Raw genomic sequence first — 69,204 nt, forward strand, 5'->3', positions numbered from 1 at the left:
GGCTCCAAGTTTACAACTTTTGTGACATGGTGAGTTCTCATGGTGCAGCTGTCTTTTGAGTCATTTCTGATGCTGTGGTAATCCCTCACCCATACTTCTGTATGTAACCCTAATAAAACTCATCACTTGGTTGGTGTCCTTATATCCGTCTGTCATTGGTTCCTGATTGGAGGGAGCAAATGTTTGTCTCCATCTTCCCAACGTTAGTGTCACATGGCAGTGTGATATTAAGAGTCTCTGAGCACAAAACTGGAACATTTCTTCCTTTGGGTCTTCCTGTGTCCCAAAGCAAGTGGTTCAGTGACCAAGTCTGTTAAGACACTAGCCATATTTAAAGACTATGAATCCCTAGGGCCTACTCTTGAGAATTGCCAGCCCCACCAAGTGGACTGAGAAGGCAGGTTTAAAAAAACAAAAACAAAAAAACCAAATGACCCCCTTTCCTGCTAACTCACACTGCAGTAAGCAAGGACAGGGAAGCAATTCTTTAATGCCACCCGAGGATTAGTGTAGGGTTACAGTGAGGGTGACAGTTAGTGAAGTTAAGCTAAGAAAGAAGGTGTGGGGAATGCTGGGGACAAACCTGAGCAGAGAGGAGTGGAGACACAAGGGCAGTCATTGTCACCCGTGTAAATGCAGAAGGAACTGTCATCTACAGCCTGTAGGGATTTAATCTTCTTGAGAACCCACACCAGGCCAGTTGTGGTGACAATGCCTTTGATCTCTGGTCTACAGAGCCAGTTGTGGGGCAGGGGAGCTACATTGTGAACCCTGGAGAGTAGATGGGGGTTGGGAGGGGTGGGCAGGGTAGAGGGACAGGGGAGGGGAAAGAAAAAGAGAAAGTGGGGGTGGGGAGGATATTGATTTTGCCAATGTGTCCTGTGCAGTCATGGGAGGGCAGGGGCAGGTCTATGTAGCCCTAGTTATCCTGGAGCTCACAGAGATGAGCCTGCCTGTGCCCACAGAGTGCTGGAATTAAGGGCATGTGCCACCATGCCCAGTTCACAGGGCCTTTGTAAGAATGAAGTAAGCAGGAAAAATGAGGTCTACTAATGCCTACTGTTCAGGCTCCTTGAGGGACAACGCCTAATAGAAGTATTGGGATTCAGGCCCAGGGCAAGAGGTTGAGGTTCCTATTTAACAAACCAAGCAGATCTAGCCTCCAGGTTCTCCCAGCATCTCAGTCCCTACCTGACTCTCCAGCAGAGAGGCTGGACTTCTCTGGGGCTCTTCACTATATAATCCAGACATTTGTCTGGGCATCCTGCCCCCCCAAGTCCCCTCTGTATTTCTCTTCCCCATCTCCTTGTCTGCATGGTGATTTCCCTGGTCTCATTTCTTGGGACTGATGAACCAGTCCAGGAGCTGCCCCCAATAAACCTGCCTTTATACTTTAACTTGGAAGCTCAATGTCATATGGGTTTATTTCTCAAAACGGAAAATCTTTATAGTGTTTCTTCTGATAGTATGCAAGAGTTACAAACTATTTTTCTTTTCTTATTTATTTATATTTTTTTGGAGACAGGGTTTCCCTGTGTAGCCCAGTCCTGGCTGACCTGAAACTTACTCTGTAGACCAGGCTGTACTCAAACTCACCTGCTTCTCTGCCTCCCAAGTGCTGGGATTAAAAGTGTGCACCCTCCCCCTCCCCCCACTAAACAAATTTTTATATATTGACAAACTGTCAGACTCTCACCAACTGCTTTTGGACTTGGACTAACCATGTTTTGACTGCATGCACAGAAAGGAATGTATCAGAATAGCGGATAGCTCTTAACACTAGAAGGGGATGGACAAAGCAAGCTCAGGAAAGTGGCCGAGAATCCAGGGACTGAGGCAGCCCAAAGTGGGGAGGCCAGTGTGCTCAGCAAGTCACCTGAGAAGCCAGTAGGTGTGGCATGGCTGCCTTACTGAAGTCCGGGGTCAGAGACACCACCAGAACTGGATCCAGTTCTAAAATCTCTGGCTTCTGGGTGTCAGTCTCTGGACTAAGTCCAACTGGACAAGCTAAAGCGCGCGCGCGTGTGCGCGTGTGTGCGTGCGTGTATGTATGTATGTATGTATGTATGTATGTATGTATGTGTGTGTGTGTGTGTCTGCGCACGTACACACACTGAGCCTGGAAAATACGTGTATCTACCTTGGACAGTCTAGAGTCCCCCAGACTTACAAAAACATTGGATTTCTCCAGAAAGTGAGACATGCTAATTTTGGATATCAACTTGACCACATCTGAGATGAACTTAAGTCTAAAAATGGAGGGCACACCTGTGTGAGACTTTTGCACAATTTGAAGTAGGAAGATCCACTTCAAATCTAGACCTTGAGGTGGGAAATCACACCTTTAATATATACTCTATATTAATATATATTTATAATATACAATTACTTTATTTAGAAATGTTTTATATGTAAGTCTATTAATATTATATAAGTTCATCCTATAAGTTGCTCCCCTATAGAACCCTAATACGATGTCATACAGCAAATAGATTGCAGAGTGCATAGCTCTTTTGTTTGCTTGTGAACGGCATCTTATGCATAAGAAGTGAAAAGCGGAGTTGTTTGGTTTGGTCTTTTGTCTTAATACAAGTTTGGGGGTGGGGGAGTGTCTCTGTGGTCACTAAGGTCAGCAGAGTGATGATCTGTAGAAAACAAGAAGGTTGTGCAAGTCAACACAATTAAGTAGCCAGTGGTGGTTCAAACTTTCGAGTCTGACCCTAAGTAGTTTATTTGGTGAAAACTTTCCTGGTGATAATTAACCCAATCGCCTGTGCATAGCAAAGCTTAAAACATGACTGCACTGAAACTCTTTGTAAAGTACATGTGACATCTTCAGAACGGCAGTTTCCATAGACTGAGAAAAACATGCTCAACCATAAGGGTCCAGAGAGGAACTGGTGAGGTCTCAGTCTATCAGTCTCAGGTCACAGGCTATTAACCACATCCACTCTCAGCCTTCTGGGCAGAAGACAAGTCATACGTCTCTCTCACTGAACAGACATCCCTGGGTATTTAACATTCCTGGTGTTCTTAGTGCTTATCTGAGAGCAAAAGAACTTCTGTGCCTCGCACACAGGTTATTTCTTAAACTCTTGTAGAGTTTGAGAAACTTATACACCAGCCATCGTTACGGGGCCAGTTGTCACTGCATTATAATACACAATATATATAGTCAAGAGGCTCCTTGAAGCAGCCTCGAGGCACAGATGGATGTCCAGTAGGATAATGATCTGAAGCTGAATTGCTGAGTCAAATTATTGACTGCAGAAACGCATTTAGGGAAAATGAAACACTAGAGAGCGCAGAAGCGGGGATTTTGTTGTTGTTTTGCGGGATGTGTGTGTGTGTGTGTGTTTGTTGTTGTTGTTGTTGTTGTTAAAATTCTGACTGGGTTTTTCTAAGGATCGGAGAGCTAGAAGTCCGGCCTTTAGAAGCGCGGGCGGAAGTGCAGAACTGGAAGCGCGGATCTCCCTACAGATAATTTGCATAGCGCGGAGCAGGGGCTGCGGCTTCCGTGTGGGGCGCACTCTCCAGCATCCCCGTCTGTCTGTACCCCAGGTTCGTCCGGGGTTTGAACGGCTGTGCCACTACGTGCCAGTCCGCGTCCTTCCCCACTGGGCCAAAGCGTCTTCGCCACAGCCCTCCTAAAATAATCGCAGAAAACAAGAAGAAAGCCCAGGCAGCGTGCGCCGAACCGCCCACCCGGAGTCCGGGACCGGAGCCGGCTTTCTCCGGACTTGGTCCGACCCGATAACCCGCCGCCCCCCGCCCCCCGGACTTGGGGTCAAGAGCAGGGACCCCAGGAGGAACACCGGAAGAGGTGACACCTCGGGGCCCATGAACGTTTGGAATTCGTAAAGACGTGGGAATCTCGTGGTTCCGTGTCAGCCTGACACCGGCCGCGGGCCCAAGCCAAGTAAGTGTAGCGAAGCTTAGAAAAGGTTGCCCAACGTCCCGTGGCTTGAGAAGGCTGCCGGGCGCCTTAAGCCGCCAGCAGGTCCCATGGTGTAATGGTTAGCACTCTGGACTTTGAATCCAGCGATCCGAGTTCAAATCTCGGTGGGACCTCACCGAACCTTTTTTGGCCTTAGAATCCCTGTTTTGGGGCCTGTAGGAAGTAGCAACTAACCCGAGCCTCCGCGGGGAATGCACTGACCTGTAGGATGGACGTCCAGCTTTCCTCCCTGTGTCTCAACACGCGTACATTTCAGGAACAGCCTGGGCTGGGAGGCACTGCGCACGCGCGCCGAGTCGAGCGGAAAAATAAACGTGTTGATGGAAGACTGAACATAACTTTACCCAGGAGGGAAAACGAAAGAACCCGAAGGCTCCCGAGGCTTTCCTCTCTGTGTACCGCGGATCTCCGCGCGCCTAGCAGTCACCGCCCCCTACTCGCTGATTGGCTGCTGTGCAGAACGCGCGGCGGGATTGTTTTGTGAGCCGCGAATGAAGTGGCCGGATAGGTCCAGGGGGCGGGCAAGCGGTGCCAGGGGACTTCTGATTGGATACAAGCGAGTGGTTCCCGGAGGCTTGTGCGTTTAGGGGTCATAAACCCGTGTTTTAGTCTTGGTTCTGCTTTGCTCACCCAGCGAGGTTGTGTTTCTTTTAGACAACAGTCACTTAACTGACAAATGGTCAGTACTGTTTCTCATGGTCCGTGGGGGTGTTTCTCCGAGCGATGGACAGGAATCGCTATGGATTCCTCCTGCAGCATCGCGCCGCGGGTGGAAAATATGTACAGGGAGTAGTATATCTTCTTTGGATTCAGATCTGAGATTTGAGATGTGTTTATCCCTGTGGGATAAATGACGAGGGAGCCTGCTGACGCATTCTGGTCTCCCTACAGGGTGATTGGCACGGTGGCTATAGGTTCTTACCCTTGGGAGGATGCCTTGGAAACGAAAAGGAGCCTCTCTCCGCTTTCCTATTAATTCTCTAAGCATGCCTTTTGCAGACATGACCCACGCAGTCTTTAAATTATCTGAATGGATCAGTTTGAATGAGCCATCCCAGCCTCAAAAATATCAAGACGTGAGAGGAGGCACACGCGCTACCAGAAAATAAAGCCACTTGTAATTTAAAAAATTAAGATAAGGTCCGGATGAATAAACATACTAATGGAAGAGAATAGAGACGCAAGATGCAGCCCCACCTTTATGGACAGTTTATAATAACAAAGGTGTCACAAAAATTTAAATAATAATAAAAGGTAGCACAGCAGAGTTAGGAGAAAGGATGTACTTGACATCGGGCTGTGCATTTATAGGGGGGAAAAATGAGATCAGATTCCTGTCTACACCAAGCGCAGCAGTAAATCCCACGAGAATGGTTGACCTGAAAGTGACAGAAGCAGTGTGCCGCTTTGGCTGACGACATAGGGGAATACCTACACCTCAGTTTAAACAAAGCCTGAATACAACGCACAAACGTTGAATGTGCTACTCCATGGTCTATCAAAAGAGTGAAAATACCTGGGCGTATTGCTCAATGGTCAACTGCAGGGCACTTGGGGCCTGGCACATTGCAAATACATCTAACTAAATTCTAAAAGCCCTAAGAAAACTGCGGGTAAAGTGCTTGCACTTCAACCATGCAGACCTGAGCTCCATCCACAGAACTCATGTCAGAGACCTGGGCGTGGTGGTGATGGATCGTGTGTGGTCCCAGTGCTGGGGAATCAGAGGCAGAAGGGTCTCAGGGGCTCACTGGCCAGCCAATAAGAGAACCTGTCTTTAGGAAGAGAGAGACAGAGAGAGACAGAGAGAGAATGCCCAAGGAGCTATTCCTGACACCTCTGGCATCCTCATTCCCACCCACCCACACACACACACACACACACACACACACACACACATTGTTAAGTAAAAAAAAAAATCAAGAGGAAAATAGCCTCAGACTTGAGTAGGGGTTCCTCACTTTGGAAATCCAAAGTAACCATCACATATCAGAAGATGTGAGTAAACAGCTGGACACCTCACACCCACCCGAAGACAATGCTAAGTGTCTCTGAGTACATGGGAGAAGACGGCTGGGGACATAGGTCAGCAGTAGAACACGCACACAAAGCCCTGGCCTGACACCTGCACATACGTGGGTTCATTCACGCAGAAACGGATACATAAATAGGACAAAACCCACAGGGACAGCGCAGCACCATGGGACATCCCTATATGCTAGTACCTGGTGTTGGGGTCTGAGAAAACAAAACACCTCAAGCAGTCACAAGAGTCCAGCAAAGCCAGACCCTTATTGGAATTAGGCAGGAAAAACTGGCCACTCAGGGACAACAGCACACACTTGGGTATTGACTGTGCCTTTGAACATTCATCTTAGTAAGTACCTAAACAGAGTCTAGAACTGATCTGTGACCCCGAAGAGAAAATGTGCAGCATTTAACCTGGAACCCCAAAGTGAGGGAGAACAGAAATGGCTATAGTGTTTTCCAGTCATATCTTTTGTTTGTTTTTGTTTTTTGGATTTGGTTTTTCTCGAGACAGGGTTTTTCTGTGTAGCTCTGGCTGTCCTGGAACTCACTCTGTAGACCAGACTGGCCTCGAACTCAGAAATCTGCCTGCCTCTGCCTCCCAGAGTGCTGGGATTACAGGCGTGTGACACCAACGCCCGGCTTCCAGTCATATCTTAACACAGGGGTTGAGCGAGGACTGAAACCCTGGTGACGGCCCTTATCCAGGTGACCTGGTTTCAGGGTCTCGACTTTTGCGGTCAGGCCCCCTCCTGGGCTTCTGACCCGGGAGCAAAGTAGCAGGCAGGCTGTTTGGAGTCAGTTTAAGTCCTGACAGGCAATGCATTTACAGCGTGTGTGCCTTAGTTTAGATAACCGGCAGCTGCCTTCTTTACATTCCTTACTGGTTAACAAACATGAACCGCCTGAAGAAGCAGGATAAGAGTTGGTTCCCAGGCCTGGGAATGTAACCTGTTTGACCCTGCCAGCAAGATGGAGGTTGTCCGTGAGATGGCTGGACTCCGGCAGCTGTCTCTTAACATCAGCCTACTGCAGGAAGAGGTAGGAGGTTGAGAGGCTGAGTTCAGCCTGGAGCACGTGGTAAGCTCAAGGGTGAATAGCAACGTTCGCTAAACAGAGCCTGATGGTGGTGGCACGTGCCTTTAATCCCAGGACTGAGGACACAGAGGCAGATGGATCTCTGTGAGTTTGAGGCCAGCCTGGGCTACAAAGCAAGTTCCAGGACTGCCAAGGATACACAGAGTAAAACCTGTCTCTAAAAACAAACAAACAAAAGCAAGTTTTGCTAAATAGCAAAACCTTATTTCTAAAATACGAAAACCCAGGTATGAGTCCACCCAGGTATGAGTCCACAGTGTTCTGGATATTTCTTATATTCTACACAGAGTGCTAAATGCTCAAAAGTTACTTATCTAGAGGATGGAGAGACGAGTCACTGGTTTAGAGCACTGGCTGCTCTTCCAGAAGACCAGAGTTCAGTTCTGAACACCCACGTGGCAGCTCACAGCTCTCTGTAACTCCAGTTTCAGGTAACCTGATGTCTTCTTCTAGCCTTTATGGGCATCTGGCATGCTTGTGCTGCACAGATAGAAGGCAAAACACTAATGCATACAAAACAAATAATAAAAAAATCTTTTAAAATTACTTAAGATGAGTATAGTTTGAAAGCCTGAGACCCCACAGGTCTCAAGGCCAGCGTAGGCTGCATACTAAGACCGTCAGAAAATAAGAGCCCTGGCTGTTCTTCCAGAGGACCTGGGTTCGATTCCCAGGACCTACAGGATGCTCACAACTGTATGTCACTCCAGTTCCAGGGGACCCAATGCTATCTTCTCAGGTACTGCATGCACATGCTACACACACACACACACACACACACGCACACACACACACACACACACAGGCAAAACACCCATACACTCAAAAATAAACAAGTAGCTCATTTGGTAGAGTGCCTGCTCAGCATGCAGAAAACCCCATGGTCATTCCTAGCACCAGCTACATGGAGCATCTTTAGGAGGGGAAGGCGGGACAAACAGGTGTTCAAGATCATCTCCAGCTCTAACAGGGAGCTGGAAGCTAGCCTGGGATACAGCAGAAACTGTATCAAAAAATAAAATGTTTATTTTAGCCGGCCTCGATGGCACTGGCCTTTCATTGCAGGTCTTCGGAGTGAGAGGCAGGCAGATCTCCGTGAATCTGAGGACAGCCTCATCTACACAGTGAGTTCGAGAACATCCCGGATGTGTTGAAAGACACATCGAAATAAATAAATATTTTAAAAAAGACTTTGTCTAAAACAAAACCTATCCAGCAATATGGTTTTGCTTTTACTAGACATGTGGAGGTATTTACAAGACCAGGTGAAGTCCAGGTGCCATACAAAGACCTGGATAAAATCCACCCTCCCTCGATTGGCTAGATATAGCTGGGTAAGCTATTTGAGTACACTGTCACTGTCTTCAGACACACCAGAAGAGGTCATCGGATCCCATCACAGATGGTTGTGAGCCATCATGTGGCTGCTGGGAGTTGAAGTCAGGACCTCTGGAAGAGCAGTCAGTGCTTTTAACCGCTGAGCCATCTCTCCAGCCCCTGGTAAGCAATTTGAATGCCCTAAACTTCTTTGGTAAAAGAATAACCATGGTGCCTTTGCCTGCCACTGTTTTGAGAATTAGTAAAACAAACAGAAAAGCCCTAACTATGGTGGTTTGGTTTGGTTTGGTTTGGTTTGGTTTTTGGTTTTTTCAAGACAGGGTTTCTTTGTGTAGCCCTGGCTGTCCTGGAACTCACTCTGTAGACCAGGCTGGCCTCAGACTCAGAAATCCACCTGCCTCTGCCTCCCAAGTGCTGGGATTAAAAGTGCCTAGCTAGGTGTATGTCACACACCTATAATCCCAGCACTCAGAAGGTAGGAACAGCTGGATCAGAAATTCAAGGTCATCTTCAGCTACACAGCGAGGTTGAGGACAACATGAGATTTTGTCAGAGAAAGAAAGAGGCCGGGGAGATGGTTCAGTGGGTGAAGTCACCACACAAACCACACAAGCCTGGTGGCCTGCAACCTGCAAAGACGGGAAGGAGAGAGGTGACTCCCAAAGGTGGTCCTCTGACCTCCATGCACACACTTGACACACATTCACCTCCTCCAACTGGTCAGGAACATGAAGACACACATGTAATACAAGGGAAGACAGAAGCACTTACGTCTGTGTCTGGACCAGCCTGTGCTATGTCCAATAATGGTGACTTCTTGAAAGACAACCAGGATAGTGAAGTTCTAGAAGCTCAGATACTAGAAAGAAGAAACAGTAATGCAAGGAGGAAAAACTTAGAAAGCACAAACAGCTATTTAATGTATTTGCTTATTTGTTCTTAGTCTGGGTTTCGACAGAGGCGATGAGAACTCACGGGTGGAAGTTCAAGGGGCAATTAGGAAGAACATTTTGATGATTTTGCTGTTCATCAGTGGAACAGCCCGGAAAGATGGAGCTTCTGGTGCCTAGAAATCTCCCGGAGAACTCGAAGACCTCTGTCTGCTGTGGTGTCAGAAGTTTCTGCACATCAGGGAACCTGTGCATCATTTCTCAGGCCTTCTCAGCTTCCGTTGGCAGGGAATACTCACTTCCAGCTCAGAGCTTTGCTGGCCATAGGCTTTCAAATCAGCTTTCTAGGGGCTTCCCCTTTTTGTTTTTGTTGGCTTGTTTATTCGTTGGTATTAAGACAGTGATATACCAATGAAATAAATAAATCTTAAAAAAAAAAGGACAGTGATATAAAATATTTTGTTTCATAAACCGGCACACGCATGCGCACACACCTGACATATAAGTTTAAGAAATATGATCTGGAGCCGGCGGTGGTGGCATATGCCTTTAGTCCCAGCACTTGGGAGGTAGAGGCAGGTGGATTTCTGAGTTTGAGGCCAGCCTGGTCTACAGAGTGAGTTCCAGGACAGCCAGGGCTACACAGAGAAACCTTGTCTCGAAAAAACAAAAACAAAACAAAAAAACAAACAAAAAAAAGAAACAGGACCTGGACTAGAAGCATGGGTCAATGGTTAGGAGCATAAGAACACCCATTCCTCTATCAGGAGATCTGGGTTTGATTCCCAGCACCCACATGGCGGATCACAACCATCTGTAACTTCAGTTCCTAGAGGTGGTGCACCTCTTTGGTCCCAGCACTTGGGAAGCAGAGGCAGGTGGATCTCTGAGTTCAAGTCCAGTCTGAACTACAGAGTGAATTCTGGGACAGCCAGAGCTACACAGAGAAACCCTGTCTCCAAAAGCCAAAATAACCCACTAGAGTCACCATTATCTCTCTGTTTTTCATGTTCCAGGTTCTCCAAGCCTATCTTACCCCTTTCCTAGCCTGAGAAGTCTCTTCTCCTGGTTTTCTTTCCTTCTTTCTTTCTCTCTTTCTTTCTTTCTTTCTTTCTTTCTTTCTTTCTTTCTTTCTTTCTTTCTTTCTTTCTTTCTTTCTTTCTTTCTTTCTTTCTTTCTTTCTTTCTTTCTTTCTTTCTTTCTTTCTCTCTTTCTTCTTTCCTTCCTTCCTTCCTTCCTTCCTTCCTTCCTTCCTTCCTTCCTTCCTTCCTTCCTTTCTTTCTTTCTTTTTTTTTTTTTTGGATTTTTGGTTTTTTCAAGACAGGGTTTCTCTATATTGCCCTAGCTGTCCTGGAACTCACTCTGTAAACCAGGCTGGCCTCGAACTCAGAAATCCATCTGCCTCTGCCTCCCAGAGTGCTGGGATTACAGGCGTGCACCCCTACTGCCCGGCACTGGTTTTCTTCCCAAGAGTGGACATTGACTCTATTTTCTGGAATGTGCTAGAGAATACCTTCTGTAGCAAGTTGGCCCGATCTGAGTCACCAGCAGAGGGCAGCACGACGGCACCAGCAAATTTGCATTTGCACTGGGATTCCCGGAGCTGTCCTTTGTCTTGATTTCCACTTGCAGATAAGATAATGTATGTGCCTCACTTATTACAGTCTGGCACACAGTAGCCTGTGAATCGCAGAACACTGACTCCTTTCACACCTGCTGGCCAGCAACTTTAAGGTTAACCAGATAAAGCAAACCTTGACCTCTGCTCTCAAGGAGTCTGAGATCCTTAAAAGACAAGGCAATTGAAGCTGGAGAGACAGTCAGTGGTTAAGAGAGCTGGCTGTCCTGACAGAGGATCCAGGTTCGATTCCCAGCACCTACATGCCAGGTCACAACCATCTGTAACTTCAGTTCCAGAGAATCCAGTGCCCTCTTCTGGCTTCCATAGGCACAAGACATGCACACAATGCATATAAACAAAACGGTTATTTACACATTTACAATAAAAAAAACTGTATTATTATTCTGTGGGGAGATGATGTGTGCACCCGCTTGTTGGCATGTGTGTGCGTGGGAGGGGCACTGTAAGAAAGAGGTCAGGGGACAACTTTCAGGAGTCAGTTCTTCCTTCTACTGTGAGTGCTCGGGCTTGAACTTGGGTAATCAGGCCTGTGCAACAACTGCCTTTATTTGCTGAGCTGTCTCATCTTGATGAAAATATTAAAACTGAACCCCTAATCCTGACCCCTGGAAGACCGAGGCGTGAGGACATAGAGGCCAGTTTAGACTGGATAACAAGTTTCAGGCCAACCTGGGATAAGTACTGAAAACCCGTCTCAAAGCCAAAGCAGATGGGCACAGTAGTCCACGCCTGTAATCACAGCCCTTGGAAGGCAGAGGCGGGTGGATCTCTGAGTTCCAGGCCAGCCTGGTCTACAGAGCAAGTTCCACGACAGCCAGTGCTACACAGAGAAACTCTGTCTAGAAACAAAAACAAAAGCAAACAACAAAAAGCCAAAACAACCAAGAAGGGATTTAAGTGAGGACAAACTCCTATAGAGAGAATGAACTGGAGACAGAGAAAGCCCTGGGCAGGAGGGGAGCTCCCCAGGGAGCTGTGCGGCCTTTAACTGAGGGTCTTTAACTAAGGCTGTGGCAAAGGGAGGCAATAAAGCCTTTACAGATGAGTGTTTGAGAGCTTCACAGTCATGGGGAATTAGTGTGGCTAGGAATTAGCATGCTGCACGGCAGGTACAAGCCTATAATCTCAACACTTGAGGACTTGAGAGAGAATGACCAACGTGATCAAATCTAAGGCCGTTCTCTGCTGCCTAGCATGTTAGGGGCTCACCCTGTCTCATTTGACTCCCTCTCAAAAAGAAAGCAAGCATTTGAAACTTGAAAATGGCTTAGTCCAATATTACCTGAACAGGACTTGGAGACGCTGAAGGGCATGACTCCTGCCCCTGCTGTAGTTCCCCTGAGTGGCAGTCGCCTGGTCTCTGCTGGGCAGTCTCCGCCTCTATGCCATGTCAGCTCTCAGTCCCCTTCACTGCCCTTCCTTTTCCGGGCTGCCCTGAATTTCTGGGGTTCTTCCAAGCTCTGTTTCTGGCCTTCTTCTCTCAAACATGCAGAGCCCTCTCAAGCAATCTCGGTCACTCTTGGATCAGCTACCATTTATTGTCAATGATTTGGAGTAGGACACAGAAGTTAAAGGGGAGAATGTGGGGGAATCTCTGAGAAAGTGTGTGGGGAGATTTTGAGGCAGGAGTTGGGGGTGGATGGAGAGGTGGTTTGAGTGAGTTGGGGGGTGGGATGGGTTGGAGGTGCATGGAGGGTGGGGCATGGGGGTGAGGAGGTGGAGGGGGTGGAGGATGTCTGTACCTGTGGCAGCACTGGTCACTCATCATCCAGGGATCGTGGTAAGGTTGAAGGAAGCATCCTGAGTACTTTCCTGTCTGTCTTTTTCTCGATCCCTTGCCTCCACTCCGTTCCTCCTTCTAACTGGGAAGCTGGCCTGATAACTGCTTGCCCTTCCTCTGGAAACTGCTGCTCTCAGGGTGGCCCTGGAAGTCATTTCCACGTTCTGGAAAGATTTTAAGGTTCTGGTTAGGTGACCAAAGTCATGGAGCATAACTAAGGAGGAAGATGTTGAGGCTAGACCCTTTGGTGGTGAATCCAGACACTGAAATCAGCAGGCAGTTCTCTGGTGGTAGGTCACTGAGAGAACTGCGGATTGTCCCCACTGGCATAGACAGTGATTGAGGAGATAGTGTTGTATTCTCCAATATCTGTGGACCATCGAGTGTCTTCTAGACAGCCTTGATTGATGTCTTAGACCATGTTGTCTTTAACCCAAAAAACTCTTCCCAGTAAAATAAATAAATAGATAGATAGATAAATAAATAAATAAATGGAAGGCAATAGAAATCAGACAAATCCTGAGGCAGAAAAACTACATTAGTGAAAAATCTGGAGAAATCTAAAGTCTTGAGTTTAATAAATAGCGTTGTACTAATGCTAATTTCTTGGCTTTGTATGTTCATTTTGTGTGTGTGTGTGCGCGTATCCATCCACTCATGTGTACATGTCAATATCTCAAGGTTTCTCTGTGATGTCAGAGCAAACCTCTGAAGGGTTGATTCTCTTCTTCTACCTTGTGGAGATCCACCTAAGGTGTCAACCTTGGCAACAGGCAGGCCTCTTCACTCAGTGAAGTACTTCCCCAGCCCCTCAGTGGCTTGCTCTTTAGAGGCAGTGACTCACTGGGTAACCCCGGCTGGCCCAAAACTCACAGTGTAGATCTCGCTGGCCTCACACGTGTTGGTAATCCTCCTGCCTCTTTTACCCATGTGCCAGGCTTGCACCACCATGCCCATTTCTTAATTTCTTTATTTTAATAAATGTCATGGTCCTACAAGAGGTCACCACTGGGCAGCTTGGGAAAGGGCAGAGGGGAATTCTGTAGCTTTGCAATTCTGCAATTTTTCTGTAAATCTAAAAATAGTTCAAAATAAAACCACTGAGCAGGGTGGGGACTGGGTGGAGTGGAGGGGTGGGGGAAACTGCAGTCAGGATGCCTTAAAAACAAGACAAAACAACAAAAAACTAAATAAAACAAATCAAAAAAGCAAATAAATAAAACCACTGAAGGAAAAAATTTTAAAAGCCAAGAAGCTAATAGTGGTAGGATTTGATGGCCTCATGGTTCGTGAACAGGATCTGCAAGCAGTGGCTTTTGCAGTATGGTGGGAAGACTTAGGAAAGACCCCGTGGAGTGTCCCAGCCTTGCTGGGTGACACCACTGTGCCCAGGCTGGGTGCCATTGGAAGAACCGCCTGGTACCCTCTGAGGAACCAAGGGTACCCACTTCTCAGGGCTCAAACCCTCAGAGATCCATGAAATCAGAATGCCACCAGGGACCCACTCTCAGAATGATCATGCCCCTCTCTTTGTGTGTGTATGTGTGTGTGTGTGTGTGTGTGTGTGTGTGTGTGTACTGCATGTACTCGCATGTATGCCTATGTGCATGTTTGAGTGTGTGCATGCCTATGAGCATGTGTATGGGAGGTGTGTGTGCCTGTGCTTGTACATCCATGTGTAAGCCAGAGGGTAATAAGTCTTCCTTCAGATGATGGTCACATGTTTTGTTTTGGTTTGTTTTGGTTTGTTTTGTTTTGGTTTGGTTTGGTTTTCAAGACAGGGTTTCTCTATCACTGGCTAGAATTCAGTGATCAGCAAGTCAACTAGGCTACCCAATGAGTCCCAGCATTCCATATGTCTCTGCCTTCCCAGAACTGGAATTACAAATGTTCATTACTGTGCCCAGCTTCCTGCCTTCCTTTCTGCCTTTCTGTCTGTCTGTCTTTCTCTCTCTGTCTGTCTTTCTTTGAGACAGGTTCTCAGTATAACACCCAGATTTCCCTGGAACTCAATATGTACTGCCAGACTGGCCTTCAAAATAGAGAGATCCACCTGCCTCTGCCTCCTGAGTGCTGGGATCAAAGGCGTGCACCACCACCACGCTGCCACAGGCAACCTGCCTTTTCTTTAAAACTTGGCTTTGTACTTGCAAGGACAATACTTTCCTGGTAAGCCATCTCACCATCCCCCACTCCTATTCTTCCAACCTGTGCCCTTGCATGAAGCTTTGGCACAAGAGGAAAGACACAAGTTGGGTGTGGTGATGCACGCCTGTAATCCCAGCACTTGGGAGGCAGAGGCACGTGGATTTCTGAGTTTGAGACCAGCCTGGTCTACAGAGTAAGTTCCAGGATAGCCAGGGCTACACACACACACACACACACACACACACACACACACACACACAGAGAGAGAGAGAGGACACAGTGCCACAACTCCATTAAGTGAAAGATGTGTTCTATGCTCAGATAGCTGGCATTGTTTATGCTACTAGGGAAATACAAGTTGTGTGTGCACCTGTATAGTGTGTACACTTTAGTCAATTCCACATTCAAGAAGCTGGGGCAGGAGGATCTGATGTTTAAGTATAGCCTGAACTACTGTACTGGCTGGTTTTGTGTCAACTTGACCCAAGCTGAGTTACCGCAGAGAAAGGAGCCTCCCTTGAGGAAATGCCTCTACGAGATCCAGCTGTAAGACTTTTCTAAATAAGTGACTAGAGGGACCCTTGTGGGTGGTGCCATCCTAGACTGGTAGCCTTGGATTTTATAAGAAAGCAAGCTGAGCAAGCCAGGAGAAGCAAGCCAGTAAGTAACATCCTTCCATGGCCTCTGCATCAGCTCCTGCTTCCTGACCTACTTGAGTTCCAGTCCCGACTTCCTTTGGTGATAAACAATGTGAAAATGTAAGCTGAATAAATCCTTTCCTCCCCAACTTGCTTCTTGGTCATGATGTTGTGCAGGAATAGAAACCCTGACTAAGAAGACAGATACCTAGTTAGAATATCTCAGCAAAACAAAGCAAACAGACATACCCCTGACAGAAAAGAGTGTTGGGCCAATGACTGAGCTTGAAGCTCAGAGGATCTTGTGACTCTTCCTGTGCCTTAGAGTGGCCAGGGACACACAGCCTTGGGAGAGCACGTAATTATCACACGATAATCTGAGTGAAGGTGAGCTAAAGAAAAGGCTCCTCTGACTAAAACCTGGCCAAGAGGAAGGGCAAGAGTTACTTACTTCAGATACTAGAGAAAGAAACCCTTGCTACCAAGGATGTCAGGCCTTCTGGAACTTGAATTGCAAGTAGTTGTGAGCCACCATGTGGGTGCTGGAACTGAACTTGTGTCCTCTGCAGGAGCAGTAAATGCTCTTAAGCAGAAAAATCATCTCTCTAGCCTTTCCCCATTCTTTAAAGCAAGAATCATTGCTAGGCATGGTGGCACATACCTTTAATCCCAACCCTAAGGAAGCAGATTAGATCTCTGAGTTCAAGGCCAGCGAGGTCTGCATAGTTGAGTACTGGCTGTTCTGAAACTCACTTTATAGATCAGGAAGGCCTTGAATTTACAGAGATCTGCCATCTCTGACTCCCCGGCGCTGGGATTAAAGGTGTGTGCTACTGTGCTTAGCACCTTCTAAATGGTGGCTGAGATATAAAGATGCCTAAGGAAAATGCAGTTACACTTGCCTTAGCGTCTTCTCTCTGACACCTTCACTCTCTGCAGGTACTGGGCTCCAGCTTCTTCAGCCTTCCAGTGTGGACTAAATGAAAACTGGCTGCTCTCCAGAGAGCTTCCAAGTCTTCCCACAACGAGGCATTCAGCTTTGCCGGCCGAGTAGCTACAATGTTATCAGCCTCTCTAACACAGAGATGGACACTTTTGGAATGCCCAGCCCTTATCCTATAAGCAAGCTAACAAATCCCCTCTGTCCACAATCTATTAGTTCAGTTCCTTTAGCTCACTCTGACCAATACAGGTGTTATTCCTGAATACAAGCTTCCCTCTCCACCAATCAGATGTGAAGATCTGTAAACTTGACTTCCCAAGGAAACTCTTTAAGCCATCCTGGCTACAACTTACTGCCTTTGCTGTTTATCTTGCCTCTCCCCCAAGAACAATCACTTCTTAGTTTCCTCCCCAACCTTCTCTTTCTACTTGCATTCTTGTCAATAACAAATTTTCAGTAGTTGTGGTAGTTCATACCTGTCCTTCAGCTATGGGGAGATGGAGGCAGAAGTGTTGCTGTGAATTCAAGGTCAGCCTTGGGTACTGTATGAGATTCTAATACAAATAAGCAAGCAAGGAAACACACACACACACACACACACACACAGGAACATCAGTAACTAACATGAGTAGGTCATTTCCAGCAGATAAAACTGCGTAGCCCAACAAGCAAGACCTTTCTGACCATCCGACCCACCTCTAGGAGGATCCTAAGGACCTAGGACCTCCTCTTAACATTCAGTTCCAACCTGACTGCTATTCCATTTAAAATACAGTTCTTGGGGTTTGAGAGATGGTGCAGCACATAAAAGCATTAGCTGCTCTTCCGGAGGACTCAGTTTGGTTCCCAGAACCAACACAGTGGCTCACACCTGTCTGTAACTCCAGATCCGGGGAATCTGATGCCCTCTTCTGACCTCTGAGGGAAACAGGCATTTACATGGCATACATACATACATGCAAGCAAAATACTCATTTATGTAAAACAAATAAATCTCAAAACATTAAAATACAATTTGAGCTGGGCATAGGGACGCACACCTTTAGTCCCAGCTCTCAGGAGTCTAAATAGCAAGTTCCAGGCCATCTAGAGCTACATAGTGAGTTCCTGTCTCAAAAGACAGTGAAATACTTTTTTCCAAGAGAAAACAATAGCTGGGTGGTGGTGGCGCATGCCTTTAATCCCAGCACTCGGAAGGCAGAGGCAGGCAGATTTCTGAGTTTGAGGCCAGCCTGGTCTACAAAGTGAGTTTCAGTACAGCCAGAGCTACACAGAGAAACCCTGTCTGGAAAAAAACAAAAAAACAAAAAACAAAAAAGAAAACAATAACAAAAAAGAGTTTGAATGAGACTAGCTGCATAGGCTCGTACATTTGAGTGCTTAGTCACCAGAGTCAAACTATTTGAAAGGATTAGAAGGATTAGGAGGTGTGGCCTTGTTGGAGAAGATGTGGCCTTGTTGGAGGAAGTGTGTCACTAGGGGTGGGCTTTAAGGTTTCAAAAGCCCACACCAGGCCCTGACAATCTCTGCCTGCTAAGTGTGGATCATGGTGTAAAGTTCTCAGCTATTGCTCAAGCACCACGTATATAGCCATGCTCTCACCATGCTGATAATGGACTGACCTCTGAAACATAAGCAAGCCCTCAACTAAATGTTTTCTTTTATAAGAGTTTCCTTGGCTATGGTGTCTTGTCACAGCAAAAGAACAGTGACCATCGCCCAGCTTATATATGCATTTTTTGAGACAAGAGTCTCACTAGGTATCCCAAGCTGCCAGGCAGTGGTGGCACATGCCTTTAATCCCAGCACTTGGGAGGCAGAGGCAGGTGGATTTCTGAGTTCGAGGCCAGCCTGGTCTACAGAGTGAGTTCCAGACAGCCAGGGCTATATAGAGAAACCCTGTCTCGAAAAACCAGAAAAGAAAAAAAAAAAAAAGAAAAAGAAAACAAAAAGGTATCCCAAGCTGGCCTCTAAACAAACTATGACAATTTCCCCAATGCTGGAGTTGCATGCTGTGATGGTTTATATGTGCTTGCCCAGGGAGTGGCCCTATTAGGAGGCATGGCCTTGTTGTAGTAGGTGTGTCACTGTAGACGCTGTCCTGAAGCCAGTCTTTTCCTATGCAGCCTTCAGATAAAGATGTAGAATTCTCAACTCCTCCAGCACCAAGACTGCCTGGATGCTGCCATGTTTCCACCTTGATGATAATGGACTGAACCTCTGAACCTATAAGCCAGCCCCAATTAAATGTTGATAACTGATAAGAGTTGCCTTGGTCATGGTGTCTGTTCATAGCAGTAAAACCCTAACTAGGACACATGCCATCATGCCAGACACCAAACCATGGCTCTTCTTCCTCTCCTTTCTGTGCCTCTGTTGGCAATGCCCTTTTCCCAGGAGTGTCATCTCTCATCTATTCACAACATAAGCCTTCTACGCTCAGTTCTCCAAGGGCTTATTCCTCTCTCCTCTCTCCCAGGACTCAGTGTGCCCTTTCAGCTGGGTTGGGTAGTCCTCCTGGATGTTCCTGTAACATCCCACAGACCTCTCAGATATTTCAGGGAACACTCTGTACCATGGATGTTCGTCTATGATTCTTTCAGACAGTAGCTCCTGGCATGTTTGTGATTATATTCTCAGCCCTGAGCAGGACCTGACTGATCTATTAACTGAGCCAGGTCCTTTGGCTGCTTAAATGCCTTTCTCTGCTTCTGTTTACCCTTAAGATAAAGAAGAAAGTTCTTCTCTTTTTAGACAGGATTTCCCCAAATAGACCAGGCTAGCCTCGAACTCATTATGTAGCCCATGCTGTACTTGAATTTGTCATCTTCTTCCCTCTGTCTTCCTAGTCTTGGCATTATAGGCATCTTCTGCTCTGCTCAAATCATAAAAACAATTCTTTAAAATTTGTAATGTATATTGTACTTATTTGTTTTCAATTGTGTTATTTTTTTTATTGTGTATGTGTGTGTGCACGTAAGTGCGCACACTCAGTTACACATGCACGTGCACACTCCTGCATGCGTGTGCATGCATGTGTGCACACTCTTGGAGGGCAGATATGTCAGACCCCCTGAAACTGGGGTTATGAGTGGTTGTCAGCTTCCCAGAATGGGTGCTGGGAACCAAACGGGGTCCTCTGCAAAAGCAGCACCTGCCCCGCCCCTAGCCGCTGAGCTCTTGCTCCAGCCCCTCATGAAGAGAATTTATAATTGATGTCACAGAAAGATCGTTCGTGGCTTTACCTGGCTCTCCCCCTGTGCCTCACCCTCCTTACACTGTGCCCTTTGGCTGGTGTTTGCCTTGACCTCGTTCATTGCCCTGAAGCGCATCTGTTGTGTGCCTCTCCACCGCTCTTGACTCTCCCAGACTGTGACCTCTACTGACTTCACTGCAAATTCTTTTAGGTTTTCTCTACCAAATTCCATGACAATAAGAACCAGCTAGTCTTTCTCATGCTTCTGGCGATACTGCCCTATGCATAACAGACACTCAATATATCAACATCTCTCTCTCTCTCCTCTCTCTCTCTATCTCTGTCTCTCTGTTTCTCTCTCCTCCCCTCCCTCCCTCATGTCTTCAGGCCATATCAGCTAAAGCGGTTTTTTGTTTTCTTTCTTTGTTTCATTTTATTGAAACAGGGTCTCACATAGCTGGGGTTGGTATCAAACTTCCTATGTACTTCTGAGCTTCCTGTCTCTAACTCTCTAGTGCTGGCACCTTAGGCGCGAGCTACCATACCATGTGGTGCTGGGACTGGAACCCTGTGTCTCCAGCATGCCAGGCAAGCACATTACCAACTGAGGTCCCACCCCTCCACTGTGGTCCGACTAACTAGGAAGAGGCTATCGGGACTGGGCATGAGGCAGGCAGCCCTCCTTCCAGCCTCTAGCTCAAACTACTCAGATATAATTGGAGAAGAAAAGATGGGTGTGGGGCCATTCTAGGAGGACTCGCTAGGACTGTCCTCTTCGTGGGCCTTGGAGCGTTGCAGGCACTTCCAGAGGACATGTGCCACCTGCTCAGCTGTCCAACTCTCTCCATGCCTTCATTTCTACATTCTTCTCTGCCACATTCCCCCAGTGGAGGCCCCCCACTGGTTGACACTTCCTTCTGTATCTCTCCCATGCTGTATCATAGGCAAAAGCAGACAGGTGGAGGAAGACGATGGAGAACAGGAGTGAGAATCCGCTCTGCGGCTGTTGGTTTTTTCTCAGCATCTTTATTTGTGTCTAAGAGGAAGTAAACATTGATCCCTGGGTATCCCAGTACACTTAGTCATGGCTGAGGAGGGACACGGAGATGGGAAGGGGGAGGAGGGTGGGCCGTCAGCTTATCACACAAGTGCCTTTCTCCTTGAAGGGATTCTTGTCTTCTGGGATGCCTTTGAGAAGAGGGTCAGTCCCTGCTTGGGCCTCTACATAATCCTTGATTTCCTTTCCTGTCTTGGAAATCTGTAAATTGACAAAACACAGTCACAGCTCTTGTTTGTTTTTCAGAATCCATGACTTGGCAATCGGAGGAAGGTGGGCAGGGTAGGGATGAGGTCAAAGAGGAAGAAGGTGAGAGAAAGAGGACCCTTGGACCAACCCTGAACCCCAGATGGGATCATGACAGCCCAGCCTGGAGACACAGCTCTCAGTGTCTTCCCCGTGCCCAGGAACACGAGGTGGACATCAACTATCTTCTATATCCCACCCCAGCCAGCCCAGTGATACATCCTGTGCCTAGTGTCTCCTCTCAGTTTCCAACAAGAAAGAGATACGGAAGCCAAGAAGAGGGACTGCAGACTCACCGGGTCACGTGGGTTCTTCACTTCCTTCTTCAGCTGCTCCACCTCCATCCTCAGCAGCTCCTTCTCACTGAGATCCTGGGCCATCCTGCCCTAGGGGGGAGACCTGGGTCCTGACAGGATCCCACAGCCACGAGCACTTTCCCTGGTGATTCTACACTCTTCCCGGCCTCAGGCCCCAGTCAAGGACCCTCACTGGTTAACATTTCCACAATGTATCCCTCCACCCCAAGCTCTATCATGAACAAAGGCTTAGAAAGACTAGAAGTGTCCTGACACCTGAGGGTGGCACAATCTTCACCCTTGAATAAGAACCTCTTTACAGAGGAAATAGAAGGGAAATAGAGGTTGAGCTGGAAAATGTGGGAGGAAGAAGAGCGACTGCTGTGTGTGATGACTCAGGGGGATGTTTTGTCCCCAGGTCATGACAGGGGACAGTATTAAGACTGGGAGTCTCAGAGTCAGCCAGAGTCCAGCAGTGACCCCCAACTCTGCCGCTTCCTTCTATGTGGACTTAGACAAGTCACACAGCCTCTTTGGGTCTTAGTTTCCCCATCAGCAAATGAGTAGAACAACAGTAGCATTGTTTGTTTTTTTGTTTTTGTTTTTTTTCCCGAGACAGGGTTTCTCTGTATAGCCCTGGCTGTCCTGGAACTCATTCTGTAGATCAGGCTGGCCTCGAACTCAGAAATCTGCCTGCCTCTGCCTCCCAGAGTGCTGGGATTACAGGCGTGCGCCACCACCACCAGGCTCATTGTTTTTTGAGACAGTGTCTCATGTAGCCCAGGCTGGCCTCAGACTCTGTCTGTAGCTGAGGGTGATTTTGAACTCCTGATCCTTCCACCTCGTTCTAGAATGACAGGCAAGTACCACAATACCTAATTTGTGTGCTACTGTGGAATGGAACCCGGGACGCTGAGGATACCAGACAAGCATTCTGTCAATTGATCTGCATCCCTGATCCCACTGTTATTGTGAAAACTAAAGAAATAATGTTTGGGGCTGCTGGAGAGATGGCTTTTAGAGCACTTACTGCTCTCGCAGAGGATGAGGATTCAATTCCCAGCATCCTCCTAGTGGCTCACAACCATCTATAACCCCCAGTGCCAGGGGATTCAATGCCCTCTCCTGACCTCTGCGAGAACCAGGAAAACATGTGGTACAGTATATGCATGCAAGCCAAACATTCATACATACGAAATAAAAAAGACAATAATGCAGGAAAACATTCATATTGCCCGGCTCATCATCACGACCAGGGCACATTTCTTATTATTATTTCTGACAATAACATTATTACCATCAAAACTCCAGGTAACCAGGAGAGAGCTAGCCTGGTGCTTAAACTTAGTAATGCTAAGACTAGATCCCAGCCCAGTGCCCCAAAGCCTCCTTACCTGTCAGAGCTCTCTCCAGATCACTGGTCCGGGACCCAGACACAATGGTGTTTGAACTTCCTAGCGCCTCATCAGCTGAAAAATCTTCAGATAAAGCAGATGGTTGGCAAAGCCAAATCTCTGCTGCCTAAGCTGATCATGAGCTCAGGATGGAAAGTCCTGATCCTAGCTGAGCCTCCCCGCCCTTCACTCCTCCACAGCAGACACCAACATTCTAAAACAGGCCCCCTCCATTGTGGGTCCCCGGAGCGCGCATCAGCAGCCTCTCTCCTTTGGTGACCACACCCCTTTTCCCTGCCCCACAGCTTCCCTCTAGCCTACAGTTCCGCTTGCCTGTCTTCATCACCAAGCCTGCTCCAAGCCTGCTCCTCCCCCATGCCAACTAGCTTTCCCCATTCTGAGGTCCCCTGTGCTTTCTATTACCGGGTCCCCTAATGTCACTATTCAAGGGCCTTCAGACTCGCTCTTCATTCTCTCCATGAGGACATACCCTCAGTTCCAGTGCTCAGCAGTTAGTATCCAGGTGGCCATGGCCGCCCTAACGCCATGTTCTTTGCTTCTTGGCCTCCGTGTCCTCCCTGGAGTGTGGAACTCCCTTCTCTTCTGTCCCCAGCACTTCCCTATAGCCCACCCCTTCCCTTTGCCTCTCCCAGGACCACCTGACACCACAATGACATTTAGCAGAACTGAGCTCCTGCTCCAGCTGACATATGTCCGATAGCAAGGGACATTCTTGAGGAAATGTTAAGGAACCAGTGTGGTTAGTGAGGTTCCTCTTCTGCCAGGAGGATGACAGACTGGGAGGGGGAGGGGCTCTGTAAAGCCATCCCAGACGCAGGATCAAATCCCACTCACATCTGGGACCTCCTCGAATTCAAGTATAGGGCAGAGCCATCGGCCTTTCCCACTCCAGGTTAATGCACGTGCCCCGCTCAGCTCTCTGTGCCCTCCCCCCCCCTAGTGCTGCCTCAAGCCCACACATCCCTCTGGAACGGTGTTGTCTCACATCCAAGGCCTTCCTGTCGCTGATCCGAGTCCTCATACTAGTCATTTGGTCGATTCCATCTTCTCCTACCTTCATTAGGGCACGAATACTGGTCACAGGACTTCCTACCTGACCCTTCACAGGCTTGTCCACAGTTATTCAGGAACTCTAGCTGTATCTTCCTGGTGTCTAACCCTGATTCTTCTTGCTGCTGCCTGTGAACTGTTTACCACTGTCGCTGTACTGCCAGCCCGGCCCCACCCCCCCAGTATGACTTATCTCCATATCCTATCCACCCTCCTCTCCCCAATCCCGTGGTGACTCATCCCGAGCTTCCCAAGGAAGCCCCCACCCTCTGCACTTTCCTCCGCTCTTCCATGAGTGGAAAATCCACCCCCATAGCAGGCCAGCCCCTTCCTCCTGTCTCCACTCTCCCATCCCCCCACATCAACTAGCTTCCTCTCCAGGACCAGGGAGCAATCACAGATGCCCCCGACCTTGGCTTCCTTTGCCTGGTGAGATTGGGAGGCCGAGCCCCCAACAGGCCCCTGGCTTCCCCCTTCTTCTGAGCGGGGGACAGAGAGGCCCAGGCCCAGGACTCAGGGTCTGACTTCCTCTTGTCCCGGAATGAGCATGCCTACCCCTTTGCAGGCAGGTTTGGGTCTCTCACGCAGAGGAAACCAAAAGCAGAGGGAGGGAAGGCAGAGCGGCCAATCAGGGGCAGGGTGAGGCTCAAAACCCAGTAGGCTCCCCAGGGAACCCCACCGAGACCGAGCCATGGCGGAGCTACAGCAGCTGCAGCAGTTGCAGGAGTTTGATATCCCCACGGGCCGGGAGGCTCTGCGGGGCAACCACAGCGCCCTGCTACGGGTGGCCAACTACTGTGAGGATAACTACTTGCAGGTAAGTGGAGAGGACTCGGGTCAGGATACACCGCGTCCCCAACGACCTGCAGCCCAGGCCCTCTGGCAGGGTCATTTGACAGGTCATATCTGTTCCCGCCCTGACTGAGCAATCTTCAGGCTTCAGCGTCGCGTCATCCTAAGTTTGTTCTCGGGCCACAGCCTCAGGGATAGAGGATGTGTGAATATCGCCGGATCTATAATCGATCCGCACACCTCGCCCCAGCTCATCCTCTCTCAGGTGCTGCTACTGTCTTCAAGCAGGTCTAGGGGAGTCAGAAAACTTCCTCCACACACGGGAAAGGGCTTTGTTCCTTGATGTTTGAGGGAGAACAGAGCAGACCCTGAGGAGGCAACAGGGTGTGGTGCAGAGGCAGGGGACTCACTGTCTGGCTCCTGGGAAATGAGAGACACTGTAGCACAGCCTCAGACCTGAACATTATGGTTGCTTTTTGAGACAGGGTCTCACTGTTTGGCCTAGGCTGCCCTGGGGTTCACTGTACTCAGGCTGGCCTTGAGTTCACTGTAGCCCAGGCTGGCCTCAGATTAACAGTCCTCCTGTCTCAGCCTTCCCTCAGTGCTGGGATTCCAGGCTCCCGCCACCTCACCTGGCCATCATTTACGTCAAGTCATTTTGTTTCAGTTTCTTAAGGCATTGGGAGGGGAGCCCAGGGCAGTCTGGGAAGAGCTCTTCTGCTGAGCTAAGCCCCACTCCACCCTGGAGTCATCTTGTTCATATAACATTGATGCCTGGGGAAGGAAGAGGGGCAGAGAGGACTTCGTGACTGCCCATCCCTCACAGCCACCATGTGACACAAAGACTAGAATTCTTGTTTTATGAATGTGAAAACAGCAGCTTGTGTGTGTGTGTGTGTGTGTCTGTGTGGACAGGTGACTTGTCCAAAGTCATCCATCTCTGTACAGCACAGCCAAGCATGGCCGGCCTGCCTTCTCCCCTGAGCCCCTTCCTCCCTATCCTACCTGTTTGATACAGGGTATGGCTTGGGACAGTTGATCTATATATAGTCTTTGTTCTTGGGTTCCTCTGCTCCATTAAGAGTGACTGGCCAAGTCTGCAAGCTCTTCCGCCCAGCCAGACTGTGAGACAACAGCTGGGGCATCCTCCTGTCCGGAGAGGGCTGGGGAGAAGAAAGAACCGAAGGCCTATGGGAAATGGCCGAGCAAAGATGCAATGATAGGCAAACTCTCTCCGCACCCTCCCACAGCCTGTAGCTGTCCCTTCCCCAGTCCTGCCTGGCGAGTACGATGCATACTTCACAGTGAGAAAGCTGAGGTTTGGAAAGGGTTAGACTGTATTTCCAGAGGCCAGGGTAGTCACTGAGACAGGATTTGAACTGGGAACTCTAGCTGGTTGTAGTGGTCCATACCTGTAATCCCAGTACTTGGGAGGCTACGGCAGGGGGCTCTTAGAAAGTTCTACCAGTCTTCTCGTCTACACAGTAAGTCCAAGCCAGTCAGGATTAAACAGCAAGACATTGCCTCTAATAGACCAAATATAGCAAAGCAAAATCCCAAATAAAAGAACAGCCAGGATTCTGACTCCTGGGCCCAGTTCTTAACCCTTTAGGCCATGGTGCTACCTTGAGTGTCATTCTGGTGTGTGTGTGTGTGTGTGTGTGTGTGAGAGAGAGAGAGAGAGAGAGAGAGAGAGAGAGAGAGAGAGAAAGAGAGAGATGATAGATGATCTGGCATGTGGTTTATATACCAGTCCTGCCCACCTAGCACTCAGGCACACCCCTCCCCTGGCAGGGATGGAGACAGCTCTTTCCATTGCATTGGTGTCTTCCCATACCTCAAAGTGCTGCTATTGAGTGCAATCCCATGAGTACAATCGGTGTGCACGCAGGATCTGAAGCCACAGAGCTGTCACCAGGTCTGCCACCTGTCAACTTAGGAATGTGTGGTGAGATTCTCTTTGCGTGGGCTCTCTCTCTCTCTGTCTCTCTTTCTCTCTGTCTCTCTCTCTCTCCCTCTCCCTTTCTCCCTCCTTCCTTCCCTCCCATCCTCCCTCCCTCCCTCCCTTTCTTTCTTTCTTTTTTCTTTCTTTTCTCTTCCTTCCTTCCAATATTGGCACTCTGTAGCCCAGGCTGGCCTTAAATTTATGTCCTGTCTGCTTCACCCCCCCATCGCCCCCAGAAGACTGAAATGACAGGCCTGTGCCACCGTTTGGGAGTGGGACGAGGTTCTTTTTAAACTCTATACCTTCTCCAAGCTGGTTACGAGTATTAATTGGGACAATGTGTTGAAGCTTTTGCCTAGGGCTCATCATCCTTTAAGGGCAGAATAAATAAATGTAGCTGCTGTTGTTTCTATTACCATTTCCGAAGGATAAAAGGCATGCCAGTGAGGAAGTCCATTCTATCCAGGTGACAGCCTTTGCAAACACATTCAGGGTATCAGGAGCCCCGAGACCCAGGCTGGAATCCCTGCATCCCTTTGTGTGCAGCCCTGGTCCCTAGACCATACAATCAATAGCCCTCTCTGCCTGTCTGCAGAGGAAATTTTTTAAAGATTGATTGATTGATTGATTGATTGATTATATGTGAGTACATTGTAGCTGTCTTCAGACACACCAGAAGAGGGCATCAGATCTCATTACAAATAGTTGTGAGCCACCATGTAGTTGCTGGAATTTGAGCTCAGGACCTTTGGAAGAGCAGTCAGTGCTCTTAACAGCTGAGCCATCTCTCCAGCCCCAGAGGAAAATTTTTGGGTGATGTCTTTAATAAGTTCTTTGTCCCGTCTTTCCCCAATTAAGGGTCAGAAGCCCATGCAGGAAGCAGACAGTCAGTGTAGGATTCTCAGTCAGGGTTGACTGAGTGTAAAAACAGGGTCATTTGCATGGCAGCTTAGGTAAAGGATCCCAGACCCTTGTCCCTCCAGACCTGACTTTGGGCCAAGATTAAAGCTGGAGGTTAGAAACATCTAAGAGCCCAGAGCCGGGCCCAAACAGACACCTTTCTTGTTTGGATTGCAAAGTCCATGTGCCGGGTTGGGTAGTGGGCAGAGGGGGCCTGTTTTTTTACCTATGAAACAAAGACCTAGAGCACAGCCTGCAGTCCTCTCTAGCCTTGCCCAGCCAATGCTTTGGGTGGCGTGTGCTGATGAGATGTAAAATGTATTGCATATGGAGATGACATGTAAATCGGCACACAAATGAACATCGCTTTCCTGCTGTCAGAATGGGGAAAAGTAGGGAAGGGAAGGACCACGGGCGTGGGTTTTCCAGAAGGTTCTAGTTCAAACTGCGTGAGAGGCATCCAGAGGAATCTCCCGGAGAATACAACTCTGACAGCACCGGTGATGGGTCCCACGGAGAACACAGAGTTCCAAGCCAGGAGGCCGCGGGTGTGCAGCCTTGCCTGGCAGGACACTGCCCCTTCTAATTTGCCTGGGACTCACCTCTGCCTCCCCACACCGCCCAAAAGGACAGGCTTCAGTGCAGCCAGCTCATGATTGAAGGGGAAGGAGGAAGCTGCTTGGTGAAGCAAGAGACCCAAAAAGGTTTACCCAGCCCTGAAGGTCTGGTCTGGGACCGGAAAAAAAAGTCCTCTTTTGTCTTCAGCCACTCTCTGGTCCCTTTCCCACCGGCTGGCAGTGTGGCTCTGGCCAGTGTCAGGCACGCAGTAGGAAGCTATCCAGCTCATGTTGGCTTCCCCCTTTGACCTGTCCATCAGCCAACAAATGCACATTTACTTAATATCTTCTGTGTGTTGGGGACTGTGTGTCAGCATCGGAGGCAGAAGAGAATGGACCAGCTCTCTGTTTTCATGGTATTTATTTTGGATGGGGGAGGGGTGCAAAGAAAAAGAAAGAACAGGGCAGGTGGGACACGTCATAAAGGTGAGCTGGGCGCTGAGGGGAGTGGAGAAGGTGGAGACATCTAGTGAGAAGAGCTCTAAGAAGTGTTAGCTCCAAGGCCCTGAGGTAGGAACAATCTCTCCTGCTAGGGATTAGAAGCCGGTGGCTAGTGTGACGGGAGAGAAGCCAGGGATGTGCCGAAGGGGGAGGATGGTATGTTAAAGCCACCTGTGAACAGGGGAGGGGAGCGTCGCATACCTGTGATCCCAGGATTCAGGAGGCGGATCTCTGAGCTCAAGGCCAGCCTGGTCTACACAATAAATTCCAGGACAGCCAGGGCTACACAGAGAAACCCTGTCTCAAAAAACATAGTAGTAATAATAACAACAACAATAATAATAACAACAACAATAATAATATAGAGCCAACTGTGCTGATACATACCTGTAATCCTAGCACTTAGGAAATGGAGGCAGGAGGGTCAGGAGTTCAAGGCCAGCCAGCCTTGGTTACACAGAGAATTTGAGGCTTATACTTCATGAAACCCTGTTCCAAAAAGAGAGAGAGAGGGAGAGGGAGAGGGAGGAGGGAGAGAGAGAGGGAAGAAAAGAAGAAGAGAAGAGAAGAGAAAAAGAAACAAAGTATGTTAGAAAGCTGTTAGAGGGAATGAGGGGACAAAGTCACTTGGCTCTGGGACATGGTGATCTTCTCTCAGGTCCCACACACCTTCCTGAGGTGGGGGGGGGGCTAAGGAAGTGCAAGGTCAGCAGGGGGCTTCAGTCCTGGCCTTGCCCCTGGTTTGGGGACTTTGGTTTATAGGTAAGAGCCTGATATTGGCTGGTTGGTTAAGTGGCAGGATATCTCCTCTAGCCAACGTTGCCTTCCCCTTCCTGTCACCAGCTAGCCTGCCAGGAGACACTTGATGAGGAAAGCACTAGGGTCCTCTCAACTTTGTCCTCACCTCACCTACTGGAGGACAGGATTCCTGCCCCGACCCCCACAGCCAGTTCTCTCAGGCTGCAGGCTTGCTTTCCCAATGTCCCTTGCTCTGTCCTCCCATGTCCCTCTCAGTATAACACCATCCTTCCGGAAACTACCTCAGGCATCTAAGGACCCCAGCTCTCTCCAAGTTCAACTTCCTTAGACTCCATCCGACTCTGCCAAGGAGGCAGCGGAATGTGCCGGCCTTGTGCCAAGGCTGTGTGTATTTCAGGCCACAGACAAGCGGAAGGCGCTGGAAGAGACAATGGCTTTCACCACCCAGGCCCTGGCCAGCGTGGCCTACCAAGTGGGTAACCTGGCCGGGCATACTCTTCGAATGCTGGATCTACAGGGTGCTGCCCTGCGGCAGGTGGAAGCCAAGATGAGCACACTGGGCCAGGTAAGGATGTGGGGAAGGCACCCATCTCCCCTCCATCCCACTCAGAGCCTCTGCCTTTCTCCATGTCAACTCTACTGCAGAAGGCTGGCACATTCTGAACTTTGGAGACTTCTATCATGGCTGTGTCTTAGTGGAGTTCTTCCTACTCCATTAGCTATAAAGTTCTCTCTCTCTCTCTCTCTCTCTCTCTCTCTCTCTCTCTCTCTCTCAGTTATTCTGGATGTCTAAAAGCTTTGTTTGCTGTTCATAATACCTGCAGAGAGCAGGAGGGACCAAAGGCCACCCTGTCTTCATTGGAATACATTCAATGATTAATAAATGTCGCCCACTCAGGCCAGGCAAGCCCATCTTCAGCCCCACAGGAGTCCCTGCCAACACCATACAGAATCCCTACCCTTGGTTCATAAATACTCTCAGCCTTCCTTCCTGGATCCTTGACCCCCACAAGGCATATGAGAGTTACACTTTTGGTCTGACCATTATGTCCCCAAGGGGGGTCAGTGTATAGGGTGTGTTTTCCTCTTCTTCCTGAAGACCCGAGGTCGCACCACCACCACCCCCAAGGCCTGAGGGAACATTCCAAGAGGAAGCTAATTCACATACTAGTCCCCTAAAGGGGAGAGCTGATTTAGTTACAGTTCTCTGCCCCCTTCACAGTATGCCCTTCTGCACCAAAGCCTGCCCTGCCCTTCAGTTGCTTCCCAGCAACCCCAGGGATTTTTTTTCCCTCCCTTTTCTTCTGGTTCCTGCATAGCTAATAATAACCCTCATTCTCCTCTACCCAGATGTCGCTCCAAAGTGGCTCCGTCCTCTCCTGCTGCTCTTTCTCCAATTGCTGCATGGCCTTGGGACTCTCTCTGGGTGTCCCTGCCTCCCATGGTCCCCATTCTTTCCTCCTCCCCTGCTTTGAGACAGGTTCTGTTATGTAGTCCTGGCTAGCCTAGAACTCATCACCTAGACCAGGTTGGCTTCAAACTCACAGAGATCTACTACCTACCTGCCTCTGCCTCTGGAGTGTCAGCGTTCTCCCTCTCTTGAAAGGAATGGTGCTGTGTAGGCTGTTTTTCAGGGCCTCCTCCCACCTCCCCAACCTTGTCCTGCAGATGGTAAACATGCATATGGAGAAAGTCGCCAGAAGGGAGATTGGTACTTTAGCCACTGTTGTGCGGCTGCCCCCTAGCCAGAAGGTCATCCCTCCTGAGAGCCTGCCTCCCCTCACCCCGTACCACAGAAAACCCCTCAACTTTGCCTGCTTGGATGACATTGGTCATGGAATCAAGGTAAGGGAAAATGCACGGCCTAAACTTCACTCTCCCAAGGTCCTTAACTACCCTCTACGCAGACACTGCTCCTGGAAGATCAGGAGCTGTCCCTGCCCCCACACCCCCCAATGGTGTGTGTGTGTGTGTGTGTGTGTGTGTGTGTGTGTGTGTGTGTGTGTGTGTAGGGGAAGAGGGGGGAGGGTATCAGGGCATAAAAGCCACTCCTCAGCCACGTGAGAACAGCAACTTCCTCTGTCTGGGGGTTTGAGGTCATTGCTCTAAGAAGTCACTCCAGAATGCTGGTGGTAGGGACAGGAGGCAGCACAGAAGGCAGAGTGGTGGAGGGGACCTAATCACAGTTCGTCCCCCACTGCCTCATGTCAGATTAGATTAGAAGCTTTCCCGGGTCTTAACCCCTTAGTCGTATGCCAGACCCCAGAAAATAACTCTTTCCGTCGGTTCCCAGGTCTCTCTATACATTTCCTTTTCCTGTCCAGCCTTCTTATCTGTGTTTTTCTTTTGATGGTGCAGTGGATGGAACCCAGGCCTTCCATAAACTCAGCAGAAGCTCCACCCAGAGCTATGTGCCCAGCCTCCAACTTATCCTTTATTCTGTAATTTCCCCTGTCTTGTCTCTAGTGGGGCAGAGTGACAGAGAACATGAAACCCCCGGTGCTCATGATGAGGGAAGTTACAGTTTCAGAGGTGTCTCTTGCCTTTGGGATTGCACCCTAATCACTGACACTCTCCTAAGTGACTTGGGTTTTTGCCATCCCCTGCCTGGAATTTGGAAAGGTCACTTCCATAGGATTATGGAAACAATGAGATCCTGAGACACTCCTCAACTCAGGCCAGAGTGTAAGCGGAATCAGAACTAAGGACCGCCAAGCCACCCAGATCCCTGGGAATTTGAGATAGTGTGAGGGTGCAAAGGCCAACTTAGTCACTGTGGCTATGCAGAGGAAGTGGCCCTCAGACGCGTCTGTGCTGCGGGTTTCTTTCTGTGGGATGGCTCTGGGGGGACCAGCTTTAGGGGTGGCGGCAGGGGTAGAGAGGGAGGAGGGCTGCAAAGTGGAAGTAGGAACTTGCTGAGTCTGGCTAGCCCTCCCAGTTCTCACCCTCCCCTCCCCCCATTTCCTCTCTCAAGGATGTGGGTAAGAATGACTCCCCTTGTCCCAGATGTCAACCCTATCCTTCTCCCTTCAGGACTTGAGCACGCAGCTGTCACGGACCGGGACCCTGTCTCGCAAGAGCATAAAGGCGCCTGCTACCCCTGCCTCCGCCACGCTGGGGTGAGGCCTCAAGGGCCACGCCAACCGGCCCTGCCCAGCCATTCGTGGTTCTCAGCTGCTTCCCCCACCCCTCACCCACAGCACCTGGCGCCTTGATGCTGCTGCGCCTGGCGCCCAGCGTCTCCCTGCGCTAGTCGCCCTTCCTCAACCCTAAGCCCTGCTCAGCAGAGACCCCCTCCCTCCTCATGCTACTCCACCGCCCCCCTCCAGGAGACCACCCCGGATCCCTGAGCCGGTGCAGCTCCCCGCCGTGCCTGACGGCAGACTCTCCGCTGCCTCCTCTGCCTCTTCCTTGGCCTCGGCAGGGTGAGCGCTTGAGTCTAGTGGGTGGGTAGACAGCAGGTGGATTTTTGAGAACAGCCTCCAGACTTCTGGTTGAGAAAACTAAGGACCACTGGTTGGGGGAAATACTTTTAGGACGGATTGTGCTAGCAGAGGTGGGGACACTCCGGGACGCTGGGCTAGGCGGCGTCCCTCATGAGCATGTGGTCTGGTCTTTTAGGAGTGCGGAAGGTGCCAGCGGGATTCCCCAGTCCAAGGGACAGGTAGCGCCTGCAACCCCGCCGCCGCCTCCACCGGCAGCACCAGCAACCCCGCCTCCTCCTCCACCGGTAGCGTCTGCAACCCCACCTCCTCCGCCATTGTCTCCTGAGGTCTTCTTGCTGTCCCCTCTGCCGGAGGTGTCCCAGCTTCCTCCGGGTAAGATGTGTCCCATCTTATCAATATTCACCTTGAGTCTCTCCTCCAGCCCTGTGTTCCTCAGGAACCCCAGGGAAGCAGTGAACGAAGGCTATTTTACACCAGGCCGTCCCCTTTTTATGTGAGGTTTCTCACTTTACAGGACCAGCCTAGGGGTTGTCCAGTAGGATCTGTCTCCCCTGCGCTGTCTGGCTAAGCACCGGCAGTGGGTTAGAGGCGTTCTGGGTGATGACAGGAGCTGGTTAGATCTTAAGGATGCTGTCTGGGTGGCTCACGTACCTTTACAAGGACCATTTTTGTCTTCCTTCCCAGAAGCAGAGCTGCCCCTGCCTCCTCCCCCAGCTCTAGAGGAGGCTGCACTGGGGCTGCTGCCTCCGCCCCCACCAGGTTTTGGACCAGATGAGCCCAGCTGGGTCCCTGCTACCTACTTGGAGAAAGGTACCTTTGCACTCCTGGGACTGAAAGGCAGCAGCATCCATTGTCAGGTTTTTGGCTTCTGTTGCTCTGGCCTCTGCTCTCCCTGACAAGGTGCCACCCAATTTTGTTTCTCCCTCCCCTTCCTTTCTGATGAGCTGAGTTCTGAACCCTGCTAGGAATGAGCATCTGCTCGGCTATTGAATAGTAGCGGACTGTTCTGAAGCTCCCCCGACTGCCTAGCTTCATTGTGTGTGTGTGTGTGTGTGTGTGTGTGTGTGTGTGAGACAGAGGGCACCTCACAAGGTTCTCTTCCTGCCCCACAGTGGTGACACTGTACCCATACACCCGGCAGAAGGACAATGAGCTCTCCTTCTCTGAAGGCACCGTCATCTGTGTCACCCGCCGCTACTCGGATGGTTGGTGTGAGGGTGTCAGCTCGGAGGGCACTGGATTCTTCCCAGGGAACTATGTGGAGCCCAGCTGCTGACAGCCCGGATCTGTCCCCTCAGTGGGCCTCTCAAGCCGCAAGATGCCAGCTCCCACAGCCGAAGCTGGACTGAGGACCTGTCTACCTCTCGGGACTGTGAACTGTGTTCAGTCCCTGCTCCGCACGGCAGTGGGAAGGGGGGCTAGAGAGGGGGATTACCCCGGGGGGGGGGATTGCCACAGATGGCAGAAACAAAACAAAACAAAAAGCTAAACTTAGACCCTTCGCTCATGCACAGAAGACGGCCAGCTTTGAATAAAACTGTTGACCTTCTGGTAGTTGCCCCAGAGGGCTAGAGGGCCAGGCAGGGAGCGATGGAGAGGGAACATGGAGCCCTGCAGACTGTCCCAGAAGGACTCTCCATCTCAGTCCTTCTTACTGTCCCCACTACGCCCCTGGCGTTACCGCCATTCGCGCTCCCACTATTTAAATGGTGCTCCCTAAGAGCACCTCTTTCATCCTTCTCCCCCCCACCCCGCCCTCACCTGTGGCACAAGAGAATGAGCCCCTCTGTCCCCCTTCACCTCCTTTATTGGTCTGAAACTCCAGAGAGGGGAGGGGCTTGGGTTTCCCTGGCTCTGCTTAAAAACATGGCTTTCTGTTCCGTAAGGGCGAAGGGGGATGCGGGGTACGACTTTGGTGAAGTCCCTGGTCTCTCGCTGGAGTGCGAGGATTTGTCACACTCTCCGAGGTCAGTGGTCTGTTCTACCTCGTTCCACCAGCAGGAGGCGGTTGTTCCTTCTGGCTTTTTCTTCCTTGGGGGTGGGGGTGGGGTGGGGTATGGGAGAGGATGTGGGAAGGAAGCGAGGCGCAGCCAGCGCAGCAGTAGTGTAGGGTTGCAGTTGGCTGAAGCAAGATCAAGACCTAGAGCTGTCTTTCTGAGAGCATCACGGGTCTGCCGCGAGGAATCTGGTGCTGGCATGCGGATTGGGGGATCCTGAGTCCGTTTCAAAGACTGGGCAGGGGAGGTTTCACAGCCGGTGCAGCAGTTAAGTGGGAGTTCCTTCTCCCAACTCCCAGGAACCCGTTCCTCTCAGTTCGAGGGGCACTGCCTGCCTTCTAAGGGGTGCTCGCCTCCCTGGAGGGAAGGCAGCCGAGCTGTGTTAACTGCATAGATAGCAGACGGCTCTGAACCCCTGCTCCCAGCCCACAAGCGGACCGAATTCCTGATATACCCGCAGGAGCGTAGCAAAGCGAAAGGAAAGAGGAGGGTAGGAGAACTAGGTGGTCCTAACCAATTCCCGGCCCCGCCCCTCCTCCGCCGGGTGTCCCGGGCACCCCTTGCAGGCCACGGTCTTCAACACGTCTTCAGCACCTGTTGCAGATGTTGGCGCACGTCAGCGGCTGTTTCCCAGGGCACCACGTGGGCGCGGAAGGAGCTGGGCTCAGCCTTCTGTGCCTCTTGGATGAGGCGGTGCATGGGGTAGCCGCGGCGCGGGAAGGCCACGTCCCCGCCCGCCAGCAGCCCCATGGGGCAGAAGTCATTTGCACCATCACCCACGTAGAAGAGGCGCTCGAAGTGCACGCCGTCGCGGGCCCGCTCACGCAGGTATTCACTGAGCACCTTGTGCTTGCACATGTTGGCGGGGCAGCGCGAGCAGCTGTGCGTGTGGAAGGGCCGCAGCGTCAGCAGTCCCCGCGCGTCGGGCCCCGACGGGTTGCTGAGGATGCGGCGGAATAAACTGTGGTGGCCAGCGGCACGCAGGGCACTCTCCACACCGAAGGTGTTGGCATCCGAAATGAGAATAACCTCGAAGCAGGAGCCCTGTTTGGCTATGAACTGCAACAAATCGCCCATGCCCGGCGACAGGGGGATGGTCTCGTAGACAGCGCGCAGGTCCCGGGGCCGCACGCCCTGCTCACCCAGGTACTTGAAGACGCGTTGCATGTACTCATTGTAGTAGCCCTCGCGATAGGTGGCACGCAGGCTCTCGGGCAGTTGCTGGCCTGGCGCGGCACGCACGATCGAATCGTCGCTGTTCTCGTCCACGATGGTCTCATCGAAGTCGAATGTCAGGAGGAAGCGAGGCGCGCCCGGCGCAGCCATCCTGCCGTCCTGGGAGCAGGGGGAAGAGGAGCAGGAGGAGGGGGCAAGCGAGAGGCGGCGCGGCGGGAGCCGGCCAGGGAGAGGCTGATTAGCGGGCCACAGCCAGGATCGCTGGCACATCCAAGACCTGAGGAGGACCCAAGGCTGGTTAACCGGGAGATGGCACCAGTGTGTTGCCCGCACCCCGCCGTCCCTTTCCTGTCTCTCAGTTAATCATGCTGAGGTCGACGCAAGGGGGCCATACTAGTCTTGAAGCCAAAGGCTGCTGCTCTCATAGGATCCCTTAGGAGAAGGGATGACTTGTTAAGGATCACGCCTCGGGACTCAGCTGGGTTGGAGGCTTCTGGTGGTGATGTAGATAGACAACAGGAGACAAACCCACACCCTCTGCTCTAGCACAGCAGAGTGGAGAGAAGATTCCTGTACCCAGGGGCCCAGCCTCCTCTTCCCTGTGATCCCTGTGGGATCAAGGATTAATGGAGGAGCCGGGCTCCAGGAAAAGCCATTGGCATCACCAAGGCAAGGTGGGCAATGAGTGTCAGGTCTTTCCTAGGCCCGGTTGTCAATAAGTGCCAGGCCTGGAAATCCAAGTTCTTGAGCCTTGGCGGGCCTGGCCAGAGAACTAGGTTTTAGCCCTTGCAATTACCAGGTAGGCATGCAGACCACACAAGACCCAGGGAGGCTCTTGGGGAGCTGCTGGGCGCCTGTGCTGCTGCCCATGCTAATCACTTGCCAATTCCCCGGGAAGCAGGCGCCAGCAGGTGGGGTTTCTGCCAGAGTCCGAAGCATGCAGGCAGCAGGAGAAGCAATGGGGCTTAAGGAGGTGGGAGCCCCCCTCACCAGGCCGCGGCATACCTGGGAGACAGGTAGGGGAGGGGAAAGAGAGCGGCAGTGGCTACAGAGGCAGAGGGAGGCGGGGTGGGGGTGGGCAGCTACCTGAGGGGGTGTCAGGGAGGGGATGTCTGGGATGAGGTCAGGCAGGGAGGGTGGAGTAGACTATTGGAATATAGTGGGAGCTCTAGGTAGTGAGTTTGGGCCGGAGTCATCTTTTAAGAAGTTGGCAATGCCGGCGGTGGTGGCGCACGCCTGTAATCACAGCACTCTGGGAGGCAGAGGCAGGCGGATTTCTGAGTTCCAGGCCAACCTGGTCTACAGAGTGAGTTCCAGGACAGCCAGGGCTACACAGAGAAACCCTGTCTGGGAGGGGGTGGGAGAAGTTGGCAAAGGGGGAACAGGGCGGGAGATATGGGAGTATTATGGGAGTATTGGGACACAAGGAAAAGCACACGGGCACAGCAGGGTGCCGCCATCTGCATGCCCCCACCATTTTTTTTTTTTTTTTACCAGCAGCTATAGTAGAGAGGCAGAGAGACAGATCCTATAAATCCTAGAATAGCCATCATACAGCTTGCCTTTTTTTTTTTTTTTTTTTTTTGCCTCCGGGCATGCACTTCCAACCCAATGCAGTACATATCCACACAGAACCGGGTTTCTTGCCACACACCCACACTCACTTCTGTCTTTCTAAAGAATGGGTCCCCTCTAGCTCAGGCTGCCCTTGAGCTTGCTTTGTAGATCAGGATGAACTTGAACTCCTGAGACTCCTGGTTCACCTTCCCAGGGCTGGCATTAACAGAGCTCTACCAACCAAGTGACCTCCCAAGCCCTCACCCACCCTTATTACTTCTCGGGTGCTGGCGGCCTGGCACACCTCCTGTCAGAGTTGGTATTGGAACCTGGCTCCCTGGCTCCCTGAGACAACTGTCTTTTCTACTTTATCCCTCCAGGAGTCACTCTGGGGGACTTAGCACCAGCCTGTGGAATCTCTGACTCGGCATCCCTGTTATATGAAGAGACACCAGGATCCACAGCAGAGATGTTTGCAGGGATTCACAGAGCTCCAGTGGAGAGGGCAAATCTGAAAGGGGCTGGAGAGGGTTCCTCCTATCCCAGGGTAGAAGAGTAGGGGCTTGAGGCCTCATCCTGAAGGGCTCCACTTACCCTAGATAGGCATCGAAGTCCAACAACTGGAAAACACCCGCTCATTGTCAGTATATTATCTTGACCACCACCTTTAGAAACTTTGTTGGTCTCCGGCTGTCATCCAGAGCTCCTGGGAGGGAGGGAAACCCACAGAAAATCCATACCTGTTCATTTGGGTGATAGCATGAGCCTTTAGTCCCAGCACTTGAGAGGCAGAGGCAAGTGGATCTCTATGAGTTTGAGGCCAGCATGGTCTACATAGTGCATTCTAGGACAGCCCGTATACGTAGAGAGACCCTGTCTCTAAAACAAAGTGCCTGTCCACTGGCTTCCCTTTGGATACTGATCTTATCAGACTATCTCTTTCATTAAAGCCCAGAAGCCTCTCCTGGGTTTCTCAGCAAAAGTAAACTCTCGCATGCACACTGAGACCATGCTCCCTGCTTACAGTGCCCTTGGCCAGCTCCCTGACTTACTGGAGGGTTTACAGAGAACACCGTTGGAGCTGTAGACAGACTAAGTACGGGATTCACTCAAAGTGGCTGAGATTTTTCAAAACCAGATCTCAGAGGCTGGTCTGGCGTGACCTATCGCCCACACACGGGTCGTAGGGTGCATCTCCGTTTACCAGTCACCTTTATTCCTGATCTCATGCATGGTTCATCAAACCCATGAAGCCAGAGAACAGAGCAGTTCACTCACTTCCTACAGGCTGTATTGCTTCAGCTGGTTCATAAACACTTCACTGCTGTCTAAAGGCTGAGCCCTGGGCCCTCCAGGAGATACACGGCTTACCTCTCGCACTAATTTGTTCAGGGATCTCACCAACAGGGCAAGCTGAAATCTCTACGGGAGTTACAGTGACTGGGTGGTGATCTTTTGGTTGGGGTCTTCATTAGAGCATCTATACAGATACCATCTACAGCGTTTGGTGACTCTCTACTCCCCCACCCCTCCACCCCTAGGCCAAGAGAGCAGAAAGGCCAGCCCCTTAGATTTGGAAAGATACAGCTTGGTATTGGAAAGATACCGGAGCAGAGGAAAAAAAAAAAAAAATCTAGCTGGCTGCTGCCCTCTAGTGGTAGCAATGGGTGGCACACGGTAAACTCTTGACTCTCAAGGTGACACTCCCTGACTGTCCCAAGGCAGCAGAAGCTACTGCCTCCAGAGTAGACTAGGGAAGGATCAAGAGGACACAGGCTCCCAGAACCCTCTTTATGGAGATATATCCCTGGCCACCCTTCCGCTTTCTCACAGCAAAGGTTTTCAATAGATAGGAAGTAGCTTTTAGAGTCCCCCACCCCCAAAGAACTTATAGCTAGTAACTTAGCAGTGCTCTGGGAAATCCAACATTGTGTGAGAGAGAAGGGGGCAGGGATGGTAGATGAGGGAACCACATGCAAGGGATATTGGGGAAACTGTCACTGTTGGAATCCCGGCTGATATAACCTTTGTCCCAAGAGAGATCAGGTGCCACGCCCATCATAAAAGCAATCTCAAAGAGAGGGATTAAGTGTCAGGCAGGGAGGGAAGCAAGGGACAGATACAAAGATACAAATGCGTCACCAGCACCCACACAGACCAACTTTCTCTATTCTTCCTGCTTCACTCCCTCACCCCCACCCCCACCCCGTTCCACAGTCAGGACCGGCCCCAGGGCTACAGCATATTGTAATACATACAGCATGCCCTTAACCCAGTATTTCTTTTTAATTTTGAGACAGGGTCACCCAACCTGGACAGCCTCCTGAGTTCATAGATTCCAGGCATGTAATAAATACTCTGGATAAGATCGATTTTCATCTCTTCGGAGGGGGGTTGACTACTTGTCTGTCTTCCTTTGAAAGAATTTTACCAGTCCCGATGCTGCCAGCTTCTCCTGGCTTACAGAAGTAGGCACAATTATGCTCTCACCTAATACTAGTGAGACTAATCCAGGCTGGCTTTGAACTTAGATCCTCCTGCCTTTGCCTCCTAAATGCTGGGATTAAAGTCCAGTGCCACCACTCTGGTAATCTCTTCTTTTTCCTCTGCAGAGAAGAAAACCGGGCATCCTGGGTTTCTTCCCAGAAACTGAGGTAGCCCACAGACACCTTGTCCTTGCCCCATTCATCCCTAGTTATTTTCTGGCTTCATAGCATTTGAAAAGGCCAGTGGCAGCTGCCTGGTGATTCGGGGTGGGGGGGAATGGGGGTGGGGGGTGGAGAGTGCAGAAGAGAATCTGAGTTTGAGGCCAGCCTGAACTATACAAAAATTCCTGTTTCAAAACAACCACCATAAAAAAAAAAATCCCAAACATCACTCATTTCTGACAAGTACTAAGCGATAAAGTCCAGGGCAGTGCAGAGCATTGTCTTTAATCCCAGTAGAGGCAGAGGCAGGTGGAACTGAGTTCGAGGTCAGCCTGGTCTACAGAGTGAGTTCCAGGACAGCCAGAGCTACACAGAGAAACCCTGTCTAGAAAAGCAAAGCAACAAAAAATTCTGTGTGATCACCAGCATCCCCTGTGGAGAACAGGACAGGACCTTTGAGTTTCTTCAACATGCTAGAGCATTCAGGAGGCTGAGAGAAGTCCCTTTCTAGTCCCACCTAAGATCAGTGTTTGTGGCCCTGAGTCCTTATGACAGCCCCTGCCTGCTCCTTTGATACAAATACTTTTAGGTTAGCTCTGTGGGAAGGTGGAGTAGGAGTGTGTATGTGTGTGTGTGTGTGTGTGTGTGTGTGTGTGCACTAACTTTTAAGCTCTAAGCTTGAAATTCTAATGGGGGAGAGGGAAGAGCCAATAGGAAAGTTTGAGGAGTTTTCCACAAGAAACATGCAAGCTGAGAATGGGGGTGAGGACTTAAACTGTCAAGCCCTCTCTACTCCAACAATAAGTATTCCCATCACTAGAAATTAGATCTGATAATTAATCTAGGATTCCTGCCCCTAACACTTGAAACTTCACAAACTTCTTTCTTGTTCGTTAACCCATAATGGGGAACGGAGTGGTGTGCAGAGAGGTCCAGTTTACATTCATCATGGGCATCACACAGCATCAGAAATAGGATTAAAACGCAGGGGTCTCTACTGCCTCTTGGAAAAACTAGCTGAACTCCCGGTTGCTTCGGAGGCTCTGTAATGTTCCCTGTCCTAGCTAGCTAAGGAGTCTGTGCCAGTGGGGAATCTGGGACTAGGCGTCACCTCCGGGGTTCCCTGCCTAGGGTGGACAAGCAGAGGTGATTCTTACTGGGTAGAGACAGGGAGATGGCAGCTGCCGGTGGGGTAGCAAGAGAGATATTTTTAGAGGTGACTGGAAAGCAGGCACTCTGGCACACCCCCAGCTGGCGGGCGCTTCGCTCTAATGCGGGCGGGGGGTGCGCAGCTCGGGGAGAAGGAAGGACTTGTGGGTGGCGGGGAGCTATGACAGTCCCCGGAGATGAAGGGACACTGGGCACCATGAACCTGGGAAAGAAGGGGGTTCAGTTCTCTGCCCCAGGGATTACCCCACCACCAAGCACATGAAACACCCTCAAACTACACACAGCCCCCACCCCAACATTTAGAACGCAGTCCTCCCGGAGTCCAGGACTCATGCGGAGCAGCAGCGGTCGCGCTGTCTGTCCCAGCTGAGTTTGGAGTGGAAGTAGTGGGAAGGGGGCTAGTTAAGGGATTTGAGGACAGGGATGGAGCAAGGGGTGCTTACGGGAATTGGGGGGGACGCGGTCTTATCCACCCCCGGATTTCTGAGCTCCGGCTCACGAGTCCCTCCAGCCCCGAGGGACTGTGGATGATGTGCTTCTGCTCCGTCCCTTCCACCTGCCCCCCATCCCCGGGGCCGCCGCCGCGTCCCCTTTAAATGCCGGGGAGCCCGAGCCCGAGCCGCGGCGGGCGCTGCGGCAGCCGCAGCACCCGGGCCCACCGCAGTCCCCGCACGTCACAAGCGCTCAGCCAATCACCGCGGCGCCGGCGCACATCAAAGGGGCGGGCTGCCCGCGAGCCACGCCTCCGGGCTGTCCCGGAGGCCGCGCGAGCGGCCGTGAGACTGGGCGGGTGGGACGGGTGGAGCGTGGCGCGTCCCGTCCGAGGAGCGTGGGTGCGGGGCACCCTCTGCGTGCGCGTGGGCACGTGCGTGAGTCAGTGTCACACTGCCCGCCACCCGCTGGGCTCGGCGCGAGCAATCTGCCGGCAGTCCCTCCACCGCCCGGCAGTCCTTGTCGCGGAGCTCCGCGGGACAGCCGGGTGACAGGCCTGCCAAGCAGCACTCCCTCCACGTGCGCCGAGGTCGGTGCCCTCTGCCCTTCCGGGAGGAGCCACGGCATCCTGCCCAGTCCTCGGAACCCTGTCCTCAAATTACCGAGTACTGAATACTTGCGGGTGGAAGAATTCTCCCAATCCAGCACCGCCTAAACTCGGAGTTGGGGAACCAACACTGAGCGCAGTGGTGCAAATATAAAAAAACCCGCTTTCTCCCAAGTCCCAGAGTGCGTTCCTGACTCCTATGCCCCGCTATTCCCCCTGGCGAGTTTTCCCTTCCTCCCATCCCTCAGGACACTAGATTATGATTAAAGAGAGAAGAGGTGAAACCTGCACCTTCTGAATGGGTGTGACGAACCCAGGAGAAAAGACTTGTCCAAGAGTTCGAACACAGGAACACCTCACTTCAGTCACAGAGCAGGATTTGTGGGTGAGAAGGAGGTGCACCCTTCCCTGGGTCTAACTTCAACTCTCCTAAAGTCCTCTAGCGTTGAATACCAGCTCTGCGCTTCCACTAGGAAAAGGCAGATAGGCAGAAAAGTAGCCAGCCTGATGGACCACCCACCCCAACCGCTGAGGGAGACCTCCTCATGGCTCCTCTCCCTCCCGAGCACCCCAGCGTCCCTTCACCTCTTATGTCGCTGAAGTCCGAGGGCAACTGCCAGGTACCTGTGCGTCTACCTATCCGTGCTCAGGCCCTTGGTCTTTTATCTTTAGTCCGGTGTGGGAGGGTCTTTTAGCTTTGTTGCTACCTATTCTAGGCCTGACCCTGAGCTCCTAATTCTCCTGCCTCCAAGTCCGGTTTGATGGATTAAAGGCCCACGAGTCACCACACCCTGAAATCCTTCCTCTTGCAGAAGCAGTTTCATCTCCACACCCTCCCGGCTCACACAGCCTCCAGCGACTGTGTTGTATCTGTCCTCGATCTTTCAATGTTCTCCCCACCCCCATCCCTTTGAGACAGTTTCGTGTTGCCCAGGCTAGTATGGGCCCGGATTATAGTCTAGAATGACTGTCAACTCCCGAGTTCGCATCTCTACCTCCTGAGCGCTGGGATTAAAGGCGTGTGCCGCTATACCTTTTCTTTTCTTTCTTTTTTTGGATTTGGTTTTTTTCGAGACAGGGTTTCTCTGTATAGCCCTGGCTGTCCTGGAGCTCACTCTGTAGACCAGGCTGGCCTCGAACTTAGAAATCCTTCCAGAGTGCTGGGATTACAGGCGTGCGCCACTACTGCCCGGCCACTATACCTTTTCTTATAATGCCCTTTCTTATACCAGTTCTAGGTGTACTCAGGGTAGGTTGTCTGGGAAGATATGAATGTCTGGATCCATGCTGACCCTTATTCTCCTTCCAAAATGATGCCAGTGAGGCTCTGGGGAAAGAACTAACGGAGCCCGCTTGGGGCTATCCAGTAGAGGAACCGTAGTGCTGGGGTTCCAACCCAGTTTGCTCACCTAAGACTGTGCCTCTCCCTTGTCACTTTTGCTCTCTTTTAAGTAAATCGAGGATAGAGACCATGTTTGTCTTTGTTGCTGTTTTCCCAGAAGGCCAGGGTTTCTCTGTGGAGTTCTGGCCGTCGTAGAACTCGCTCTGTAGATGAGGCTGACTTTGAACTCAGAAATCAGTCTACATTTGCCTTTGCCTCCAGGGTGCTGGGGTTAAAGGTGAGGACAGCCGGGCCTTGGTAGCGCACGCCTGTAATCCCAGCACTTGGGAGGCAGGCAGATTTCTGAGTCTGAGGCCAGCCTGGTCTACAGAGTGAGTTCCAGGACAGCCAGGGCTATACAGAGAAACCCTGTTTCGAAAACAAACAAACAAACAAACAAACAAAAAATTAAAGGTGTGGGCCACCCCTCCCCAATTCATGTCTGTTTTATTAACACTGTGGTCCAGATCCCAGGAGATAATCTGGATGTTGACACCTATAGGCCTTAGGTATTCATTTTTTACTGGGTCTGGTGCCACACACCTTTAATCTCAGCACTTGGGAGTCAGAGGCAAGCAGATTGCTGAGATCAAGGTCAGTCTGGTTTGCAGAGGGAGTTCCAGGACAGTAGAGCTAATCCCTGTCCTGGGGGTGGGGGGGGGGGGAAATCCGGATTCTCTTGCACAATTTCAGTCTCATTTCCAAATCCACTCTTACAGTCAGGGAGCACTGGCAGGTGACTTCTTTATTTTTTTTTTTAATTAACTTTTATTTAGAGTAGACTGTAGCTGTCTTCAGACACACCAGAAGAGGGCGTCAGATCCCATTAGAGATGGTTGTGAGCCACCATGTGGTTGCTTGGAATTGAACTCAGGACCTCTGGAAAGCTGTCAGTGCTCTTAACCGCTGAGCCATCTTTTCAGCCCCTGGCAGATGACTGTTGGCCCCCACTAATGATCTCAAGTTTTTTTCTGCCCTATTGTACCTTCTTCTGGGGATGCTCACCTGTGCCACCTGCAAAGTAACTCTGAAATAGGTGTAGCAGTGATGGAAGGCAGTGTCGGGCATGCTAGGCAGCTGCCCTACCACTGACATAATCTCAGGCCTAAACGCAGAAACTCTTAAATGTTTTTTTAAAGGTTTATTTTATTTTCAACCATGTGTGTATTGGTGTGTGGGCATGTGCATGGACCTGTAGGTACCAGTGGAGGCCATGGGCTTCAGATCCCCTGGAGTTGGAGATACAGGCAGTGACTGTAATTGAGGTGAGCTGCCCTATGAGGGTGTTGGAAACTGAACTCTGGTACTCTGGGAGCTCAGTACAAGCACTCCCCATTGCTGAGGCATCTCTCCACTCTAGCATCTCTTCTCCTTGTGGTAAAACTTGCAGATACTCCTGTCTGTCTTAACATTTTCTTTACTTTTCCTTTTGACTGTCAGAGAGGGAAGCAATGGATGATCAGCCTTGTCTCTAAAGACAGGGACAGAAATGGGACAGGAGAGTGAGCCACAGTCCAGACATCAGAGGCACGTGCTCAGTACAGGGCCAACGTTCACTTTAGGACTTGGGTCACTTGACTTGGCAGAGAACTTGTGGGGTGAAGAATCATCGGAGGTGACAGAGCTTGCTCAAGTCTCTGGTGACCCTTGACTCAGGTGGCCAGACTCGAACTTTCCAACTGGTCCTCACGAAGACGCTGAGTCACTTGCCCAAGGTTCCAATGGTAAAGCCAGGAATCTAAGGTCATGACCTGCTCCTAAGAAGGAAGGAATAGTTCAGTTCACAAGACCCACCTGAGGGAGGAAGGCTGCTAAGCTTCCAGGAACCAGCTGGGTCTTGGTCCTGTGATCTGGACAACTGCCTCTGCGGATGGCTTTGGTATTTCCAGTTTTACAGAGGCAGAAACCCAGGGACATTTAGAAAGCACCTTGCCTGAAGGCACGATGTGGTAATCCTAGGTGGTCAGATGCAGATCTGGACTCCTGGTAAAGCCAGAGAGGACACAGGCGGGAGATGTGGTCAAGTGTCCCACTTAGGCATTTCAGTTGGAAAGCACTGTGCTAGAAGTTGTTACCAAGACTGAGAACATCCTGTCTAGAGCAGGCTGGACAATGATGGCTTATTCTGAAATCCTCTAATTTTTTCTAGGGCAGTCCCGTCTGCTACCAGCTCAATTTACACATGACAAAAAGGAGGTACAGGATATGTCAGTTGCCCAGAGTCACAAAGCTAGGAAGTGGCAAAAGACAAGATTTAAAACCTGAAGGTTTTATTACACATTCATGTATTTGTTGGAGTGATGTCTCCCGATGTAGGCAAGGTGGCCTAGAATTCCCAGTCTTCTTGGCTCCACCTCCCAAATGCTAGGAATCTAGGTGTCAATCATACGGGACTGACTGGGAGCTGAAACATTCTTTTCTTTTCCCCCTTGGATGGGAGCTCATGTAGCTTAGGTTAGTATCAATTTACTATGACCACTATCTGTTGGCCTCTACTTCCTGAGTGATTGGCGTGCCCTGCTACATTTGGGTATGTAGTGCTAAGGGTGTGGCTTTGTGCATGTTAAATAACTCCTCTTTCAAATGAGCTTCATCTCTAGCCCTGCCCCCAACTGCAGTGGTTTTTTTGGGGGTTTTTTGGGGTTTTGTTGTTGTTGTTGTTGTTGTTTGTTTTGGTATTTTGGATTTGGTTTTTTTCAAGACAGGGTTTCTCAGTATAGCCCTGGCTGTCCTGGAACTCACTCTGTAAACCAGGCTGGCCTCGAACTTAGAAATCTGCCTGTCTCTGCCTCCCAGAGTCCTGGGATTACAGGAGGGCACCACCACCACCTGGCTTATCCAACTGCAGTTTTAAAATGATTTATTTATTTTTACTTTCTGTGCATTGGTATTTTGTCTGCATGTATGCCTGTGTGAGGGTGTTGGGTCCTCTGGAATTGAAGTTACAGTTGTGAGCTTTGTGTGGGTGCTAGGAATTGAACCCGGGGCCTCTCCACCAGTGCTCTTAACCTCTGAGCCTTCTCTCCAGCTGCACTTAATCAGGAAGAGTCCTCTTATGGTCAAAAAAAAAAAAAAAGAGCTGGAAGACAGGAAGATGGTATGGATAGGAAGATGATATGGAGGCATATTTGTTTCTTTTTGGTTTTGTTTTTCTGAGACAGGGTTTTGATATTGCCCTGGCTGATCTGGAACACAGGCCTCCTCTGTGTGTGTGTGTGTGTGTGTGTGTGTGTGTCTGTGTCTATGTCTGTGTCTCTGTCTGTCTGTCTGATCTTCCCTCCTCTAGGTACTCGCATCCCACACTGGGATTACAGCATCAAGTCTGGCAGGAGGCTCATATTCTTGAACAAAATACTTCCTTTTCTGAGCACACTTGGGCCTATCAGTTTTGTTTGTTTGTTTTGTTGGTTGGTTGGTTTTTGTTTTGTTTGTTTTTTGAGACACGGTTTCTCGGTATAGCCCTAGATGTCTCGGGCTAGCCCTAACTCTCTGTAGATGAAGCTAGTGTTAAACTTAGAAATCTCCCTCCTTTTGCCTCTCTAGAGCTGGGGTTAAAGGTGTGAACCACCATAATCTGCTTTAGTTTTGCTTTTGCTTTAAGACAAGGTCTCTCTGGAGAGCCCTGGCTGTACTAAAATTCACTGTGTAGACCAGGCTGGCCCAGAACTCATAGAGATCAGCCTGTCTCTGCCTCTAGAGTTATGTATTACCTTATGAGGTTGAACATCCCTTAAGTTCCAGCCTCTGGAACACTTTGACTGGGAATAAGGACATCTGCTTTTGAACTTTCATGATATCAGGTCCCTTTGGACCTTGTCTTCCCAACTAGGGCAGATTATCAGGTTTTAAGGGCTGGCTGTTATTTAATGGAGACCAGAGATTGAGTCTTAAGGGTTCCTCCTCCAACTGCCTAGAGGCCACACAATCCCTCTGAACCCTCAGATCTCAGCCAGGTCCAGAGGGCATGGTTAAGAGCAGAGCAGGATTGGGTGGGGTGTCCTTTTCTGCACAGGCACCAGCCTGCCTAGTCACCTGGGTCCGCAGCCTCGGGAAGGCACGGCTAGGAGCATTTTTGAAATATTCTGGCCTGAGTCCCTGGGCTCACCCAAACATGCAGAGGCCTGTCTGCTGCCCAGTGGCACGTGGAACATTGCATAAATCTGCCCCCATCCCAGTCCTGTGGAGAAGACTCTGAAACGTCACGTTAACCTACAAGAACCTGTCTGATTCTGAATTGCCCTTCTATGGATGGGCTGTCCCGCGACAACTGGTCCCCAGAAGGAATTGGGCAACAACATAGCACAGGTCAGGGCTCAGATCTTCAAAGCCAGATCCTTCAGAAGTTGGGAACAGTGTGTATTCTCTGGCTATCCATGCATCACAACCATGCAATGCTAACTTGTGTGCTCTCTCTCCCTCTCTCTCTCTTTCTTAAACAAAAACTCAGGGGTGCAGATTTTTCAGTGGTTAGCAGTTAAGAGGACTGCCTATCCTTCAGAGGACCTGGGTTTGATTTCCAGCATGCCTCCATGCCAGAGTGCACAGACATACATGCAGGAAAACAGCCATACTCACAAAAGTGAAATTAGACAAATACTGACGGGGTAGGGCACTGGGAGAGGGATATTCAATAGACCCTGGCCTAGGCTAGCTTATAGTCTGAAGGAGACTGGGCAAGAAAACGGGCCTTTCAAAAGACTGTCGGGGAAGCCAGGCCTACTCACACAGGCCTGGAAGACTGAAGCAGGAGGACAGCAAGGCCAAGGCCTGCTGGGGCTGGAGAGTGACCTTAAGACTGGTCTGGGGAAGGCAGGCGGGCAGGCAATGTAGCAAGATCCCATTTCAAAATAAAAACTAAAAATAAATTTGAAAGGTCTGGGAAACTAGATGTGGTAGCACAGGTCTCTAATCCCAGCTCTTGGGAAGTAGAGGGTCGGAAGTTTGTCATTTTACAAAACGATCTTTTTTCTTTTCTTTATTTTCATTCATTCATTCATTCATTCACTCACTCACTCACTCACTCATTCACTCAGTTTTTGAGGCAAAGTCTTACTATGTAGACCAAGCTGGCCTTGAACTCATAAGAGATCTGCTTGCCTCTGCTTCCTGGGTGCTGAGACTAAAGGCTTGCTCGCATCAAGGCCAGGTGTTGGTGGTGTGTGGATTTTACTTCAGCACTCTGGAGGCAGAGGCAGGAGGACCTGAGTGGAGCCCAGCCTGGTCTACATAGTGAATTTAAGGACAGCCAGGCATACATACACACACATAAAAAAACCTGTCTTAACTGTCTCCAAGAGAATAATAAATAAATAAATAAATAAATAAATAAATAAGGCATGCATCACCATCCTAGGCTCATAATTTTTTAAAAGATTTATTTATTTTATGCATGAGTATACTGTCGCTGTCTTCAGACACACCAGAAGAGCGTATCAGGTCCCATTACAGATGGTTGTGAGCCACCATGTGATTGCTAGGAATTGAACTCAGGACCTCTGGAAGAGCAGTCAGTGCTTTTAATTGCTGAGCCATCTTTCCCGCCTCCTGGCTTTTCTTTTCTTTTCTTTTCTTTTTCTTTTTTATTTTTGGTTCATTTAAGACAGGGTTTCTCTGTGTAGCCCTGGCTGTCCTGGAATTCACTCTGTAGACCAAACTGGCCTCGAACTCAGAAATCCGCCTGCCTCTGCCTCCCTGAGTGCTGGGATTACAGGCATGCGCCTCCACCGCCCGACTTTCTTTTCTTTTTTAATGTTTATTTTTATTTTGTGTGCCTTCTTGTTTTGCCTGCATGTGCATCTGTGTCACATCCTGTGGAACTGGAGCTACGGACGGTTGTGAGCCGCCATGTTTGTGCTGGGAATGGAAGCCAGGTCTCCTGGAAGAGCAGCCAGCTCTTGACCACTGAGCCATCTCTCCAGCCCCATCAATCCCTTTTTAATACATTGATTAGTTCATTCTATCCATTATGGTCCTTTGAGAACCGTAATACACATGTGTTTCTTTCTACTCATGCCTCGAGTGCCTTCACACCCTCCAACTCTTCACTGAGAAGTGTCGCCTCTTCAGGAGACAGTTTCCACAGTCCTCTCCTAGTACATGTGTTCCTTGAAATGTCTGCAATACTTTGTAATTCCATACACATGTGGAAGTTACTGCCACACTTGCCCTCTTTCAATTATTTTAAGGTTCTTGCTTCTGGGCCTTTGCAGTGCTGTAACCTCTGCCTGGGGTTAGGATTCCTTGTTGAGTTTAGGACTTAGCTCTTTGTTTGTTTGTTTGTTTGTTTGTTTGTTTGTTTGTTTTTGGTTTTTCGAGACAGGGTTTCTCTGTGTATCCCTGGATGTCCTGGAACTCACTCGGTAGACCAGGCTGGCCTCGAACTCAGAAATCCACCTGCCTCTGCCTCCCAGAGTGCTGGGATTACAGGCGTGTGCCACCACTGCCTGGCTCAGGACTTAGCTCTTAATCTAAGATTTATGTAAGGATGCTTACCCTGCTGATTCCCAAGAGCAGAGTCTCATACCTATCTCCCAAGCCCTGGGTATTTCTCCTGGTGAGTAACACCTCCCCCACCCCCACCAGACTCTTTATCCCACGGCATGCAGAGACCTTCCTGGTTTTACTCTTATGGTATCTGACATGCCCAACAGAGTCTGGATCTATAAGAGCTGATCAATAAATGTTGGGCCAGTAAGATGGGTGGCTCAGGGGCAAAAGTACATGCTGAGAAATCTGGCAACCTGAGTTCCATCAATCCAGAGTAGAAAGAACTGATTCCAAGTTGTCCTCTGACCTCCACACACTCACATGGACATGTGAGCACAAATCCATTACGCACGAGTGTAAACACACATTAAAAAGTTGGAACAGGGCCAGGTGGTGGCACACGCCTTTAATCCCAGCGCTTGGGAGAGAGAAAGATAGTTGGATCTCTGTGAATTTAAGACCAGCCAGGTTGTCAGGCAGTGGTGGTGTACACCTTTAATTCCAGCACTTGGGAGGCAGAGGTAGGCGGGATTTCTGAGTTTGAGGCCAGCCTGGTCTACAGGGTTCCAGGACGGCCAAGCCTATACAGAGAAACCTTGTCTTGAAAAAAACAAAACAAAACAAACGAAACAAGACCAGCCAGGTCTACAAAGTGAATTCCAAGCCAGCCAAGGAGGCTACACTGTTTCAACAAACACAAACAAACCACAACAAAACAAAATAAATTATATACACAAATGAAATAGTCAAATAACAAAATTAATCAATAAAAAATTAATTTTTTCTTGTTTCAATATTAAAACTGTTGCCCAAACAATTGTAGTAGGGCTCATCTATTCCACTTCTATAGTGTGAGCGATACAGAAGGAGGCTGTACACCCAGCTCTCTGACTGCCTGCACTAACAAAGGAAGGGCTGGTGGAGACTCTTGGTACCTTCCCCTGAGCCAGGTGCTCCTCCAGGAATCACCCCTCCCCGAGGCAGGGCAGAGCTGACGTTGATGGTAACCAGGAGCCAGCAGCACCCATGGATCTGAACCTTCAGTTCCTTGGGCCTGATTCCAGATGTGCCCACCAAAATAAGAGCTCATCTGGGATTAAGAGCCTTTTGTATCTTAGGAGCCTTGTTGCTACAGAGCACACTGTTCTCACGGTGGGGGCATGAGGCTGAGAGGCAGTGAGGAGCCTGAGGTCATGCCAGTGAGGAGGGAACACAAGGCTTGGCCGGAGTTGGGCTCTTAAGTCAGCCAATGTTCTGGAAGCAGCTATGCAAGAAAAGGGATACGCCATTAACAAGATTCTGGTCTCGTAATGACTTTCTCCTTTGTCCTCATTCATTCATGAGACACAGGTTCCAGCCATTGTCTTCAAGGAGGCCATAGTTCCATACTAGCATTGAATCTAAGACTTGGAAATGGTTCGAGGGTGTTGGAGATACCTTTGGAAACAGCGCTAAAGCCAGGAGTCCTGGTACTCATTTGTAATCCCAATACTCGAGAGAGTTGAAGGCAGAGGGATCGGAAGTTCAAGAACATCCTTGGCTACATGAGATGTCTCAACGAAAGAAAGACAATGCTTAAGAACATGTGATGGGCCGGGTGGTGGTGGTGCACGTCTGTAATCCCTGCACTCTGGGAGGCAGAGGCAGGAGGATTTCTGAGTTCGAGGCCAGTCCGCAGAGTGAGTTCCAGGACAGTCAGGGCTATACAGAGAAACCCTGTCTCGAAAAAACCAAATCCAAAACAAACAAACAAAAAAAAAAACCCCACAAAAACAAAACAAAAACATGTGATGGCTTGAATGAAAATGCTCCCATGGGTTCATTTATTTAAATGCTTGGTGCCCCGTCAGTAGAACTGTTGGGTAAGGATTAGTTGGTATGCCACTCTTGGAGGTGTGCTACTGGGGATGGGCTTTGAGGCTTCAAAAGCATACACCAAGCCCAGTGTCTCCCTCCCTCCCTTTCCTCCTCACTGTGGATCAAGATAAACTCTCAAACTGACACCATGGCAGCTTCTAGCCATGGGTGGGCTCACCCTCTGAAACTTCAAGCAAGTTCCCAATTAAATGCCTACTTTTATACGTTGCCTTGGTCCTGGTGTTTTGTCAAGGCAATAGAAAAGTAACCAGGTGGCTGGAGCGATGGCTCAGTGGTTAAGAGCACTGAATGCTCTTCTAGAGGCCCTGAGTTCAATTCCCAGCAACTACATGGTGGCTCACAACCATCTGTAATGACCTCTTCTGGTGTGTCTGAAGACAGCGACTTTGTACTCACATACATAAAATAAATAATCTTTAAAAAAGTAACCAGCCAGGCAGTGGTGGTACTCGCCTTTAATCCCAGCACTTGGGAGGCAGAGGCAGGCAGATCTCTGAGTTCGAGGCCAGCCTGATCTACAGAATAAGTTCCCGGACAGCCTGGATTACACAGAGAAACCCTGTCTCGAAAAATCAAAACAAAACAAAACAAAAAAGTAAGCAATATGCTGTTGGTGACATTGCACACCTTTAATGCCAGCACTCGGGAGGCAGAGGCAGAGGCCTAGGCCAGCATGGTCTACAGAACTAGTTCTAAGACAGTGAGGGCTAAGAAAACCTGTTTTGAAACAAACAAACAAAAAGTCACAAATACAAAGTGGTATCGATTATGCTGATGTCCCAAGTTCAGTTCCCAGCATCCAACTAAATGGCTCACAACTGCCTATAACTCCCATGTCAGGGGAACTGATGCTCTCTCGTGGCCTCTCTGGAACTTGAGTGCATGTGGTGCACATAAAACCCACTCAGGCACACACAGACATGAATCTTATTTTTTTTTTAATTTATGTATATGAGTTGCCTTCAGACACACCAGAAAGGGGCATCAGATCCCATTACAGATAGTTGTGAGCCACCATGTAGTTGCTGGGAATTGAACTCAGGATCTCTGGAAGAGCAGTCAGTGTTCTTAACCACTGAGTCATCTCTCCAGCCCCTATAAATGAATCTTTAAAAAAATCTTTTTAGGTTTTTTGGTGAGATGACTCGTGGTTAGAAGTACTGGCTGTTCTTTCAAAGGACCCAGGTTCAATTCCTAGCACCCACACAGTAGCTAGCAATCATCTGTAACTGCAGGCAGCCAGCACACTGACCAGTTACACAAACACACATGTAGATAAAGCATGCAGACACATAAAAGTAAACAAATCTTTAAATTAAAAAAACACAAATAATAAAGATATATAACCATATATATAACTTTATATATAAATATATAACTTTATATATAAATATATATGTATATATATAAAAATATATATGTTGTAATAGATGTATTGTGATGGCTTGTATATGCGTGGCCCAGGGAGTGGCACTGTTAGGAGATGTGACCTTGTTGGAGTAGCTGTGTCACTGTGGGTGTGGGCTTAAGACCCTCATCCTAGTTGCCTGGAAGTCCATTATCCAACAAGCAGCCTTCAGATGAAGATGTAGAACTCTCGGCTCTGCCTGCACCATGCCTGCCTTTCTAGATGCTGCCATGCTCTTACCCTGATGATAACGGACTAAACCTCTGAACCTGTAAGCCAGCCCCAATTAAATGAGGCTTAAATCATCCTTAATAAGACTTGCCTTGGTCATGGTGTCTGTTCACAGCAGTAAAACCCTAAGACAATGTGTATATATCAATATATAGACATATAATAATAAAACTGTATCTGTGTATATATACATATGTAACATCTATATATGTGTATATAATTTTGTTTTTAGTGTATATAAATATACATGTGTTTGAATCTCATATCGCTGAGGCTTGCCCTGAACTCCTCATCCTCTTCCCTCTCCCCTCCAAGTGTAAGGATGGGTGTGTACTACCACACCCAGAGAGCAAATCAATTTTCTTGTAAATTTTTTTCATGGCAGAAAGCTTAAAAACTGATGGGTAAGTCAGGCTTGAAAAAAACAAAAAACAAAAAACAAAAAACAAGCCAGGTGGTGGTGGTGGAGGCAGCGGCGGCGGCGGCGGCGGCGGCGGCGGCGGCGGCGGCGGCGCACGCCTTTAATCCCAGCACTCAGGAGGCAGAGCCAGGTGGATTTCTGAGTTCGAGGCCTGCCTCATCTACAGAGTGAGTTCCAGGACAGCCAGGGCTACACAGAGAAACCCTGTCTTGAAAAACCAAACCAAACCAAACCAAACAAAACAACCCTGCTGGGTAATACAGGCTCTGTAGTATAAACAGAAAACAGCTCCTCTGCACTGTTCTCTGGCTGCAAGGTCCTAAAGCATATGACCATCTCTGGTCCAAAAGATAAATCTGATATCTAGGCCTTGTGACCCCGCCAGGCACTGCCACCCCAGGCATGTGGCTTCTCCTGTTAGATCAAGCAACACTCTAGGAACACTGGCCATGCACTCCACGTCATAGCCACACAAACGCTGTGATATCAGGGAGATGCGTGGGTGGTCCCCAGGGTGTGCACGCACACCACTGTGCACCGTGGTTCCATCTGCGGGTGGGTGTGCCCTGCGCTGTGCCTCTTGTTTACATCTGTGTGTATTTCCATCTACACAATAGGCCAGTGTGTTTCGGAATGTGCCCACAGTCACAGAGCTGGCTGGGTTGGTGTGGACTGTAAGAGCACACGGAGGGGGTGGCGGGGAGAAAACTGGGTGCTTTAAGGTCCTTCGGGGATAAGTTAATGGTCACGGCTGCTAAATCCCCAAGAGAACTAGAAATTGAACTACACATAGTGATGCTAAAATCTCTCTCTCTCTCTCTCTCTCTCTCTGTCTCCCTCCCTCCCTCCCCTCTCCCCCTTTCCTTCTTCCACTTCCCCCTCCTCACTCTCTCTTCAGAGTCTTAAATGTCCCTGGCTGACCCCGAATTCTCTATGCAAGCCCGTCTTTGACCTCCTCATTCTCCTGCCTCAGCCTTCGGAATCCATGGATCACAGATGCGAGTTACAGTAGCAGCTCCTGTTGTCAGTCTCTCTCTACCCCTGTTTCCTGGGAGCCTTCTCTGTACCTCCTGCATGCTGCTGACAGAGGCTCCCAGGGGGCCCTGACATGCCCACGTTCTGGTGTCCACTCCAGCATGAAGTGAAGGGCCATCACTCCCAAGGTTGTTCCAAGGCTGCGGCTCTGCCTTGGCAGGCCCTGGGCCTAGGGCAAGCAAGCAGCTGCTGAGTCCTGAAGTCCTGAGAGAGGACCAGGGCTTGCTGGGCCTTCATGAATGAACCTGGACACAACTCCATATGTATACTCATATACACTCACACACACATATATGCTCACTCTCACACACATATATATGTCACACACACTCATTCAAACACGTGTCTCACACACACATATACCCATCACACATTCATTTATGCACACACACTCAGACTCACACATGCCCCTCACACACATACACATATTCATTCATTCTTGCAAATACACATACACTCATGCACATACACTCATTCAAACACATGTGACACACACTCACATATACACTCACACACATATACCCATCACACATTCATTCATGTACACACACTCAGACTCACAAACATGCCCGGCTCTCTCTCTCTCTCTCTCTCTCTCTCTCTCACACACACACACACACATTCATTCATTCTCACACCTACACTCATACACATCACACACACACACACACACACACACAAATTCTCTCTCTCTTTCTCTCTCTCTCTCTCTCTCTCTTCATGATTCAGTGACTGAGCAAGCTAGAACTCTAGAACACGGGCAGGATTGCCCAGTTTCTAGGATGTAGGGCATGCATGTGTGCTGGGGTGGGGGCGGGGTTGGGTAATGACAGGCTCTCAGTTGCTCTGCACCCCGCCCAGCCCAGCAGACATTGGGGTCAGGCTTTGAGGATGCTATCCCTGTCTCTTGTGGGTAAGGACTCCTCAATGCACCCCACACTGGGCCAGCTTCTCCCTGGGATCCTCCCAGGGTGGCCTCCTCCCAGAGCCCTAGTGTCTAAGATAGCAGGGCAGCTTAAAAACTGTTTATGAAAGGCCAGTTAGCTAGGGATGGGCAGGGCCCTTGGGAGCTGTGACTGTGGCTACAGATAGCAAGGAGGGTGGGGAAGCGTGTGTAAATTACAGCTCCCAGAATAGAGGGGCCCACAGGGAGTGGCGGGGCCTCTTACCAAGGGAGCCCTGGCAGCCTGCCTGGCATGTCTGGGCTCCAGGCACTGCTGGAGGCTGAGTCCAGTGACCACAAGATGGACTGTGGTGTGTATGAAAAGCTGTCCAGCCCATCCAGCCAGGTCATGGCAGGGAGACTCATATGGGTAGAGAGACCTGCCAGATGTGAGCTTCTGGTAGGGGAGATGAGTGGCAGGAGATGGAAGGTCTAGGATGTAGGCAGGATGACATCTTGCCTGCCCCCAGGGTTGGGGGGGGGGAGAGACTGTCCCTTAAATGTCCCTGTGGATATTTCGTTGAAGTGTAGGATCCTCTAAGAGTAACAGGAATGACAGGCAGACTCATAGCCATGTGTCAGGCTGTCCTCAGCAGTCACACACGTCACGGTTTATCACCAGTGCTGCTGATGTGAGGGTTATTATCCTCATTTACAGACATGGCCCAGGTGTGACAGCCATTTACTATGCCGGGTCTCGGCTTTCTGCTGTCCCATAGGATCATGGTCACTTTCCTCATACTGGCCTTGGTGGTTTGAATGGGAATGGCTCCCCTAGGCTCATATATTTGAGTGTTCAGTCAGCCACAGAGTGGAACTGTTTGAAAGGATTAGAAGGATTAGGGGTGTGGTCTTGTTGGAGGAAGTGTGTCACTAGGGGGGTGGGCATTGAGGTTTTATAAGCCCATGCCAGGACTGGAGTCTGTCTGCAAGCAGATCAGGATGTAGCTCTCAGCTACTGCTCCAACTCAAGCACGCCACCCTGCTTCTCACCATGACGATCCCTGGATTAAATGCCTTCTTTTATAAGAGTCACCATGGTCATGGTGTCTCTTCACAGCAATAGAATAATGACTAAGGCTGGGTTTCAGCTGAGCTTTGGTTGTTTCCTAGACTGGAGGCTTCACAGGCAACGACTGGGCCCTGGGTGACCCTCATCCAGGCTGTCGATGGCTTTAGAGCCCTCCAGAGCTGTGGCCATGTCAGAAGAGGGCCACAGCTGGGATTAAAGGTATGGGCCACGACACCTGGGGCTTGAACCAAAGGCTTTGTACCTGTTAGACAAACACTGTGTCAACTGATCTACATCTTTAGCCGAGGTCCTGGAGTCTTTGAGGGTGGTCTGTCCACAGTGCAACTTATGAAGAAGGAAGACATTTTAGACTTATTGTTTACTGAGTATGGGTGTTGTATAGTTTGTATATGCTTGGCCCAGGGTGCTGTGGCCTTGTTAGAGTGGGTGTGTCACTGTGGGTGTGGTCTTAAGACCCTCACCCTAGCTGCCTGGACATCAGCCTTCTTTTTATTTATTTATTTATTTATTTATTTATTTATTTATTTATTATATGTAAATACACTGAAGCTATCTTCAGACACACCAGAAGAGGGCATCAGATCTCATTACAGATGGTTGTGAGCCACCATGTGGTTGCTGGGATTTGAACTCAGGACCTTCCGAAGGGCAGTGCTCTTAACCGCTGAGCCATCTCTCCAACTCCGGACATCAGCCTTCTACTAGCAGCCTTCAGATGAAGCTGTAGAACTCTCAGCTCCTCTTGCACCATGCCTGCCTGGATGCTGATTATGCTTCCTCCTTGATGATAACAGACTAAACCTCTGACCTGTAAGCCAGCCCCAAGTAAATGTTGCTCTTTATAAGACTTGCCTTGGTCATGGTGTCTGTTCACAGGAGTACAGCCCTAACTAAGACAGGGGTATGGTCTGCATGTATACCACATGTGTGCCTGGAGCCTATGGGGACCAGAAGAGGACATCAGATCCCCTCAAACTAGAGTTCCAGATGGTTGTGAGCTACCCTGTTGGTGCTGGGAATCAAACCCAGGTCCTCTGGAAGAGGAGTCAATGATCTTACTGTGGAGCTGTCTCTACTCATGGAAGTCGGATTTAAAAGGGGCAATGATGCCAAGCTTACCAGGAGAGCTTACCTAGGTCCCCAAGCAGCATCTTTAAAATGAGAAATCATTACCTTTGTGTATCCTTTTTAACATCTTTATGATTTCATTTATGTATTTATTAAGTGTATATGTATGTATGTATGTGTCTATGTATATGCAAATGGGCCATGGTGCACGGTTTCTGGATGGGAGTTGGTTCACTCCTTCTACTGTGTGGGTCCCAGGGATTGAACTCAGGTTGTCAAGGTTTGGCAGCAATCACCTTCACCCACTACACCATCTCACCGCCCTCTTCCCTTGTTATTTTTGGGAGATATTTTATTTTCATCAAAGAGGTAGTTTTAAGCAGGGTACACACCTGTTTTCATTCTTTTTGAGGTTTGTTTTGGTTTGTTTGTTTGTTTTGTGGGGTTGTATTTGTTTGTTGTTGTTTAGTTTTGTTTTTGCTTTCAAACTGCCTGTTAGCCTAGCTGCGGGGTTGCAGCTGAGCTTTGGTTGTTTCCTAGACTGGAGGCTTCACAGGCAAGGACTGGGCCCCCGGGGTGACTCTCACCCAGGCTTTAGAGCCTCCTGCCCTCCTATGCCGTGCATGAGCCTCTCTGCTTCCCCCAGGGACGTGCTGCAGGGAACCCTAGGGACTGGAACTTGCTGATTCATCTGGGGAACCAAGGGCAGGTTAAGGGCACGGAGGCCGGAAATGGGAGGGGACAGCAGGTCTGAAGCTTTGTGGACGCTGGGTTCTAACAGCTGTTGCTGTTCTCTAATGCCCAGCTTGGTGTCTGCTGTGAGTTGGCAGCAGAGGGCAGGGACCACACCCTCTCTCTACCTGCTTCTCGGGTGCCCTGTAGCCCTCTTTTTCTCTGTGGGCTTTCCTTCCCCCTCCCACTAGGCTCTCCATCAGCCCTGCGGTGAGGTGAGGCAAGGCGCTGTTTCAACCTGGCACATGACCTTGTCCTGTGAGATTTACCCTTGTGCCATTCTAACTGCCTGCAGCTCAGTAACACACACCAGGAATGCCAAGGCCCGTGAGACCAAGCTCCTGGACCCTGTGGGTATTCAGGAAGAGTCTCTCCAGGCTGTTAGAGTCACTCCTGTTATTATTCACCAGCCGATGCTCAGAGTGAAGCACTTGGATTTGGTTCTATCCTGGACCCCAGGGAGCTCTGGTCCAAAGGGAAGTGCCTGGGGGAGTGCATAGATACCATGTGATCACAGATACTGTGGGAAACATGAAGCAACCAAAGGCACAGGTGACCCTTACCTATCGGGAAGTAGAGGAACCTACCCTGACAGGATGCTGAGGGCAGGGGAGAAGTGGGGGCAACCGAGCCGACATGAAGGGAAGTGACCTTCTGCAAAGGGAAGTGCAAGGACTCAGGCAGGAACCCAGGTGTGTTCAAGAGCCACAGGGACCCAGCCTGGGTGGCAGGGAGCTACGGGGACACCCGAAGGATGGCGTTGTCATTTAGAGGAAAGCAGAGTTGAAGGATGATGGAAAGTTTGGATGTGAGATCATAGTGAACTCTGCCCCTTGCCTCTCAAACCAGTTAGAAGTGTTAAACTGGGCGAGGGCGCAGACCCCAATGTGTGGCCCACAGGGGCTGGGTCATATCTTCTTTGCTCCCCATTTCGGCCAGTCTCTCCCCTTTCCTGTCAGAGCATCAGAGCCCACCTGCCTGCTCCTGTCTCTCCTTGGCCATGTTCTCACACTGGCCAAAGGTCATGGGTCACTTCTTTGTAGCTCTTCTCTCTCTGACTAAACTGAGAACCGCACGGGAGGCTGCAAATGGGGCTTTTGTTCTCCTGTATTGCTTGTCATCTCCGAGCTGACTGCCTCTGTCTGCCTACCTAGGCCGGGAAGCTTATCTAGGCAGAGACTGCGTTCAGCCTCTGAGACTTGCTGCTGGATAAGCTCACCCTTTCTTGTTCTTCCTTGACTCTGGCTGGTTCAGCTCAGCTGTTCTGGCTCAAACTCCTCTCCAAGCTGACTGATTCAATTGCTCTGCATGGCTTTGAACTAACTCTAGCAATCTTTTGATCTAATCTATGGGATCCTTCTCTTTCTCTTGCTCGTTCTGTCTTCACCAGAGTCTAGCTTGTTCTCTCTTCAGTCTGTCTCTGTAAAATGCTCCTGGCAAATCTGCCCCATCCTCCCTCTCTGCACTGCTCTACCCTCCCTCTCGACTCTACCGTACTGTCTCCACGATCTCTACTGTATTCCTGGACTGCACTCTCTTCTCCTAGACTGTCTGTCTCTCCTTTAAGTAGCTTCCCTTTCCTCTTTCTCCTGGTGAGAGTTGGACATATCCTACTTTGTCAAATCTTTCTCTGAATCATCTCTTTGTCTGTCCCTCAATTAGACACACTTTCAAACAAGGGCACTTCCTTCTACCAACTAACTTTACCTTCATTATTTGGGATTACAGGTGAGTACTAAGGACATGTCTGTATTTCAGCCAGATGGATTAAAGGTGTGTGCTGGCTGAGCCACACCCTGAATAGAAACTGGTTCAAATAACCTGTAATGGGGGAACTACTTTTAAACTTCTTCCTGATAGAGAGTGGGGGAAGGGAGGTGCTTCGAGGACCCTTATCCACTCTGGTCTCTGCAACAAAAGGGACTCTGCTTTATTTCACCCGTGTGTTACCAGGTCAACTCCATTTGGAAGAGTGGATTGTTAGTAAGGACCCCCACACGGGCGCACACACATGGGGTCTGCACAACACTGGTTGTCTTAGGGTTTTAATTGCTATGAAAAGACACTGTGGTCAACAGTTACAAAGGAAGACATTTACTTGGGGCTGGCTTACAGTTCAGACGTTTAGTTCATTATCACTGTGGTGGGAAGCAAGGCAGCACGCAGAAAAGACTGCATGGTGCTGGGGAAGTAGCTGAGAGTTGTGCATCCTCTCAAGACAGAACAGAAAACAGCAGGAGGAGAGAGACAATGGGCCTGGCTTGAGCTTCTGAAACTTCAAAGCCCACCCCTTGTGACACCATGAGGTCCCACCTCCAATAACACCAGTCCCTCTCAGTCTACGGTGGCCATTTTTTAAAGATTTATTTATTATTATATGTAAGTACACCGTAGCTGTCTTCAGACACACCAGAAGAGGGCATCAGATCTAATTACAGATGGTTGTGAGCCACCATGTGGTTGCTGGGATTTGAACTCAAGACCTTCAAAAGAGCAGTCAGTGCTCTTAACTGCTGAGCCATCTCTCCAGCTATCATGGCCATTTTTATTCAAACAACCACACTGGTTAGGTGCAAAGTGCCAGTAACTAGGGTTCTAGAACAAACGTGAGTTTGAGCAGGCTTGGCTTCAGTCTCCTTATGTAGAAATAGGGACCCCCAGAAATCTTTCCCTCTTTCCCCTACTGTAGAAAAACACAGCTGACAAATTCTTTAAAGCAGTTTGCTAATGTAAACCCTTGCTAGTGTTTATGGTATAGATGATTCTGACTCTGGTGCTCTAAACCAAATCTTGATATATATTGTTCTAAAAGAGGGCTAGTGAGATGGTCCGGAAGATAAATGTATCCGTAGGACCCACAGGATAGGACAGAATTGACTCCAGAAGTTGTCATCTGATCTACACAAGTATGCTGTGGTATATGTGTACACACACACACACACACACACACAAACACACTCATGAAATAAATGTAATGTTTAAAACTTAAAAACAAAATCTCTAAAAGAGAGTATTTTTGGTTCTGCAGGGACATTTAAGAAACCAGTAAGAATTACTACCTAGTGGGGGTGGCGACCCAAAGGCTGAGGGGAGAGGTTTACTTTCAGAGTATTTATCCTTTGTACTCTCAGAGTTTTGTCTCACATACCTCAATATTTTGCCAATAATAACATTGTGAATTTAGGGCTGGGAAGAGCGATGAATAGTTAAGGACACTTATTCTTCCAGAGGACCTCGGTGTGCTTCCCAACACCCACACTAGGCAGCTCACAAACGCCTGTAACTGCAGCTTGGGGGATCTGACGCCCTCTCCTGATTGCCCCAGGCAATGCTCAGCTGTGGTGGTGCACAGAAACAACCTTTATAATTATAGATTTATTTCAACAATACATTTGAAACTTTAAAATATCTACTTATTTAATGGACTGGTGAGATGGCTCAGCAGATAAGGGCATTTGTCACCCAGCCCGATGTGACCTGAGTTCAATCCCAGGGACTCATATGATAGAAGGAGGAACTGAATCCTGAAAATTGTCCTTTAACTTCCATATACCCACTGTGGCATGTCATGTGCACACCTGCACACACACAAATCAATCAAAGACAAATTATTTACTGTCAATGTGCAAACGTGTGTGTGTGTGTGTGTGTGTGTGTGTGTGTGAATGTGTGGAGGTCATAGAGCGACTCCAAAGTGCTCTCCTTCCTCCCAGATGGTTGCTGTGTTTATTCATATTTTTAAACCTCTGTACAGACAGAGAGGCTGAACTACAGGAGAGCCGGTGAACGTGCTCCCAAGCCTTGGCCTGAGTCATGCAGAGTCATCCTACCACATAAGGAGAGGAAGCTGGGTTGTCGCCCCATTGGCCAATGCCTCAGATGGGACACGCTGAGCTATGATGGGACTGTCAGTATCTCGTATCATACCTTGTGGCGTGTTCTTAGCCAAGTCGGGTACTTAGACTTCCTCATCTACCAGACATAAGCCATTGTGTTTCAGCAGTGTTCCCAGCAAATCAGGGGAGAAGAAAGACCAGGATTTCAAGTGGCCATTGTGACAAGAGCCAATGAAGAAGGAATAGAGAGATTCTACTGCCCATCAGCCTCAGGAAACAGGAGCCTGCCCTCCATCCTCCTGAGCCTCCTGTCCTCCTCACCCCACAGAGACTCACGGGGTCTTTCATATGCTTGATAAACCTGTTCTTTTTCCTTTGTGAGTGTATGTGTGTAGGATGGTGTCTCACTTTGTAGCCTTGCTGGCCTAGGACTCATTATGGAGGAGCTGGCCTCGATCTCACAGAGATCTGCCTGCCTCTGCTTCCCAAGTGCTGGGATTAAAGGTGTGTGCCATCTTGGTTTTGGTCATCTCTAGAAATTTGCTAACAGAAAAGGGATGGCCCAAGGTACCTTTGGCCTTCATTAATTACATTTTATGAAGTTTGGCCTGTGGTACAGGGCTGTCACACCAGCTGTTCAGAAAGCTTAGGCAAAAGAATGGAAAGACAACAGCCTGGTCTGGAAACTTAGTGGTGAGAACTTGTCTTTTGTTTCTTTGTTTGTTTGTTTTCAAGACAGGGTTTCTATGTATAGCCCTGGCTGTCCTGAAACTCACTCTGTAGACCAGGCTGGCCTCGAACTCAGAAATCTGCCTGCCTCTGCCTCCCAAGTGCTGGGATTAAAGGTTTGTGCCACCACTGCCTGGCAGAAGAACTTGTCTTAAAAAGAAAATCACATACACACATACACACACTGAGAGAGAGAGAGAGAGAGAGGAAGAGGGAGAGAGAGACAGAGACAGAGGGAGAGACAGAGGGAGAGACTGGAGAGATGATTCAGTGTTAAAAGCACTAGTTGTTCTTCCAGGGGACCCAAGTTCCAGTCCCAACACCCACATGGCAGCTCACAACTTTTGTAACCTCTTCTGCCCTCCACAGACCCAGGTGTGCACATATATAAAAGCTAACAACACATACACACGCACCGGGTGTGGTGGTGGCACAACTCCTTTAATCCCAGGACTTCACGGACAGAGGCAAGGTAGATCTCTGAGTTTGAAGCCAGCCTAGTCTATATAATGAATCCCAGTGTAGTCAGGACTACAAAGCAAGTAAGATCCTATCTCAAACAAACAACAACAAATAAGTAAGAAATTCAATAATAGAATATTTTTTAAAATACAAAAAGCACTGGGGGTCCAGATACTTGCCTCACATGTACAAAGTATAGGTCTAATCCCCAGCATTCCAAAATCTTTATGTATCCATGTATGTGTGTATAGCTGTATATGTGGGTAGATTTATTCATGTATGTGTGTGTAGTTCTACATGTGGGTAAAGATGTATTCATGTGTGTGTGTATAGTTGTATATGTGGGTACAGATATATTAACGTATGTGTGTATAGTTGTACATGTGGGTTCAGTTGTATTCATGTGTGTGTAGTTGTACATGTGGATACAGATGTATTCATGTGTGTGTGTGTAGTTGTACATGTGAATACAGATGTATTCGTGTGTGTGTGTGTGTGTGTGTGTGTGTGTGTGTGTGTGTGTAGTTGTACGTGGAGGTACAGATGTATTCATGTATGTGTGTGTAGTTGTACATGTGGGTACAGGTATGTGGCCACACTGTACATGGGGGACAAAGAACAATCTTTGGTAGTGATCCTTGGATGCTCACCATTTTTATTATTTATTTATGTACTTATTTTTATGATTTATTTATTTATTTATTTTATGCAAGAGTGTTGGTTTTTTTGTTTTTTGTTTTGAGACAGGGCTTCACTGTGCATCCCTGGCTTGCTCTGTAAACCAAGCTGGCTTCAAACTCAGAGATCCACCTGCCACTGCCACTGCCCCTGCCCCTGCCCTCTGCCCTCTGCCTCTGCCTCCTGAGTGCTGGGATTAAAGGCATGTACTACCACCGCCTGGTTTTTTTTTTTCCCCCTGGGAGACAGGGTTGCTCTGTATAGCCCTGGCTGTCTTGGAACTCACTCTGTAGACCAGGCTGGCCTCGAACTCAGAAATCTGCCTGCCTCTGCCTCCCAAAGTGCTGGGATTACAGGCTTGCGCTGCCAGTGCCCGGTCACCACCTGGTTTCATATGAGTATTTTGCTTTCATGTACATATGAAGTCAGAAGATGGTTTCCAGTCTCCTGGAACTGATAGTTGTAAGCTGTGATATGGATTTTTTTTTAAAGATTTATTTTTATTTATATGAGTACACTGTAGCTGTCTTCAGACACAGCAGAAGAGGGCATCAGATCCCATTACAGATGGTTGTGAACTACCATGTGGTTGCTGGGATTTGAACTCAGGACTTCTGGAAGAGCAGTCAGTGCTCTTAATCACTGAGCCATCTCTCCAGCCCCCTGTGATATGGATTTTGGTAACCAAACCCAGGTTCTCTGCAAGAGCAGCAGGTGCTCTTAACCACTGAGCCATCTGTCCAACTCCTTACAGATCTTTTTGACACAGTCTTTCCCCCTGTCTGGAACTTACTAAGAATGCTGAGCTGTCTGATAAACCAGCAAGCCCCAGGGATCCAACTGTCTCCCCCTCACCAGTACTGGGTTACAAGTGTTAGCCAAGCAGGGTGGTGCAGGCCTTTAATCCAGCACTCAGGAGGTAGAGGTCAGCAGATCTCTGTATATTGTGGACCAGTTTAGCGAGTTCCTAGCCAATACCATGAGACCCTATCTTAAAAAAAAAAAAAAAAAGGCAGGTTGAGATGACTCATTGTTAAGAATACTTAATTGCTCTTGCAGAGGACCCAGGTTTAGATCCTAACGGCCACATGGTGGGTGGCTCACAGCTGCTTGTAATTCTAGCTCTGGGTAATCTAACATGTCCTCTGATCTCCTTGGACTCCTGCACACAGTATGTGGTACACATATGTACACTCAGGTACACACACACACACACATAGAAGGAAAATTTTTTCTGAGGCAGAGTTTTTCTGTGTAGCCCTGGCTGTCCTAGAACTCACTCTGTAGACCAGGCTGGCCTTGAACTCAAGAGATCCACCTGCCTCTGCATCCCAAATGCAGCTAAATCCCAAATCCCAGCTAAATCTTTTCTGTGTGTGTGTGTGTGTGTATGTGTGTGTATGTGTACAGGTCATGTCATGTATGGAGGTCAGAGGAAAACTTGAAGATACCGGCTCGTTTCTTACAGCACTGGGTCCTGAGACTCCAGCTCAGACCATCAGCCTTGTTGGTACTGGCCTTTATTTGCTGAAGCCCCAAAAATCTTTTATTGAGTGCTATAGGTGCACAGTGCTGGGGAGGGGAACCCAATCATGATAGAGCAGAAGCGAAAAGAAAACCCCTTGCTAAGGCCTGCAGAGAAAATTAGTGAATGTTAGTGAATGTTAGTATCTTGGAATAACAACGTTGGGAGGCATCTTAGGGGTTAACTTAGTCCCTACATAGAGAAATTGAGGCCTAACATGCATCGAGTGCTCTGGATGTGTAAACACCAAAAACAAAACAAAAGGACCCCACAAAAGAGAAGTACTCGCTCAAGTAATCTACTCTGAAGCATTCAAATAGTTTTTAATTTGCGAACAGGAAATTTGGTCCTTGGCTTCCAGTTCTAGTGGAATGAGTGCGGAAACTGAGACCTAGGTCTTACAGTAAACTATAGATGTCTGCCACCACGCGCCGAGAGTATTTTGTAGCCAAACTATGGACTCTAAGGAGTATTGTGGGAAGCCAGGGCAGGGGAGGTGGAGTCTCTACTAAAGGGGATTCCAAGCCTCTTCACTATGCTCCAACAGGGGTCAGAGACCCTTGTACCCTGCCCTCCCCTCCCCAGAAGTCACAGGTGGAGAGATTTGGCCCCATCATCCCGAGGGCAGAGGGCCTCCCGGGACCTGCTGCTGTGAGCCCCAAGCTTTGCCGTCTGTGAAATGGGGATTCCCTGCCACGCTTGCAGGCCCGCGCGGTTTAAGAGCATCCAAAGAGCAGCAGGGTTATTAATGCCTGGCTTTTCCTAAGCACAGATTCCTCCTCTCCTCCCCCAGGACCACGGAGGCGTCTGGAAATTGAGCAGAGCCAGCCAGTCTCGAGTGAACAATCAGCAGCCCCGACGCGGGGCTCCGCCGAGACAGCGGCAGACGCGGGGGTGGCGCGGGGGCCGGGCGGTGCGCGCTGGGGTTGCCATGGCCCCCGGCCCCGCTGCACGTGCAGCGGCTTCCCGGGGCGTTCCCGCGGTGGCCTCCATGGGCGGGCGAGTGCCGAGCGTAGCTTGTCCAAAAAGGACCATGGATCCATGGCATGGACCCTTGTCCCTTGGGCAGCGACCTCCGCCCAGCCCCGGTCACGCCTCGGAAGGCGCCACGTCCCGGCCCAGCGCGTCGGGCTCCCACGCCCTCAAGGGTCCCCCGCTGCTGCCAGAGCGCAGGAGTTTGGGGCTAGACGGGACGGGGCGGGGACCAGGACCTCTGAGCCCTGAGCCCCTTACCGCAAAGGTCTGCGCATGAGCGGGACAACTTACTATTGGACAAGCATGAGCTCAGACACTTGCTCAACTATGAGTTGGCGTTTGGGGGTATGGGGTAGCGATGGGGGGAGGGGCTATCCCCAAAACCAGCAAGTGTGACCTCTACTACAGTCCTCTGCACCGAACTGGGTCGGTTCTAAAGGAGTCTGGAAGCTGTTTTATTATTCTCCTGTCTCAAGAGGAGGACGGGATGTGGAATGCTTGGCCCTGTCATCCTTTGTCCAGGAGTACACAGAGCCCACAGCTCGACCAATTCTTTCAGGTCTCTCTGGTGGAGAAACTGAGGCTTGCATGGGGGGTGCTGATTAATTTAAGTCCTTACTGTAATTAACAGCATGCTTGGACTGGAGTACCTGTGCTTTTGTCTCGAATTGCTGTGCCTTCTCCAACACTCCACAGCCCACCTCACACGAAATCAGAAGTGCCCCGAGGCTAAGGACACCCAGACCTTTGCCAAGACTAAATTAGAAAAAAAAAAAATGTCTGAAAAGAAAAACACGAAAGGTTTCTAATAAAAGCTATCTTCTTGGGCCTGCCCCCCCCCACCTCCGGCACGCCCACTCACCTGCACAACCCAGTTTGACATTTGCCGGCTGGCAGCTACACACACACACACACACACACACACAATGACACTTTCTTTGGCATCCAGAGGTAGAAATGCCCAGAGACCTGATGTGGCCTTACTCCAGTAGGGCTTTTCTTCCTGTTCTCAGAATAGCTGCCCTGTACCGGCTTGGGAGGCTCCTGTGGTATCTCCTGACAGACTTGGTGTCTCTAAGAGGACCCGCTTCTAAGGGTCATTTATCTGTGCTACATTTATGAGGGTCTTGAGTTTGATTGTGCTCTTGTGTCAATCCACAGAGCCTCTCCTCATCCCCTTCCTCCCCAACTTTGAGACAGGGTCTCCTGTAGCCGAGGCTGGCTTTAAATTCCCCATGTGCTCAAGGATAGCCATGAACCCTTTCACCTCTCAAGTGCTAGAATAAAAGCAAGTGACACCACGCCCAATTTGTGGGATGCTGGGGTTTGAGCCCAAGGCTTCTGTTAGGCAAGCACTCTGTCAGCCGAGCCACTGCATCCCTACTCCCATTATTAACTTCCATTTTTTGGCTGAAGCCCAAAACATCTCTCCATCATGGCTTCCAAGAATCCTACTGCCTACTCTGAGGCAGTGGTGGTGCACGCCTTTGATCCCAGCACTTGGGAGGCAGAGGCAGGCGGATTTCTGAGTTTGAGGCTTGCCTGGTTTACAGGTTGAGTTCCAGGACAACCAGGGCTACGCAGAGAAACCCTGTCTAAACAAAATTAAACAAAAAAAGCAAAGACAAACTAACCCCTACCTCAAAACAAACAAACAAACAAAAAACAAAAAGCACTCAACAGCCTGTGTTTTTCCTCTCCCTTAAAAGAAATACTTAGAATGTAAACATGCTTCCCCATAATAGGAGAGAAGCGAGTCCTTTAGTTGTCTTCTGATTTTCATATGCATATGGTATCGCGTGCGCACGCACGCGCGCACACACACACACACTGCACATAAACACGACATTAATTAATTAAATTTAAAATGCCCAGCTTTGGAAGGTAGAGATGAGAGATGGGTGAATTTTTACTGTTTTCCCTTACTGTCTCGTGCCTCTAGATGACTTCTTTCCTTCTTTCTTGTTTTAAGATTTAAGAATAATGGGGCTGGAGAGATGGCTCAGCGGTTAAGAGCACTGGATGCTTGTCCAAAGGTCCCGAGTTCAAATCTCAGCATCCACATGGTGACTCACATCCATCTGTAATGAGATCTGACGCCCTCTTCTGGTGCGTCTGAAGACAGCTACTGAACCGGAGCGACTGGGGTCCACAGCTATGGTGTACCTATATA

At 49.5% G+C, this 69,204-nt stretch overlaps 3 protein-coding genes, 2 long non-coding RNA genes and 1 other non-coding gene across 12 annotated transcripts; 3 read left to right on the forward strand and 3 right to left on the reverse strand.

The window, feature by feature from the left end:
* Nucleotides 1–2,601: 2,601 nt before the first annotated feature.
* Nucleotides 2,602–4,252, reverse strand: LOC127694672 (uncharacterized). Its single transcript, XR_007979836.1, has 2 exons — nt 4,160–4,252; nt 2,602–3,647 (listed from the first exon to the last, which is right to left on the reverse strand). It is a non-coding gene; the product is annotated as an uncharacterized LOC127694672 (long non-coding RNA).
* LOC127694673 (uncharacterized) lies at nt 3,641–5,131 on the forward strand. The gene is made up of 2 exons (XR_007979837.1): nt 3,641–3,919; nt 4,215–5,131. It is a non-coding gene; the product is annotated as an uncharacterized LOC127694673 (long non-coding RNA).
* Trnaq-uug (transfer RNA glutamine (anticodon UUG)) lies at nt 4,000–4,071 on the forward strand. Its single transcript has one exon. It is a non-coding gene; the product is annotated as a tRNA-Gln (tRNA).
* Nucleotides 5,132–20,665: 15,534 nt separating the features above from the next.
* On the reverse strand, nt 20,666–24,344 carry Gngt2 (G protein subunit gamma transducin 2). 5 transcript variants are annotated; one of them, XM_052194595.1, is made up of 4 exons: nt 24,279–24,344; nt 22,653–22,736; nt 21,259–21,348; nt 20,666–20,917 (listed from the first exon to the last, which is right to left on the reverse strand). In XM_052194595.1, exons 3-4 carry the CDS (start codon nt 21,340–21,342, stop codon nt 20,792–20,794), a joined length of 210 nt encoding a protein of 69 aa, XP_052050555.1. In that variant the 5' UTR covers nt 21,343–21,348; nt 22,653–22,736; nt 24,279–24,344; the 3' UTR covers nt 20,666–20,791. The 5 variants fall into 5 exon arrangements, with proteins under 5 accessions (XP_052050555.1, XP_052050554.1, XP_052050552.1 ...); XM_052194594.1 differs by lacking the exon at nt 24,279–24,344 and adding an exon at nt 24,135–24,243; XM_052194592.1 differs by lacking the exon at nt 24,279–24,344 and adding an exon at nt 23,767–23,891.
* Abi3 (ABI family member 3) lies at nt 24,319–34,172 on the forward strand. Of its 2 annotated transcripts, none has more exons than XM_052194587.1 (8): nt 24,319–24,540; nt 29,575–29,742; nt 30,846–31,022; nt 32,211–32,296; nt 32,507–32,602; nt 32,799–32,995; nt 33,308–33,433; nt 33,736–34,172. In XM_052194587.1, the coding sequence occupies exons 1-8, from the start codon at nt 24,415–24,417 to the stop codon at nt 33,897–33,899; spliced, it is 1,140 nt and encodes a 379-aa protein (XP_052050547.1). In that variant the 5' UTR covers nt 24,319–24,414; the 3' UTR covers nt 33,900–34,172. The 2 variants fall into 2 exon arrangements, with proteins under 2 accessions (XP_052050547.1, XP_052050548.1); XM_052194588.1 differs by lacking the exon at nt 24,319–24,540 and adding an exon at nt 27,813–28,333.
* A 240-nt stretch (nt 34,173–34,412) lies between these two features.
* Nucleotides 34,413–41,814, reverse strand: Phospho1 (phosphoethanolamine/phosphocholine phosphatase 1). Of its 2 annotated transcripts, XM_052194590.1 has the most exons (3): nt 41,615–41,814; nt 37,948–38,059; nt 34,413–35,955 (listed from the first exon to the last, which is right to left on the reverse strand). In XM_052194590.1, the coding sequence occupies exons 2-3, from the start codon at nt 37,990–37,992 to the stop codon at nt 35,197–35,199; spliced, it is 804 nt and encodes a 267-aa protein (XP_052050550.1). In that variant the 5' UTR covers nt 37,993–38,059; nt 41,615–41,814; the 3' UTR covers nt 34,413–35,196. The 2 variants fall into 2 exon arrangements, with proteins under 2 accessions (XP_052050550.1, XP_052050549.1); XM_052194589.1 differs by lacking the exon at nt 41,615–41,814 and having other exon boundaries at nt 34,413–36,073; nt 37,948–38,046.
* Between the last annotated feature and the right edge of the window lie 27,390 nt (nt 41,815–69,204).

Source organism: Apodemus sylvaticus, chromosome 10 (assembly GCF_947179515.1).
Source record: "Apodemus sylvaticus chromosome 10, mApoSyl1.1, whole genome shotgun sequence".
In the NCBI taxonomy this organism is placed as follows: domain Eukaryota; kingdom Metazoa; phylum Chordata; class Mammalia; order Rodentia; family Muridae; genus Apodemus; species Apodemus sylvaticus.

Bases quoted from the DNA above. Each gene is read 5' to 3' on its own strand.
- Gngt2 (XM_052194595.1), bottom strand. From the start codon at position 21,342: ATGGCCCAGGATCTCAGTGAGAAGGAGCTGCTGAGGATGGAGGTGGAG. The intron at 20,918-21,258 runs GTGAGTCTGCAG...GTCAATTTACAG, and splicing joins TGAAGAACCCACGTGACCCG to ATTTCCAAGACAGGAAAGGA.
- Abi3 (XM_052194587.1), top strand. From the start codon at position 24,415: ATGGCGGAGCTACAGCAGCTGCAGCAGTTGCAGGAGTTTGATATCCCC. The intron at 32,297-32,506 runs GTGAGGCCTCAA...GCCCCCCTCCAG, and splicing joins CCTGCCTCCGCCACGCTGGG to GAGACCACCCCGGATCCCTG. The intron at 33,434-33,735 runs GTACCTTTGCAC...CCTGCCCCACAG, and splicing joins TGCTACCTACTTGGAGAAAG to TGGTGACACTGTACCCATAC.
- Phospho1 (XM_052194589.1), bottom strand. From the start codon at position 36,066: ATGTGCCAGCGATCCTGGCTGTGGCCCGCTAATCAGCCTCTCCCTGGC.